The 70,847-nt window shown below is 46.0% G+C and overlaps 2 protein-coding genes across 5 annotated transcripts; one reads left to right on the top strand and one right to left on the bottom strand.

Annotated features, from left to right (window-relative positions):
- The first annotated feature begins 20,127 nt into the window (after window positions 1–20,127).
- On the top strand, window positions 20,128–22,844 carry EGR1 (early growth response 1). The gene is made up of 2 exons (XM_088521555.1): window positions 20,128–20,403; window positions 20,701–22,844. The coding sequence occupies exons 1-2, from the start codon at window positions 20,169–20,171 to the stop codon at window positions 21,996–21,998; spliced, it is 1,533 nt and encodes a 510-aa protein (XP_088377681.1). The 5' UTR covers window positions 20,128–20,168; the 3' UTR covers window positions 21,999–22,844.
- Window positions 22,845–44,839: 21,995 nt separating this feature from the next.
- On the bottom strand, window positions 44,840–70,021 carry SLC26A2 (solute carrier family 26 member 2). 4 transcript variants are annotated; one of them, XM_088521545.1, is made up of 7 exons: window positions 69,362–70,021; window positions 67,673–67,768; window positions 66,582–66,815; window positions 66,424–66,446; window positions 65,084–65,212; window positions 47,864–48,536; window positions 44,840–46,566 (listed from the first exon to the last, which is right to left on the bottom strand). In XM_088521545.1, exons 1-7 carry the CDS (start codon window positions 70,007–70,009, stop codon window positions 45,061–45,063), a joined length of 3,309 nt encoding a protein of 1,102 aa, XP_088377671.1. In that variant the 5' UTR covers window positions 70,010–70,021; the 3' UTR covers window positions 44,840–45,060. The 4 variants fall into 4 exon arrangements, with proteins under 4 accessions (XP_088377671.1, XP_088377656.1, XP_088377666.1 ...); XM_088521530.1 differs by lacking the exons at window positions 65,084–65,212; window positions 66,424–66,446; window positions 66,582–66,815; window positions 67,673–67,768; window positions 69,362–70,021 and adding exons at window positions 52,252–52,349; window positions 53,504–53,533 and having other exon boundaries at window positions 47,864–48,507; XM_088521540.1 differs by lacking the exons at window positions 65,084–65,212; window positions 66,424–66,446; window positions 66,582–66,815; window positions 67,673–67,768; window positions 69,362–70,021 and adding an exon at window positions 53,409–53,460 and having other exon boundaries at window positions 47,864–48,507.
- Between the last annotated feature and the right edge of the window lie 826 nt (window positions 70,022–70,847).

Below are 70,847 nucleotides of genomic sequence, written 5' to 3'. Positions count from 1 at the left end.
TTCATTTCAGATCTGTTTTCCTCGTGTGTGACAGTACAGGAGCAATGCGGTTCTTTTAGGAATGCAAACATGCTGTTGCCATGGAGCTTCTGCCATCATCATCTTGAAAGACACTGCAAATACTACCCATACTCAGCATTCAGAAAAAAATCAATTAGCCTTAATTGATATATACGGAATTTATTAAATATGTATTTAGCAGAAAGGTAGGGGAAAGCCTACCAAACTAGTTCCAAACTAGTTCAGATTCTTTTCAGAAGGTGAGCTAGCTTCTGAGCTAAGATTTACAATAAATGTTTGGCTACTCCTGCAACAAGAGGGCAAAAGCCAGAAGCAGAGAAAGAAAATATTACGAATCATTGTGTAGGTGCAACCAAGCAAGTGACTAACAGGAACAATTATCAGTTGAATGAGGTCACTGTACACACTGCACCATACTGCTATAGTAGAAGAAAATACCCATGCTGAAGGAGCAACTCAGCGGAAGATGTTAAGCACAAAGCATTAGAAAGGACAAAGTTTGGAAAATCCTGGTTTGTCTGGAATTAGTCAAAATAGTATGAACACACTTTTTAATTTAAATTGTTCATTTAGTCTTAATTTGATACCATCATTCCTGTAGAGCCTTCCTGTCCTATATTTTTTGATGGGCAGCTATGCACCTTGGATGGATTTGTGGATGTAGAGGACACTATTTTACTAAACTTTACACACCTAGTTCCTTAAATCTTTTTGCATAAAATACAGTCTGAGTTTGAATCTCCTCTGGCTTTCTGATTTTTTTTGTGCAGAAATGTACAGTACCGAACACAGACTCCTAAAAAGAATGACCGTTTCCTACGTGCAAGGTCCTGTGAAGGAAGATGACATAGAGCGATATTTTCTTGCTGCCATTATGCATGTCAAATATTGATCTATCAGATTCTTACTGCTGCATTTATCTTGTTTTCCAGTTTCTTTCTCCAGGTGAATAAAGACATTATTTCTTCTTGTAAGAATAGTCCTTTCATTTTTTTTTCCTTTTCTTAAAACTAAGTTCTTATCCTGTTTGCCTTTAACTTTCTAATGGTATGATCCTGTACCCTTGAAATCAAAAGGAATTTAGCTGTTAGACTAATGCAGTACATTTATTTTGCTTTCCCCTCTCTATTCAACAGCATTTACAATGAGTATTAACTTTCATTATTTGTGGATTTAATATATGATTCACTAATGACTCTCTGAAGCACATCAGGTTTTCAAGTATTATATTCAGGTTCCTTTCATTTATATTGACTTTGTAGGACTTTCTCAATATAAGTGTTATATCCAATTTTTTGTTTTTCTGGGGTATAATTAAATGTAATAGGTGCCTATTTTGTGACTGAAGTTTTGAAGTTGAGGCAGTGTCTTCCTTGGTGTCCAGAGGGTGCTGTTGGCCTCTCCTGCAGTGAGCTTCTATCACTTTCCATTCTCATTTTCTTTGGTTTGAATGCAGCAGCCTTTGGCTCCTCCACTCTAGTTACTTTCATTAATATGTTTTTAACTATTAAAAAAAAAAAGGTCATTTGGGGAAAAATTTTCTAAGGTCCTTGCCTGCAGCTAACTTGTAGAACCCATGATTTATCTTCACCATGTCTTTTTTTGCTGGGGTTTGAAAGATGGCTTGTAGCAGAATCACTTGCTCATGTACACGACACAGAGATTAGTACCTGCTCAGCTTGTGAGTGTATGGGGAAAGTTTCCGCCTTTGAGGGAGAAGATGAGGCATTTCGTTTTCTTTAAAGAGAGCTTTTCCATTGCACAGCATTTACTTTGTCTGTGGTGATTGTCTAAATCTGTTCTTCAAATCCTTTAGTGTCTGAAAAACAAATTACTGTATGCTGCTTTACTGAATGACGAGACTTGCAGTTCTCCTGTAGGATAGCTTTGCCAGTTACTGGCAGGTTCTAAATACAGCTCATGCTGTTTTGTAGGACTGTGACAAGCAAGAAACAAATTTAATCAAACTGACCTTACAGAGGTCTTAATCACATCCTACTTGAACTTAATTATTACTCTCTAAAATGTGTAAAGGTTGCAAATTAAACTTTGGCATATTTTTTTCTGACTATGAAAAAAAAAAAGAATTAAACATCGGAGATGCGCTTCGCACTGATTTTGAAAATGCAGAATTCACTCTTTCTAGTGATCTGCCTAACACATGGTGCTGTGAAATTTCCATCTTTCTCCTTGTTATTGCTCCCAAAGTAATTATTTTTAGTTTAGCTTGACAGGCTGGTAAAAGGGAACCATTTGAGAAGTGTGGAGGGCTGAAGTTCTGCAGAAATTCCAGGCAGCTCTGCACTGAATCATCAAGTCCCAAGAGCTCAGAGACATTCCATAGAAATGTCACACAGATCTTCTGGCATATTAATCAGGAAGCAGCAGCGAGCTCTCACTTTCAGTCAGGTTTCTTCTAGAACTCTTGCTCTGCTTGGAATAAAAGCTCTTGCAGTTCAACAAGGGAACAGTTTAAGCAAACTCGAGACTGAGATGAGGATACAGTATAGATTTGGGCTGTTTCCGTGTTGGGGTCTTGTGTGTATTGTGTTTTAGTTATATTACAAACTGCTCCGTTGGTTTGTAAAAGCTGGAATTAATAAAACCTCCAAGTCCACCATTCTTCTAACAACTCTTCGAGTTTTTCTCTGAGGAGGTGGTGATTTTTAACTTCTAGTAGACTTAAAGATTGTTTTCTCATCTACTATTCTTAAATCATTTTTGCCTCCAGATTTTCTTTTGAAGAACTGTATTTTGGAATTTTTGGTGCAGTAAGAACATCAATCTTAAGAAACTAATGAAAGGGAAATAATATACATTCAGGAACAATAAACTGCTGAGAAGCAAGGCAGGAGATCAACTAACTAAAATGTCTCTACCATTTACTTTTGAAAGTGCCTACGATGATGTTGAATATAATGGAAGAAAGTATCATGTTGATGTGCTATTAAAGCTGCAGAGCTAAAAATAATTGGCAGGAAATGCAAATATGAAGTTTACTAGAGTGAGCCTGATACAGCCACATTGTATTACATCCTGTAAACTGCTTAAAAGTACAAAGACTGTTGTTTGCTTTTGAGAAACAAGCTGGATATAGCTGAACAAGTATTTACATTGCCACGTACAAATACAAAGGTGGGTATATTTGAAAGACTTGCCAGAAAAACAACCAAGAAATAAATACTGCCTAAGTGTCACAATTAAATAAAGTATTGTGGAAGGCAATTATTATGAATGTTTTAAGAAGATAAGAAAATATTTATTTTCTATGCATTGTGGCATTGTTTCAGTTGATCATATTCTTGCACTGTATGGTTCTCTTTACATAGTCGGATGAATCTTTACCAAATTAAAACTAACAGTGTCATAGAAGGAACTGAAACAGCAGGTTCAAGGCCTGTTTCCCTGTAATAAGGACGGAAAACAGTGTTGCATTTCCACAGTTTGATTTGCTGAGTATTGATGCATTTTTATATCCTCTAAACCCTGTAGTTTAATTGTATTTTCAACATGAGAGCTGAAATGGAAGCAGCTGATTTTCAGCCAATTATTTTATGATGACAGTTCACCCTGTTTAAAGATGAATGACAGCAAACTTTTCAGTTTGAAGATAAAAGGAAAATACTAGCACATACATTCCTAGACAGTTCTTGGATCCTAGTCTTACTCTGTGGGAAAATCTAAACCTGAAATTTAACAAACTTCATTGGACTGTGTGGTATTACCCCAGACAAAACCATTAAAAAAAACAGAGCTCAGCTGCTCTGGATTTCCTTTTCCTTTCCTTGGGTTGTACCATTCCCTTCATTAGCAAAAACTTCTCTTCCCAAGAACTGACTTCCCATCTCGAAGTCCTCTCAAAGTCTCCTCCCTGCCATCCAGTGCATTAAACCTTAATTAAGATGCCCTTCAGGAAAGCCACATAAACAAAAATGGAGATGTTGTGCCTCATAGACTGGAAAATGTGATTTTTCTCACTTCAGTGACTTCTGCCAAAGTTCTGTTGTGGAGAAAACATGTTTACAAGCAGGAGAAAACCAGCATCACTCTTGTTGATTTTCTTTGGGGATTCTCCAGCAGTTTCTGTCCTTTCTCTGCTGTAGGTCCCAGTGTTTCTTATTAACCCTGTGAAAAATAATGAAAATGCTTGATGTTTGATTGTTCAGAAAAAAAGAAAAGAAGTTGAAAGTATAAGGCTATGTAATGCCCATCAGATTAGAATTTGATTTGCAAAAGTAAGGAAGAAAGGCAATTTAATAACATTGAGCCTTAGCTTTTGGTCACTAGATTAGTGGCCCGGGAATTATTGTTTCTCCTGTCTCTCTTCTGCTATTGCTCAATTTTGTATATGAAATTTTAACTTGCAGCATTCCAAATGCAGGGAGAGGGGAAAAAGCTTTCAGTATTGATATAGCCAAAAATTATTTAGCTTTTGTAGAGCTGTTGCATTATACCTTGCTGTACCAAAACATTTCCAAGCAAAAGCAAATTATTAATTGGTGCGTGTGTCTTGTAGTGGAAGATGTTACTGATCTGATTAGGAGTGGAAGCTGCTAAAAGGTTGCAGAGAATCAAAGAAAGTGAGAAGCAAGCCCACGGGGGAAAAAAAAGGAGGATGCAGTCTAAAGAATAAGGATTGTTTATAAAATGCTTGAAGGCTAGAAGGGACCTCACTGGTAATGCTGTCTGATCTATTAGATAAATACAGGTAAATATAGCACTTGAATTTGAACTAGTTTGCCACTTTTAGGAAAGTACTCAATTTTGCTTTCCTAAGGACAATAAAGAAAGGCAAAGGAAGGTCAAAGAAGAAAGGACTATGGCAATACGTGATCTATGTACCTATGTAAATGCTTATAGAGAGCAAGGCAGAATACTATGTGTAGTACATAACAGCAACAGGAATTTTGCATTAGCATTTCAGATCTGAAGATGCTAGTTTGAAATTTCTATGATAATTGAGCAGGATTGTTCATTTTTTGCTTCTTCCTGAGGTCTCTCAAAACCAATTCAGCTTGCACTTTGGTCTTTAAATACATAGAATTTCAATTTCTGATAGTTCACATGGAAAACTTTAAACATTCCCCACAAAGCCCAGGATGCAGGACTAATGAATCAGCTCATGTCTGTGGTCTTGCCAACCCCATTACATATCGCTGGTGGAATGCTTTGATTTGGGAGCAGATGATTGCGAGGGATATTGACCTGGGCCATGGTGCTTCTGTTCAAATCCAGGTAACTAGTGATTAATATATGAAGTGAGGAGATGGAGAGGCAAGAACCTTGCTTAAAATAAATCCAAGGTGAAAAGTGGTGTAATCAGGTGCAGTGCCCAGTGTTTCAGCTGAATGTATGTCCCTGCAGAGTTTACCAGAGTCCCACGGGTTTGGTATGGTGCAAAATTTTACTTTCTGTTAGTTTCTAAGTTTTTCCTGCTTACCAGTTTACAGTGTACCACTAGATGATTCCTGTGCCAGAAGTTGCACTTCAACGTTATATTTAATAGCCACCAGTGAATCTGTGTTAGTGTATGTAATCCTTTTTTTTTTTTTTAATCATTTCTATTTCTGGCTTATGCAGCATCACCTGAAAGTGAGTCCCGTTGCATAAATATTACTACAGAAAAGAACTTTCTCTTATTTGATTTAGTCTTGTTTCCCTATTGCTTCATCCTGTCATCCTTTCATTGAAATCTTAAATCAAATCATATTCTCTAGCCCCACCTTTTTACATGTCTTTTCTGAAGACTAAGTAGCCTGAACTGAGTGAATAAATACATGGGAGGTTGTCCGCTGGTTCTGTATATGGTCTGCTACAGCTCCTGACAGCACTTTCTTAGAGTAAAATGTCTGGGCTTTTTACTGAACATAAAGCAGGTGTTTTAACTGAGATGTTGCTTAAGCTAAGGGCTGGAGATTCACAGCATCGGTGCTCTTTAATGACATGCATGATGCTCTTTAATGACATGAGGATAAAGAGGAAACACGATGGGGCTGGTGTTTCTACAGTGGAAGAAGAGGAACATAGAACAGGTCAAACTTCACTAGAGGATGCTGGTGCTACCTGAAGTTTCACTTCTCCCATGGAGTGTGTGCTTGGCTGGCTCCCATCTCTGGCAGCATTTGAATTCCTGGGTGTCTAAAAAGCCTAGTGCTGGGGAATTGCAACCTGTGAGTCCCTGCGCTGCACAGCGATCAGGCACAGGTCGGGGTCCCAGTCTTGGAGGTGAGTAACATCGTAGCACAAGCATAATGTCTAACTTCAGCTAGAAGGGAAAAATTATTTTCCCTCAAAAACAGTGGTACTTGTGAGCTAGTAAGGCAACAATTGGAATCACTGTTTGTGGAACAAAGCTGCTGTCTAGAGATGAGCAAGGCTCTGTCCCCTTCCCCTTCTTTTATTCTTCTCCCCCTTTAGGGAAGCTCCTGTTACCCTTGTATATGCTCCACGATGCAGCATCGGCAGGAGTGCTCTTTGCAGTAAAGTCTGTTTTCTGAATCAGACAAAGTGTTGGCCGTGCGCTGGATAGCTGGTGCATGGGTTAGCTGGAGAGGCGTACTACGACTGACTGTGCCCACTGTGGATGTGTTTCTTGCTCTTCTGAAGGACTTGGCCAACATAGTTTGATTCTCGCCAACTCAGCTCAACAAGTTAATTACACTTTTCTCCTGTCTGCATTTACAGTCAGAGAAAACAGTGCTGTTTAGTTCCTGAAATGGCCGTTGCAAAATCATTTGGTAACAAATGCATGCAGCAAATACATGCAGCACATAGGATTATGGTTTGAGGTCAGTCAGTTTCTTCTCATGAGCTGCCAGGGGTTCAGGTGTTGTAACAGAGCAGGCCCTGGGTCTAACCTGTGGCGCGTGCCATCGCTTTGTGGTAGGTAGCAGTCTTGCATTAGTCTTGTGTTAATGCTCCTCAAACAACCCATGTCTGAGTGAGATCTCCTGTCTCAGTAGCCTGAACTGGAGGTGAAGGCAGTTTTCTGAAGGATTCCAGCTAAAGTGACAACTACCTTTTTCTTATGATTCTCCCATGAGCCAGGCGATTCCAAACAAAACTCCACCCTGGGTACAGAATACAAAACTTTAGTTCAAGTGGCATCGCTGGCATCTAATGAGATCCAGATCCTCAGGTAGCAGTGAGACCCTCTGCTGACATCATGGTACAGTTGTCATGGTTACAAAAGGCCCAGCTGCTAACAAAGTATCCAGAAGATGAAAATAGAAAATCAATGTCCAAGCAGAACAAAATGGAGCGAGGAAAAGATGATTTAGAGGCTGGGAAGAAATGAAATGAAGGAGATGGAGGAGAGAGCGGTTAGGGAATTAAGCAGGAAATAAAGGCAGGAAGAAAACAAATTCAAGGGTCGATGCCCAGGGATGGGTGACCCGGGAGCAGAGCCCTGGGGAAGGTGACATGCTAATGTTTGCGATTAGTGAAAAACCTTCACAGAGAAGTCTGGAAACGATGTTCTCTTGCAAAAGTCCTTCTCTGCTTCTTTCCTTTGAAGCTTTGCACGTCCTAGGGCAGGACGAGTGGGAGGAGGCCCTGGCGCTGCAAGGCGGCCAGTGCCTCCCCCACCAGCAGCATGGGGAAGAGCAGCTCTGCTCGTGCACATGGGGAGCTCCTTGATGGAAGCCTCTCCTGTTGCCAGCACTTGTGCCAAGCTTAGCACAAACAGCTGCTTGCCGGGATTTAGCCTCTCAGCTGCGCCCCGGTTTTGAGAAGGAGGGAGTTAAACTGCCCTTTTGGTATGTTTAAATTGGTGAAAACAAATCCAACCTTTTGTTCTGGTATGAAATAAGGAAGAGTATCTGAGGTGGTAAAGCCAGCCTGACGCACATTAATGTCACAGTGATTCCCTAAGCAAGTGGGTTGGGATCTTCAATTAATTCCTGCGGCAGGATAGAGAGAGGTTTCCATGGATACTGAGCCAGAAGCAGCTCTGACAGTCTTAGGAAATGTGAGTTAGCTTTTAGTTAGCTGCAGCTTCCTTCCGAAGCAGAGGTTTCTTTCTTGCTCCCTGTCTGAGTACTTGCAGCATTCTCTGTTGTGTTTTCTTAAAAAGCAAAGATACCTGAGAAACGAGTGGAGCATAAATAAATACAACCTCCTTTCCTAGATAATGTTGTCTGAGAAATGAGAGTGACAGGTACATTTTAAGCCACAATTAGGAATAAAAGAAGATTTATTATAACTAGTTTATTAAACACAGAGAATATGTAAAACCTAATTTTTCTACTGTTGTTGTCGTCTGTCTTTCCCTCAGAGAGGAGAGCAAAAAAACAGACAATATCATGTTGATCTCCATCCAGCCTTCTGAGCATCACCGGGAATGATGAGGTGAGGCTCTAGAAGGACAAATCTATGACCAAGGGCATAATAAAAGCAGTATCTAGTTTAGTGCAGTGCTGTAGATGGGTTCAGCATAACTGTTGTTGACACAGGTGACTGAAGCAATGCATGAATGATAGCAAACTAGTAACTCAAAACTCTATATACTCATTTAGCACAGCCAGCACATTCTGCTGGTAGGCTGTGAGGAGACAGTTTTCTGCGTAGATTCTCCAGATTAAGCAGAAAAATCTTCATGGTTGAGAGTTCCCAGGCATTCCCTTAATGAAATCCTAGTGACTAGCTGCTTGACTCCCTAACTTTTTGTCATCAGACTGATTTGTCTTGGGGTTCTAGTGTTGCCATGCAAATAAACGTAGCTTGTGGCAGTGTTCTACTTTGTCATTTAAAGCTGTACTCTGAAATGGTGGAATTTGTCATGTGGTGTCCTGAAGCCTAGGGAAGAACAAGGTTAGCCCTGCAATTCATTTTTGTCCCGTAAGCTTCCAGCTACATGTCTTTACTGCTCAGGTGCTGCTCCTTCCCAGAGCCATGTGACTCGGTGCAAAAGAAACAGTCCGCAGACAGTCCTTGGTTAAACCTGCCGCTGCTGAGGTGCACCCCGATGTGCGGTATGGACGGGACAAGCCAGCGTGCGCTCGGCGTGGCTGGCTGGGAGCCGCTGCCAGCTCCCGCAGGGCCCGGCCCGCCGCGGCCAGCTGCCCCCGGGCACCGTCCCACGTCCCCCCTGTGCACAGATCCCGTCAAGCTGCCCTCCTGCCGCTTGGGAGCTGCTGAGCTCCAAGCAGCACCGGGGTGCAGACAGAGCTGCTGCAGCACCGTCCAGGATGCAGGGATGCAGGCTGGAGCGTGCAGGCTTGCTGGGAAAGCCCATCTCGCACCACTGTGCTCCCGACTCCAAACACTGCAGCACTGGGAAGAAAGGCTACTATAGTAAGCAAGGCTTGAAACGACCGCTAAGCCCAAACAAGATGACGGATAAGGAAAAGTTTTTTTTTTTTTTTTTAACAATAATCTTTTGTGCTTTTGTGATGCTTTTCATCTTACGCTCTCTCTGTTGGGCTGATCATGTCAACTTTTACGTCCTTCTGACTTACGGAAAGTGTGACAGAAATGTTTCCTGTGCCGGCTGAGGCACCCTGATAAACCACAGTGCTTATTTTTGGCAGTGACGCAACAACATGGAAACAAACTTGTATGAGCTTTAAGGAGAAATTTGCAGTAACTACAGTGGAAGCATTTGCACAGGCAGACAAATGTTCTTTCTTTAGTATATATATTGTTTTGAATGCCTTGCTTTCCTGACGTATTGTCAGTCCTAGTGATTTCTGTATAGCAAGAAATGGATTCTTACAAGCTTCCCATTCAGATGTAATTTTAGGGGGATTATGTACCTACTCAGGGCTGCAGAGAGGCCAACAAGTACTGTGCTTGTTGCTGCGTGCACCACCTTCCCTGGACGAGTGGAAGTGTGTTTGGTATTAGCATCACTGAGCACCAGTTCTGGTTCAGTCATGTAACTACAGACCAGTAAGCCTCACCTCCATCCTTGGAAAAGTCATGGAGCAGCTCATCCTGGCTGTTGTCTCCAAACAAGAAGGTGCTCAGGAGTAGTCAGCATGGGTTCACCAAAGGGAAATCATGCTTGATTAACCTGGTAGCTTATCATCTATTTTGGCTTCACCAAGGCTTCTGACATCATCCCTCACAACATCCTCCTGGGCAAGCTCCGGAAGTGTGGGATAGATGAGTGGACAGTGAGGTGGATTAGGAACTGGCTGGATGGCAGAGCTCAGAGGGTGGTGATCAGCGGTGCAGAGTCTAGTTGGAGGCCTGTAGGTAGCAGTGTCCCCCAGGGGTCAGTCCTTGGTCCAGTCATGTTCAATTTATTCATCAATGACCTGGATGAAGGCACAGAGTGCTCCCTCAGCAAGTTTGCTGATGACACGAAACTGGGAGGAGTAGCTGATACCCCAGAGGGCTGCGCTGCCATCCAGAGGGACCTGGACAGACTGGACAACTGGGTGGTGAGAAACCTCATGAAATTCAACAAGGCCAAGTGCAAGGTTCTGCACCTGGGGCGGGGGAATAACCCCAAACACCAGTACAGGCTGGGGACCGACCTTCTGGAGGGCAGCTCTGCAGAGAGAGACCTGGGTGTCATGGTGGACGACAAGTTGACCATGAGGCAGCAGTGTGCCCTTGTGGCCAAGAAGGCCAATGGGATCCTGGGGTGCATTAAGAAGAGCATCTCCAGCAGGTCGAGGGAGGTGATCCTGCCCCTCTACTCAGCCCTGGTGAGGCCGCATCTGGAGTACTGTGTCCAGTTCTGGGCCCCACAGTACAAGAGGGATGTGGAGCTGCTGGACAGAGTCCAGTGCAGGGCCACAAGGATGATCAGGGGCCTGGAACATCTGGCCTATGAGGAGAGGCTGAGGGAGCTGGGCCTGTTCAGCCTGGAGAAGAGAAGGCTGAGAGGGGACCTGAGCAGTGTCTAGAAGTACCTCAAGGGAGGCAGTGAGGAGGATGGTGCCGGCCTCTTTTCACTGGTGGCCACCGACAGAACTAGAGGAAATGGCCAGAAACTGAAGCACCAAAAGTTCCACAGGAACTTTAGGAAAACTTTCTCAACAGTGAGGGTGACAGAGCACTGGAACAGGCTGCCCAGAGAGGTTGTGGAGTTTCCTTCTCCGGAGATCTTCAAACCCGCTTGGACGCAGTCCTGTGCTACGTGCTTTAGGTGACCCTGCGTGTGCAGGGGGGTTGGACTAGATGACCTCTAGAGGTCCCTTCCAACCTTAAACATTCTGTGATTCTATGCGAGTGTTGAATCCTGCACCCGTGTATTGGATTTAGCTGTGAGGATAGCTGGTATCTGCCCATACTCATATCACTCATATCAACTTTCAAGAGACAATCACTAGTCTTTTTTTAGAAAGGAAAAGCTTGAAAGAGAGACTGTGTGTCAGTGACAGTGTCTGACATTAACGTGAATGAGGGTATCCTGCTGCCAGTAACCCTCGGCTCTCACTTTCACCTCACAGGGCTGTGTGTGATGTGAAGCCCCTTGGAACAGAGTGCAGGGTGTGGGGCCGGGCAGGTATCTACTGTCTTCATTTCCTGAAGATAGCTTCTCGGTTGCAGGAACAGGGTCTCTGTGGAGATATGTGGCTGCTCCACTGCCCTGAATATGTATGTTTCTGTGAAACAGGTTTCTGGGCCTAACAGATAAAAATTTCTGCTGTGTGCAGTACAAAAAGGCCATTCTATGTAATTTCATCATTTTTGTTTTGTTTTGTTTTATGCCTATGTTTTGTGCTATGAACATGTAATGAAGTTGCTTTTTTGCTAGTCTGCATCAGTCTTTCTTTCACTAGAACCAGATCAGCTTTTTCTACCTAGACCCCAAGAACATCATCAGAGACCATAACTTCATCTGGATGCAATTTGCTAGTAACAAAATGCTGGTGTACACTGACACAGACAAGCCATCCATGTACCTGGGATCATCTGGAATAGCTCAGAGTCAAGTAAGACTTCTTTTCCTTTGGTCTCCCTGAAAATCCATTTCCTCTGTTATTGAAGCTCCTGATTTAAGTATCACATACCTTGGATTAGCTATTCTAGCCAATTTTCTTATGAAGATGACAGGTCTCAAGAAAAGGCACAAGTGCTCTTGCTTATTTTCTCATTCCCTTGCTTCCAATGAATACAACCAGTATTTTTGTTGATCTCTTAAATTTCATTCAATTAATCTTAATAGTGCAGCTCATATTCATGTATAAAGTTTAGATTCCTTATTTATGTATTGGATAAGGATTTCCGGCCACCATCTGAAGAGGGCCTAATTATAGAATCGTAGTAGTCTGTCAAATGCAGCTTTGAAGTTTTTTTTTTTTTTTTTGATTTACTGCTTTCTCTCAAGTCAAACTACAGCGCCAGGATTACTTGATAAACCAGCTGTAAAAAAGTTGTTTATATTTCTACCGTCTAATAGAACCTCTCATGGTCTTTTCTTCAGGTGAACAGCAGTTTGACACATGCATTCATTCAGGATGGTTTTTTGTGCAGATGTTGACAGTCTGGTTAGGCCTCAGACGCCTTTGACTCATAATTTGCATTTCATTTTATCTGCTTCCAGAAGCAGCTCCTTAGCTTTAGTACACAGAATCTGCTTGGCACTTTCCGCAACCTTTCGCCTCTGAAGACACGTGCACCAAACTAGGTGGCATCGATGCAAAGCTATTGCTGGAGCAGAAAAACGAGCTCTGGTGCTGCAGCAGTGGTGAGACTCCAGCACTGGCAGAGGTGTCTCGTTTCCTTGTCCATTGGTGACACCTGTTGAACCTTGCATTGCTCACAGTTGCTCTCTGCTTTGCCATTCTCCGCCTGTAACATTCCTAATGTTTCTCATATAATTATTCTGCAAGGACAAGAGAGGACAGACAGCCTTACTTGTGGGCTTACATGTCTTGCTCATCCTGACACTGCAGAAGAGATAATGCTGCTTTTCACAGGGCTATGAGGGAGCAGGAAGGTAGGTCTCTCAGCAATCCCAGCTAAATCACCCACGCTCAGACAAGAGCCTGTTGGAACAGAGGCACTCTTGGGCACGTTTAGATATTTTAGGGAAGCGTTTAGATATTTCAAGTAGTGTTTAGCCTTTTTTTTTTTTTTTTTTTTGATGACACAACCTTTACAATCGTTATCGTCATGCGTCCTAAATGAATTTTTTTTCAGGATTTGTATAAACTGCAGTATACAAGCTATGAGGAAAAGCTGTCATCCATTTTAGATTTTTAAGGCAGCTCTGCGAAATCACCCTCCTGCCGATATGTTATGTGTGAGAGCAGAAAAACAAACCCAGCTCGCTGCCTGCCGCTTACACAACTCTGCTCTACTTAATCCGCGCAGACTTCCTCCCCCTCCTCTCCCTCCTCCGGCAGCGACGCGGGGAGGGAGGGGAGAGATGGAGGTTCCTCCTGCATGGGAGGGAGAGGAGGGGTCTCTCCTGCACAGGGGGGTCCCTCCTGCGCGGGGACGAGGTCCCTCCTGTGGCCAGACGGCCCCACTGCAAAAGGCAGGGCCGGCGCCTCGCAGCCATCTGCAGAGCGGCCGAGGCCGCAGCCGGGTGGGTGAGGCCCGGGGGGCCGCACGGCCTCGTCCGCCTCGGTGATCGAGCAGGGCCAGACGTGCACAAATGCCGATAACGGCCCTTTCTCGCTGTTTATCAGACTGGAAAGGCTACTACCATTTAAGTATTTTTAAATTACGAGTGCTTTTGCACCTTTCCTACCAAGCCTCCATCTAAAAGTCACAAACCTATGCTGTAACGAGCGTAATGACGCAGACAGCAAAGCTTATGATAAATTTTAAAATCTGTAAAATATACTTTGAAATATTTGTAATACTGTAAATAATAGTTTATTATTTATAAATATATATATATCAATAATGAAATAATAAACATAAGAAAATGTCAATACTTTCAGTATATAAGAAAGCTTGGTATTGGTGGGCTGGGGCAGCAGACAACTCTACATAATTTCTTTTTAAAAATGGCATTTAACCACTTGTTTCTAACTCCAAGATTACAGAGTAACAGAGCAGATTTTTAAGGGATATCTGTGTAAACTTGTTTTGCAGTCTGGAATATTAAACTCAATAGAAGAGGGGATAGAATAAGGTAATCAGTAAATAAAATCAAAGGCATGTGTACTTGAATTACTAGTGGGTTGTTGCTGTTATTACATAAGCAGACAAAACCAATGTCTGTGAAAAAAATGACTAAAGTTTGCCAAAAATCAGCAGTAATTTCAAACCCATGAAAGTTATGATTGTGCCTAAAATTCAAAAATGCATCAAGTTAAAATACAATTCATATTAGGGGTTCTAAACCGATTACAAAGGCAAGCTTATTAACATCTTTCTGCAACAAAAGTATAACTCATTTATATCTAGCACAGGTTAGTAAGACTGAAGTTAAACTGGAGTCATGAAGAACAGCTGAAAGCCAGAGCTGATTACCAAGTAATCTGTGTCAGCCGTTACTAAGAAAGAAAACAAAAAGAATCCCAGGCTTCATCTTGACTAACTTTTAACCTCCGTGAAAGTTCACAAACATACCTGTGGACTCTTTCCATAATTTCCTGGGAGCTGTATCAGCAGAGGAATCCAGCCCATTTGGGGCAGAGATGTAAATCAGAGGGAATTGACTTTGGCAGGCACTACAGTGCTCCGCTGACAATAACAAGACCCTCAGATATGACCTTGATTGAGATACCAAACCTTCGCTCAGGTAAACTCAGGTGATTGGACCCTGTTCCCCTTGTAGCCACTTACTGGTGGGATTTTTTAAGAGCTTTTTTTTTTTTCCTTCTTTTTTTTTTTCCCCTCCTATTAGACACAAGATGAACCCATGTTAAAATCCCATAACAATTGAACCAACAGCAGTTATCAAATAGAGTGTAATTTTCTTCCTAATTTCAGCTCTGCATAGTGCTTTCAGTGGAAATGGCCTTCCTGTATTTTAAGGACTTAAAACACACAGATACCATTCACTCTGGAACAGTGATATAGGTAAGAGCTGGATCCAAAGTGCTCAAGCTGTCGAAGACATTGGATGACATTGGACATTTTACTTGAGGTGGTGTTTGCAGCTGAATGGGTCATAGCTCTGCTAAATCTGCATCTGTTTTTATTACTGGGACACAGCTCAGAAAGTGCTCTGGGTGTCTCATGCTGCCAGTGCCTAAAAATCTTAAATTTAAAAGGTGCAACTTTTTTTTTTTTTTTTTTTTTTTTAACATATAGGATAAAGTGTGCAATAAGTAAATGACCTCGTTGCTAGAAGGAAAATAAGTAATTTTCCTGATGGAGCTGGACGCCCATGGTTGTCCAGGTATCATGACCTGACTGCAGTTGGTAGAGATCAGATATCCTCAGCAGTGTGACTGGACCCTCAAAAAAAAGAATGGTTTCATAGGGAAACTGGAGAAAATGGTTTCTAAAATTTATGATAAGGTGAAATGTAAACAACAACAAGACCATTAAAATTTAAAATTTATTTAAAAAATGGTTACCAGATATCAACAATTAATCAGTGACATAAAAGAAACTACTACAGCAAAAATGGTCATCCTACTTTTATGCAAGAATCCTAATAAAACAGACTGCTAATATGTCTTTTCCACTGTTATATTTTACACATTCTATAATTCAAGGTAAATTCTAGTCAGGAAATATACCAATGTTGCCCACATTAGCAAAGAGCAAGCAAGATGATGCAGCTAACACATCAAAAATCCTCAGCAAGATAATAAACAACAGTTTCACTCAGTAAAAAATCAAATAATGGGGTTATAATGAATGCCACCAGCATGATTTAGTAGAAATTGGGTCCTGTCAAAACACATCTGATTTCCTTTTTTTTAAAGGGACTTTCAAGTATAAGTGATAATAAGAACTATAGTGAAGTTCTGTAGAAATAAATAGTAAGCATGACACTATATAGTGTCATTTAAAAAAAAAGTTACTCAAAAATAAGCTTAGTCACAGCTCATAGGGTTTGTGGATGATAGAATGCAAAGGCCTAAGCCTAAGAGCAGAGAATCAGCTACAGCATGAAGAGCTGCAGCCTGCATGGCAGCAACGCTCTGAGGCACGAGGCAAATAGAGTGGGAAAGAAATGACGCCCAGCAGGAGCAGAGGAGGTGCTGGAAGGCAGTTGTCCTTAACAGAGAGGTACTTGGCTGCTTACTAATAGTAGTAAAACTAGTACTGAAATAACTGTGTGTGTGTGTGTGTGTGTGTGTGTGCGTGTGTGTGTGTGTGTGTGCGGCTTCCACACTTTCAGAGATTGACAAATTGAAGAAGGTTTTCAAGTGAAGGCATAAAAACTGTTTATAAACTGGAGAAAAATCTGGAGAAAATTGCCTAGCAGCAAAAGACTTCATGATGCCGGACTGCTTACCTTATCAAGGACAGAGGAAAAAGAGATGAGAGAACTTGATTACCATGTAAAAGCATCTTTAGAGAAAATACTGAGTAATTCTGATGAACTCTTTTCCATCAGAAAAAGGACAAATTAAATTTTTTTTTAATCTAAAGATGAATTACGTAAATTAGAAATAATAAATCTCTTCTTTTGATGTTCTTGCCCCTTGTTGGAATTGTTAAATTACAATTACATTGATTAAAATGAAGGTGACTGACTTTTAAAATAAGCTACAAAAGAAAGCAATGAAATTGCTATCTCTTAATTGGTTTAGATTTGAGGGGGGAAAAAAAAAGAAAACAAGCTTTTCTGAAAGATGTACTTCAGTTAGAGTATGCAGCACAATCAGCTGGGTGAGTGATAGTAGTCTGTACCTGGGAACTAAATACAAGCTGAAATAAATTTCTTTATGGTCTTGAAAAGGAAGGGGAAAAAAAAAAAAGAGCATGTGGGGAAGAAGGTGAGACCATGCTGGAATATCAGTAAGATGCTTGGGAGACAACACAGAGGTGTTTGAAGGAAAGGTTCTACTACTCAATGCAGGAGAAATGGAGATAAGTCAGAAAAAAAGATATTTTGAGAAATATGTGGAAATAATAAGAAAAATATTAAAAGGCTCAAGTTAACTAGGGAATTTTAGTCCCTCAGCCTGGGTGCTGTTATTACCAGAGCCATATTCCTATGCCTGTTTTAAACAGACAATGATGTCTTGTCTAAATACGGAAAAGAAATTCTGCTGAAATAAATTACCTATGAATGAAAAAAGAAGAAGATTTGATAAAAGGAAAGCATGGAGAAATCTAATGGTGTAGGTTTTTGTACTGCTCTGTACCCCTCATGCTGACTGGCATATGCCAGTGAAGGGAGGTGGGTGGTAATTCATGGAGGGTTACACCACACTGCCTCTCCATGTCCTTGGAATAGCATTTCTCTCACTGAAATTTATTAAAAGACAACACATAGGTTTGATGACAGTGGATTTTTCAAGGAAACTCAAAGCATCAGAGGTGTTTATTGATAGAAAATCACAAGCAAAGTATTAATATTTCAAACACAATTGTGACTGATTCACTGATAAACTCATACACTTCTGTGTTTCTATTAGGAACAACAAATTTCTACTAGGAGCAACAAGTGTTAAAAATTTATTAAGATATTCCCACTTTGGAAACGTATTTTAAAATACTGATCTATAGGGGCAATCATTTGGTCATTTAAATTATGCTACCTAGGAAACAAAGCACAAACATTACCTTATTCTAATAGTTAATTGCTTCACTTACTACAAATGATTTCATTCACTACTACAAATGCTTTCATTCCAGTCAATCTCACCACAACTTAATTCAGTCTTAACTAAGCAGATTTTGTTTTTCAGTAGTGAAAATTCTCTCTTGCAGTGCAGTTCCCACAGATCTGCTATTGTATTTGGGAAAAAGAGAAAGGGGGGGACAGATGGACTACAGAACATGAATTCACAACACTACCAAGTGTCATTTGTTCCACTGTATGAAGGACAACAGGCAATTCAGTAGCTTAGTACCCAGCAGCCCAATAACTGCCCCAGAGCAGCTCGTACTTCACTAAGGCCTGGAGCTCTCAAGGAATGGTGAAGGATACGTCCAAAATAGTCATCATTACTGCAATTTATGTGGAACTCAAGCAAGTTGTACCACTCTGCAGCCCTTCAGCCAGTCTCTTCACATATAATGGACATGGACATCTGGACTAAGTTTAGCAAAGAGTAACAAATCTGATCACACACAAACTTGCAGGAAGGCATAAAGAAATGAAGCCAGGTTCTCCTCAGTGGTATCTAATGAAGGACAAGAGGCAGTAGGTATAGACGGAAATACAAGAAATTGAAAGGGAAGAGTCACCCTTTCTGCAAAAAGAGTGACTGAATGCTGGAGCAAGTTGTCTAGAGAGGCTGTGGTATGTACAGCCCTAGGGAAGTTCAAAATCCACCTGGACATGGCCTGCGGCAGCCTGCTCGCAGGGACTCCATATAGAGTAGGACTGGACCGGGGGCTCCAGTGGTCCCTGCTGCCCCCAACCATCCCGTGCTTCTGCAGCAGCCTGTGCATTAGTGTGAGCTCCTCCAACAGGGCTGCAAGAGGTTGGTTGGAATCGGAGAGCAGCTGTAATCATTGAATAGGACTCCTCAAAACCCGTTACTAGATACTTGAAAATGCTAACGAAAATGAAAAGTGCTGAATATCATTTTCATAGAAGTGTTTGGGCCCAGTACACTGACATCAGAAAATGGTACAGTCCCCCTCCAGCCAACAGGCCAATTGCATTAAGCAATGGAGGCTGCAGAGAAGCAGCATCTTTCCTGCAGGCACCGTGTGGCCGCAACCACATCTGGCTTTGGGGCACAACGCGTTAGCACGGGAGGCACCGCGCGATGGGGCCCAGATGACGTGGCCGCGGGGGCAGCGCGGCTCCAAGAGCAAGCAGGCGGCGCCGAGCTTCCCACAAACGCCTTCCTCCCGAGGAGGCGAGGGCGGCCGCCCTGGCTCCCGAGCGCCTGGACGGGAAGGGACAGAAACAGGCGGCGAGGCCCTACCCGAGCGCGGGGCCAAGGCAGCCGCGACAGAGCGGCCGGCGGGGCCTCCAGACCGGTCCCGGCAGCGGCCGCGGCGCCTCCCGCGGAGACCCGCGCACTGCGGGGAAGCCCCAGCGCGGCCGCGCAGGCGCACTGCGGCCGCACTGCGTCGCCGGTGCCGCCTGGCTCGGCGCCAGGGAAGCCCCGCGCGGCGGGGAGCGCCCGGCCCGGCCCGGCCCGGCCCGGCCCCGCTGACCGCGCGCTCTGCCGCGGAGCGCGGCCGCGCCCGCCTTCCCCGCCTGCGGGGGCAGCGGCCCCGCACAGGGCCGCGGCCTCGGGGCGCCAGGGGGGTTTCTGTGTGCGGAGCAAACTGCGCTCCGGAGCCAGGAACCGCCACCGTGGGGCCGCGGCGGCGCCCTCCCGCCCGGACAGCGGCGGTGCAGCCTGGCTGCGGGGCCGCGCGGCCCGTGGCTCCCCTGCCGGGCGCGCCTGGGAGCTTCCTCGGCTGCGGGCGCGGCGGGGGACGCCGGGCTCTCCCGGCGCGGGGCCTCCCCGGCGCTCCCCGCCCGCAGCCATCGCGCGCTCCCGCAGGCGGGGGCGGGCGCGGGGGCGGGCGCTGCCCGACGTCTCCCGGCTGCGGCGGGCGGGCTCCCCGCACCCCCTACCCGGGGCCGGAATCGCCATATAAGGCGCGGGAAGGCTCCGCCGGAACCGAGACTTATATGGCTCTTTCCATATATGGACAGTGCGGCGGAGGCTTCCGGTGCCGGTGGCCGGCGGGGCCGGGAACCCCGCGGCCCGTGTCAGGGCCGCCGCGGCAGCGCTGCCGTTCGCTGCCCGCGGTGGGGCCCGGCTGGAGGCGACGCGAGGCCCCCGATGCGGAGCGGCGGGGGCCCCATGGCCCGGCTTCCCCCAGTGCCAGGCGCTGACGCCAGGCAGGGTCCTCCAGCCCGCCTCCATATTAGGGCTTCCTGCTTCCCATATATGGCCATGTACGTCAGGGCCGGGGCGGACCCCTGCCAGTGAGACCCGATATATAGGGGCGGCGCAGGGCGGGCGGGGAGCCGAGCGCTTCCAGAGGGCAGCGGCGGGGGAGCCCGGGCGGGCGGGCGCTTCCAGCGGCAGCGGCGGGGCGACCGCGGGGCAGGCAGCAGGCGACGGCTGCCTCGCCGCAGCCCCCAGCCTAAGCCAGCCCGCCCGCGGCGGCTCGACCCGGCGGAGTCCCGGGCCGGTGCGCCCATGGCCGCGGCCAAGGCAGAGATGCAGCTACTGCCCCCGCTGCAGATCTCCGACCCCTTCGGCGCCTTCCCGCACTCGCCCCCCGCCATGGACAGTCACTACCCCAAGCTGGAGGAGATGATGTTGCTCAGCGGCGGCGGCCCGCAGTTCCTCGCGCCCCCCGGGGCGCCCGAGAGCGGGGGCTTCGGCGCCGCCGGGGAGCCCGGGGAGCAGCACTTCGAGCACCTTGCGGCAGGTAAGCGCGCCCCCCACGGCGGGCGGGCAGCGCCGCGGCGGCGGCTGCGGGGCTCCGCGCTGCAGCGGCGCCCGGTCCCGGCGGCTGCGCGGGGGGATCCTCCTGCCTGCGTCAGCGGCTCTGGGCTCGCTGCTGCTGGAGACCTGCCAGCAGCGCTGCAATATGTTATACTCAATTATTAATTAACCAGACGCGACGATCTGGGGCTGCGCTGCGCGGGGAAGGCTCACGAAGCACTGACAGTAGCTCTGGAGCTGCAGCGGCTCTTGGAAGTAATCACTGCTCTTCTCTTTTCAGATACTTTTCCCGACATCTCCTTGAATAACGAGAAAGCCCTGCCGGAGACTAGCTATCCCAACCAGACAACACGGCTGCCGCCCATAACTTACACTGGGCGCTTCTCTTTGGAGCCGGCACCCAACAGTGGCAACACGCTGTGGCCAGAGCCCCTCTTCAGCCTGGTCAGTGGGCTGGTGGGCATGGCGAACCCACCCTCCACCTCCACGTCGTCTTCATCATCGCCATCCTCCTCCTCGCAGAGTCCTCCTCTGAGCTGTTCTGCCCAAGCCAGCGAAAGCAGTCCAATTTATTCGGCTGCACCAACTTTTCCTAGCTCCAGCTCTGATATTTTCCCTGAACCACAGACCCAGTCCTTTTCTAACGCCTCTGGAGCCCCCATCCAGTATCCGCCTCCAGCTTATCCAGCTGCTAAAACTAACTTTCAGGTGCCAATGATCCCGGATTACCTGTTCCCTCAGCAACAGGGTGAGCTCAGCATTGTCACAGCTGATCAGAAGCCCTTCCCGACCCTTGAGACCAGAGCACAGCAGCCATCCCTCACACCACTATCCACCATCAAGGCATTTGCCACCCAGACAGGCTCCCAAGAGCTGAAGAGCCTCAACACTAACTATCAGTCTCAGCTTATCAAGCCTAGCAGGATGAGGAAATACCCCAACCGCCCCAGCAAGACCCCTCCTCATGAGCGGCCCTATGCCTGTCCGGTGGAGTCCTGCGACCGGCGGTTTTCACGGTCCGATGAGCTGACTCGGCACATCCGCATCCACACAGGACAGAAACCTTTCCAGTGCCGCATTTGCATGCGGAACTTCAGCAGGAGCGACCACTTGACCACACACATCCGCACACACACAGGGGAGAAGCCATTTGCCTGTGACATTTGTGGCAGAAAGTTTGCCAGGAGTGATGAGAGGAAGAGACACACTAAAATCCACCTCAGGCAAAAGGACAAGAAAGTGGAAAAAACACCAGCGGTCTCAACTGCTTCTCCAGTTCCTGCCTACTCATCCTCTGTGGCCACCTCCTACCATTCCTCCATTGCCACCACTTACCCCTCACCAGTGCGCACCGTGTATTCTTCCCCAGTCCATTCTTCCTACCCCTCCCCAGCACACACAACCTTCCCATCTCCCTCTATCGCAACAACCTACCCCTCAGGCACGGCCACTTTTCAGACCCAAGTGGCCACCTCCTTCCCATCACCAGGGGTCACCAACAATTTCAGCTCACAAGGGACCTCAGTGCTCTCAGAAATGACATCAACATTTTCTCCAAGGACAATTGAGATCTGCTGAGCCCTCATTCTGGAGCAGGAACGTTCACCTCTGCCATTGGTACTACCAGACATGGAGTCTCTGATTACTCCCCAACACCATACATAGCAAGGCTGCCTAACTTTCCTTTAAACCTTAGCTGCCTGAAACAGCTGTGGTTTAAGTTTTCCACCTCTGCCAAAAGACTTGCATGGATTGTGGATCTAAGTTCAGTATAATTTTCCCCGTAAACAATAATCTTTTATTAGGGATAAAGGACATTTGTTTAAGTACATAGCTGATGTAAATTGTACATGTGCCATGGTTTTGCTTTCCTTTAGGTACTATTGATGTGGAAAATCTTTGCATATCCATATTGTATTATTTGGAATTTGCAGGGCCATATTTTGTAACTGTTAATTCTCTTTTAGTGACAATGCTGTAATGAATTTCAAACTTCTTTGGGAACAGCACTTACTGTGTTTGAGCATGTTAGAGTGATGCCATGTAAATATCCCCCATGAGACACTCACATGTGGCAGACATTTTTGTTTTAAAAGTTACAAGTCTTGGTGCCTTTTTTGTGAAGCCTTGCTGATGTCATGCATTTATGTGAATGGATGCTTTGCATCTTGCCTTAAAGCGAAAGGGATGCTATTCAAAGAATGTATGGGAGAACATGGGACGGGTGGGGAGGGGAGCACGAGGAAGCCCTGGGGGACAGAATGTAAGGAAAAAAAAGAAAAAAAATCAAAGTCTATTTTTGTTACTAAAATGTAAATTTATATATATATATATATTCAGGAGTTGGAATGTTGTAGTTACCTACTGAGTAGGCAGCAATTTTATATGTTATGAACATGCAGTTCATTATTTGGTGGTTTATTTTTACTTTGTAATTGTGTTTGTTTAAATGAAAGTGACTGTTTGGCTTCTAAACACATTGAATGCGCTTTCCTGCCAATGGGTTATTTGGTGTACAATACCCTTCAGAAAAAATAAACAAAATATCAAATCATGCAGTTTTTCACATTTTTTTCTGTAAACTTCTGCATTGTGCTGCAACAATCCTCACAGCTTCAGTGGCTAGGAAGTAACAGACACTGCTTGAAGAAACTTAAAAAAAAAAAAAAAAGGTGAGAGGAGACTTCAAGCACTTGAATTCAGTTGCCATCAAAGGCATGGATGAGGGACGCCTGTTTGCATTAGGTGCATTAACAACTATTTGTGAGGTAGCGATGGGTCCTCCCTTCTGGCCTCTGACTTTTCCATAAGCATGTAGGAAAAACAGAGGCACCTGTTCCAGTACTGAAAATAAGATTTGACAACTAGAATCTCAGCTGAATGTTCACAAACAGTCAGAAATCTAACTGGGTGCTTGGAGAGAGGGGGCAAGATAACAGACCTTGGAAATACAACGCGTTCCGTCTGCATGCCCGGTGGACGGGAGCTGGCCCTTGTCAGCTGGAGGCTGTGATAGGGGCCTCTTTGACCCAGCAGGAGGCACAGAAGCCCAAGTGACAAGTTTTAGAAGAGCTGTTTTAGCCTTTATACGTTGATGAGACACTCACATGGGACATGATTTTTAATGTCACAAGTCTCCGTGCCTTTTTGTGAAGTCTTGCTGATGTAATTTGTATGGAGCAAACTTTGAAGAGACCACAGTCATGGGAACCAGCATTACAGCTACAGAGAGGGGTCCTAGTTCTTTCACGAAACCTGCTTGTTCTTTCAGGAGGGCTCTCTACAGACCACTGATGTTAAGAGTTGTGAGGGGCTGGGGTGAAACTGTAAGACTTGACAAAGGCATTTGGCACAGCGCTAACCAGCCAGCCTCTAGAGGAGGCAGTGAGTTACTGGCTAGAAATTACAACCTTTTGGAACATCTGCGCTATTTTTTTTAAAATTTTTTTTTGTAAATGCTGCCCAATCCTGACAAAGGGCAGCACTATCAAGATTATGTAAGAAAGGAATGGTTGATTCCCAGTCCATTTTCTGACAGGTAGGACTGCCCTGGGGGAGTCAGGATAAGATGTGGGGAAGGGATGATGCGGCTCCATCTGCGCTGGGTGGTGCCCGCTGTGCAGGGCATGGTTTGGGGGTGCTGTGTGCCGCTCCGCAGCTTGACGACTCTGTAGGATGTGGGAGCTGTGGGGCCTTTCCTGAGGAAAGACTAGTCTGTCTTGTACAAAGAGGATGCTGTCAAGCAAGACTGGGCAAGCTGACCACGTAACTCATGTCAGATGCCACAGAAACCCACTCCTGGGAGAGAAGACTATGAATAAATGCCTTCAAGTGTGATGCCTTGAAGAAGAGAGCAAATCATATTATGTTAATCTAACTGCAAAACTTTATCTTGAGTCCAGTTCTCAAAGGCAACAGCAAAGCAAACAGCTGGAACCAGCCCAAACTGCTCCTGATCCGAGGGCACAGCTTGGCTTAGATGTTACTGTGTTGTTTAATCTTGTCTAAGGTGACTCCTAGTCTAGCCTGCTGGGGCTGCAGTTGCACTGAGGCCAGCTGGGCTCCCATACAGCCCCATTGGCCTTGGCCTGGCTGAGGTTACCTGCAGCATGTTACAGACACACAAACAGCAATTGCAACTGTGACTTCCAAGGGCAGCTGCTCTTGAGTGTGCCCTGTACATAGAGGGCTGAGCCAGGCAGCACTGCAGGCTTAGGCAGGGTGGTGGCCAGAACAACACTCCCAGCAGCAGGCTGCGTTCCCTACATGTGGTTGGCCTTCCCTGCATACACAAGTAACGTGTGGGTGCCAAAGCCGCAGTGAGAGGTTGTGGGGGAGATCTGCAAGGCATCTCACTGGCTAAAAGCAAAGCAGGGCTCCTCTGCCCCATAGTTTCTACAGTTTGCAACAGTAGGTCCTTTGATGCTGAGGCGGTCTCCATAAACCTGCCCACCTCTCTCCCAGTCCACTACCTCCCTAGGTCTCTCCTAGAGGGTGCTTCTGGCACCCGTGTCTGGAAGAAGCCCAGTGTCCTGCGATTATGGGCACCTGCCTCATGCACCCCATGGAGCTGCACCCAACTCCTGCAGCTGCTCCGTAGGGCTTGCAAATGGCAAATGACATTTCCCTTCTGTTTGGGGTGACTGGTCCGAGCCGAGTCTCATTGCTCCTGCTCCAGGAGCTCCCTGACACCTCGGTGCTTCCATTTTGGGAAAGCAAGCAAACAAACATTTTGTAAAAAGTGTGGACTTATCCCAACAAGTCTTTTTTATTATTTTTAATTTTTATTTCCCCAGGAATGCCTTTCAGTGTAACTTCCTAGAAGGGGGGTCATACTTTAAAGTTTGGCATTTAACCAACACTGCTGCATCTTCTGCTTTGCATTGCTGTCCCTGATTTTACAGTAAAGCCTAGAAAACATGCAGTCATTCACTGCTGCTTTTTCCTTGGCCTTTGTGAAGAAGTTTTCAGGTCTGCGGCATGCACCGAACTGTACATTTTTCAGTTGACTCTGTTGTCTGTTGCTAGTCTGGACAGCACTGGATTTTTAATTCTTGAAACGTTTGCTCCGTGGCCTGAGGAGGAGGGACGTCCTTGCAGAGGCAAAGCCATAGAGAAACGTGGTGAGGCGGCGGCTCCCGGGGCAGCAGCAGGTGCCGCCGCGGGCTCAGGTTCAGCCGAGGTGCCAGTGGGAGCCTCTCGCCCTCCCTCGTTCGCGGCTCAGGATCCGTTCGGCGGAACGAGACGGCAGCTGCTTGCGATTCATAGCCAAGCCCCAGGCCTGGCCATTAGCGACAGGAGAAGCCGCGCGTCGCCGCTGGCGGAGACCCAGCTGCGCCCAGGGACAAGCGCTGGGGGAGCGACCCCGGGCAGAGCGGCGCAGCGCGGCCGAGCGGCGGGGGCGGAGCCGCGCGGCAGCCCCGCCCCCGCCCCCTGGACACGCCCCGCCCCCCTGGACACGCCCCGCCCCCTGCCCCCGCCCCCGGGGGAACCGCATCACGTAGCCGCGGAGCGGCCAAGGCCGAGCGGAAGTGCCTCTCCCGTGGCGGCCGGAAGACCGCTGCCCATATTTGGCGCTTCCTCTGCGCCTTTTAAGGCACTTCCGCTACCCAAACAAGGCGTTTCCTGTTCGCGTCCGCTCGCGGCGCCGCTGCTGGGGGGCGGGGAGGACGGGCCCGCGCGGGGCGGAGCGACCCCGCCCCTGGCCCCGCCCCCCGCCGCCGCCTGGCGCGCGCCCAGGGGCTGCCGCCGCGCTCGCTGCGCGCCTTGGGAGCGCGGGGGGCTGCTTCGGCTGGCGGGTGCCGCGTTCGGGAGCGCCCCGCCGGCCACCCCTCGGAGGGAAGTGCGGCCGAGCCTGCCGGGACCGTTCCGGTGTCCGCCGGCCGCGGAGCTCCCGGGAGGACGCGGGTGTCTGCACTTCGCTCAGGGCCGGCAACCAAGGGCTCGGGTTGCTGCGGGGCGCGGCGCGGCCCGCGCTACTGCTGAGGAGTGCTGGGGCCGTTGCTGCAGCATCGCGTCGGGCCGGCGGAGAACGAACGAGCCTATGGTGCCGCGAATGGCCTGGGCTGAGCCGGCCAGCCCTGCGCCTTTCCCGGAGCCAGCGACGCTGCACAGCTGGGAGGTGCGTGGCCGGGACGCTTTTCCGGGGGCTTGGGCTGGCGGGACGCCCGAGGATGGCGTCCAGCGCCCGAAAAACGGCTGCCGCCCGCGCCAGGACCCTCGCAGCGCGGAGGGGCCAAGGCGGCCGTGGAGTCTGCGGCAGAGCCCACGCGTCCCCCGCTGGGGTCCGGTAACGGGTCCGGGAAGCCGAGGAGCAGGGCTGGCAGCCGGGCTGGGCCTGCAGCCGTGTCCTGCTGTGTTCCCGCAGTCGGCCCGGGCCGTGGAGCCGGGGGGACGGGGCGCGCGCCGGGGTCGGAGCGGTGGCGGCGGGAGGGCCGGGCAGGGCCCCGCCGGGGCCGGGCTGCGGTGAGTCGGGCGCTCCTTGTCCTGGGCGGGATTTGGCCGTTGCTCTCGAGCGTCTTTTATTTGCTCTCTGGTTTCCAAAAAATGCGTTTAATTTGCACTAGATTCCCCTGGAGAGTCTTGTTGTGCTCTCGAGTCCTCTCGTTCCTGCAGAGCCCCGGGGAACGCCTTTGTTTTACTGTGGAATGTTCTTCAAGTGCTTCCTTTTGTGCTCCAGCTCTGTTTGGGTCCTTTAGTCTTGGTGGGAACCCTCTAATCTCTTCAGAACCCCTTCCTGATGCCTTAGTTCTACTGCAGAGCCCTGTGTTGTTGTCTGGCATTGTGAGTAGCTCTCTTGTCTCCTTGTGCATGTCCTCTGCCTGGAAATACAGAGCTAGGGCTTCCCTGGGGAGCTACCCATTCCATTCTGCCCACTAAGGGCCTTCTCCTCTCCCCCTCTGCCCCCTGCCCTTCCACCTAGCTCCAGGTGCTGTGCAGCTCTGTGTGTTCCCTCCTGGGAAGAGCTCGTGTTACAGAAGCAGCCCCGTTTCAGGAGTTGAGGTTGATATCCCGGTTTGCCCTGGAGGGAATGCCATCCCGCTAGAGCGGCTGTAGCATACATGGGCTCAAACCCGTTACGGCGCCTTGGGATAACGTTCCCTTCGTAGCAATGTCTCTAGACCCTGAACGTTGTTGACCCCAAATGCCAGGATGGCAGGAGGAACATAAACTGACCATTAAAGTGAGTAGCGAGCAGCCTTGAAATGGAAGTTATCTGTTACAAACCGGAGGTACAAAAGAAGGGACCGTCTGCTCTTCAGCACAACCTGGAAGAACTGCCCCGTAACCAGGTGTTCTTGGGAAGTGTCCGCCATCGGGATAAGGAATATTGCGGTCAAGGAGGCAGCACGACCACCGACTCCGTCACTGGTGACTCAGGAAACCCTCTGTCTTAAAAGAGAGAGCAGCAGCGCCCGTGCAGTTATTTAAGAGGTATGTGAGAAAAGCTAAGTGATGCTGTAGTAGTTGAATTGCAAAACACCCCAGAGAGGCGGAACATGGCCATGGCCTACGTCACGAGTCGACTGAGCTGTTTGGGGTGCTGGCTTTGTGGAATCGTCTTTAACTTAAACGCTACTTTTGCAAATTCTTCTGATGGGGGAGGATTGGTGAGCAGGAGGATTGCACACGTAGGATTCATTTTTCTATGGCTGCTCTGTGGCTGTAGTTAATGGAAGGTCCTTGACTACTAATAATCTAAAGTAGGATATTAACCATGAAATAGTTTTAAAGAGGAAGAGGTATCATTTGAAATCTTCTTTGGCCAATATTTATATAACAAAAACACAAATCCGCCTGGGTGACATTGAGTAATCAGGTATAGCAGGGATTGAGTAAATGGGAGTTCCTGAGCCAGGGGGGCACGAATTTCCAGCGTAGGAAATGTGGAGGTTACTATGCACTTTAAGTGTTAAAATAACAAATTATTCATAGACTGATATCTTTCAGGTTTTCATTGAACTGTTGGGTACTGTGGATTTCGGTGTGTCAGTGTACAGTTCCTATGAAACTAGGCAGGTTGTCTGCAGCTCTGTTCCCAGAGCTCCCGGATTTGGGGCATGAAGCCATGCACATGAATGAAGGGCCCTGCAAAGCCCTCGGTGTTTTGGGGGATGACAGGCTTCAGAGTGCTGGATGTTTGAGAGAGGCCTGATGTTTGGAGGGGAAGGTCAAAGGGCTGGCGGGGGGAATACACTGAGCACACATGCATTTGTGCTCGCCAAGACAGCGGGCTCTGTGGAGGCTTGTCCTGCTCACGGTGCGAGGGTGTGGGAAGTGACCGAAAAGGCGAATGGCATCAGTAGCTTCTGTGGTGTCCTCAAAACACATTGAAACGGACCGTACCACAGATGGGCCTGAAAGAGAAGAGCCAACCTTTGCAACTGCTACACCCCGCACGCCACATACAACTGAAGTCCTGGAGAGGAAGAGCACAAGTCCGGAAGGATATGTCAGCACAGAGGGGCATCAGCAAAACTTCAGATTGATACCAGGGAGCAGGGGGCATGCTCTGGCTCCAGCCTAAAAAACAGGTGCGTATGGAAGTTTCAGGTCTCTCTTGTGTCTTTAGCAATGTTGCTGCTGGGGAGAACGACTCTTAGTCCCTCCTTTGCTGATCTTATGGAGAGATGGTTTTGGTGCAGCTGTTGAAATACTTCCGCGCCGGATGGTTGCTATTGCTGTGCACTGGAGGCTTTTGCCCTGTTCTGCCCTTGCTTCTCCGGATCGCAATTGGAATAATAATGTCAGTGGCAGCAGGAAAAGGACAAGGTCTCTGTGTTTTTATGGGACCACAGCTCTCTTGACAGGCATGACTGCTCTTCCGCACCCTTCTTGATCTGTACAAGACCAAATACCTGCGCTCTACATGTACATGCTGTTTTGTACTTGATGCCTTCTCTTGGCATACAACCCCAGGTTGTTTGGGAGAAAAGGATAGGAACCGCTTAGCTTTTTACAAGATGACAGTTTAAGAGACGAACTTAATTACAGGCTAAATGAATGAAATCAAGCACCTCTCTAAATGTTTCTGAAGAGTTCCATTGTTGTGTAATGGCTGAACATATTAACTTATTAAATGACCAGGAAGTTGCAAACCTCATGTCTCGCGTCCTGCCTACCAGCGTGTAAGGAGAGAAGCTCTGGCTTATAAGAAGGCTGGAGCTGGAGCCACTATGTTGCTATGGTCAGCAAGTTATTCTCAGAAATACACAGGTGGGTCTACAGTGCATGAGCCCAAGGGCAAAATGGCTGCTGACATCTTTGTTTATTGTACTTGTTAATTTTATTTTATTTTGCTTATTTGATAATTTGGCACTTCAGACGGTGCCTGCTTCAATGCAGCTACAAGGGAGATGTGTGTGCATCTCCGTGAAAGGCCGGGCCAACCGTGAGTGCTGGTTTCGCTGGTTTCACACTGTCCTAGCGCCGAGGCCGGGAGGGGGATTCGAGACCCACAAGGCCGGACCTGCTGGAACACGGAGCGTCCTCCCGTCCCGCCGCACGAAGACGTCGCTGCGGGTGCCGCTGCGCGTGCGTCCCGCGAGGTTGGCAGGGAGCGTGCGCGGCAAGGGGGCACCAGCGCGCGTGCACGCAACAGCCTTCTCGGGCGCATGCGCCCTGCGCTCTGGCGCTCTCACGGCTCCCTCCGGCGCACGCGCCGTGGGGACGCCTCAATGCGCATGCGCCGCAGGGAGGGCGCGACACTCACGCGCTCCGCCCCGCCCCCAAAATTGTGCGCATGCGTACAACTCCCGGATCCGCGGGACCACCTGCGCATGCGCCAGAAGAGTAACCGAATACGCATGCGCATTACCACGAACTCGCCTGCCCTCACGTGCCCAAAAGAGCGCACTGCAGCACAGGGCGGCGGCGCATGCGCAGAGCGCTCCAGCGCGCTCTCTGCTGCCACCGCGTGTCTAACACCGCGCCCTGCAGCGGGGAAGCGGCGCCGGCCGCCGCAGCGCACGGCGCGAATTCACGCGTCTTGTATCAACCCGTCTTCGGTCGTCTTGTGGTTGGTCCAGACGGTAGCACCGAGTTAGCCTTACTGCCACTTGCTTTGCAGATCGTGCAGAACTCCAGTGCTTTGTCATAAAGTCAGGATGATTTGGCACTGCACAGCCCTCTGGGTTCCAACTTTCTGAGATGATCCCGGGAGGTAAAGATTAGTATCAAAGATCAGTTGTGAGTATAATAGGAAGGTAAACATAGTAATACTGCTTTACCTAATGGCTGCCTGGCCCTTTTAAAAATCCATGCTATCGGGACTCACTCTGACTTGGCAGGCTACGTTAATCTGGAATTAACTGATGTTCCTCTGCCCTGATGTAGAGTACCCATTGACATTATGAAGAAATTTTGTGTGGAGAAAGCAATGGAAATGGCAGTGACGTGGTTTTTCTAACCTTTCTCCAATCTTGTTTTTCAGATATGGAATATAACTCTGAGCAGGGCTGGGGCAGCATTTTGACAGGGCCCCATGAGCATTGCTTTTGCCAAGGTAAATATGGTTTTCTACATGGGTCTTGCATCAGTGTGTGCCTGAGAAACTTGCCTGTGGTGAAACTCCACTTCTACCTTGGCTTTCCTGTGCAGCAAAAGACTGAATGTGACTACTTGCTGACACCAAGACTGGAAAACATTGTTTTTAATGTGTGCTGTTTTCCTCCTGCTTACAGTATAGCTTCAAATATTTCGTTTGTGTCGGGAACTTTGCACAGGAAATCTATACCTCTCTTGGCTTACACACTATGAGCCAGGGCCTGAATGACAGGCCCGAGTCTGGGTTGGCTTACAGATGAATACAGCTCTGCCTTTGTAGAAGTACACAAAACTCACCTGTAGAACTGCCTATGCCAACCTGCATGTAGGCTCACAAAATTGTAACTTTTGAAGGCTCTCGTGCAAGTGTTTTTGACCTTGAAGGGAACCTTCCCATCTGAAGCTGAGGCCCTGGCCAGGTCCCAGTCCCAGATGAAAAGGAAAATAGGACATACCAGATGTTACCGCTCACAAAGGAAAACGCGAGTTTTGTCAGTTTGGTTCTATAAAAGGTGGGCCCTCTTGCTGCGACTTTGGAGACCTCACTTACAGGTGGACGCACTGCATAAGACCTCCCAATTGCTGGTTCTCCAAAATCCTCGCTGCAAGAGGGGCTCCCCAGCCACTGCGGATCTGGATGATGCTAACATGTTTAGGCAATTGGTGAGGTAGCTTTTTCTTAATCACTGATCTCTGTCATATCATAATTAAGTGCACTGCAGAATCATTATGGTTGGAAAAGACCTTTAAGATCATCAAGTTCAACTGCAAACCCATCCCCACCAAGCCTGCTAAACCATGTCCCTAAGTGCCTCACTTGGAGGGGCAGAGGCGCCTGTGAGTGCCCAGTGACAAATTCAGAGTGATTTTTTCTTTTTTTTTTTTTTTTTTTTTTCCTTTTTGTTGAGTCACTTGGGTGTGGTTGTTTCGCACTTCCAGCACCCCAAAGATGCAAGCATTAACACATTAATCCTTAATAGCAATACCTACTTACCCCTCCCTGGTAAATTGCTTTGCTTGTTCTGGTTATTTTTAAAACCCCAAGCATAGTAAGCTTATTGTTTTGTTAGATGTATCATTTTATTTCTGTATTATTTGATACAAACAGAAACACCACTGTTCTTTCCCTATGTGCCTGATTCTTTCCACCACCCCCTGTCGATTGGCCAAACGTGTACCAGTATGAAAGTACCTTACTACTTTGCCAGTCTCCTTTCTGCAGTGCTCAAATTGTGCCTAAGATGGCTTCATTTTCCCTGGTCTTGCTTCAGATATTTAAAAAAAAAAAAAAAAAAAAAGTGTCTGTGTCCTTGGGTAGTCCGCGGTTTGCGTCGCAGCTCGGCTCTTTTGTTCAGGTCTGGGTGCTGCTCTTGTGGGTTGCGCTTCCGGAGTGCCGCTAGGGCGGGAGGCACCGGTTGTGGCCGGACATTTCTTGTGCTGCCCTGGTGCCCCTTCATGGTTTCATTTGCTGTGTTGTTAAAACCTTGGGCCTTTCTGGCTGGCCGTTGTGTTTCTGCATGGCCGGACCCATCGTTGTCCTAGCATCAATGGGTCTCATTTTGGGTTGCACGTGGGGCTACGAAGGGGCAGCCGGTTCTCTTTGTGCTCTTCAGGTGATAGCTTGGTTCCTGAAGCCTTCAGAAGAAGCTGCCTGTTTCAAACCAGGTATGTTGGAGATGCAAACACATCTATATGAAAGACAGGCACAAACATTAGGATTTGTTTTTACTCTGTAATAGAGGTGATGGTGGTTGAGTAAAATAATAATAAAAGCAATTATAAAAAAATCTGGAAACTAGAGCAGCCTCTTTCCTGAAAAAGGCCGTCCTCTTGGTGCTGTTGCCAACGCGCATACGCCAAATGAAGACCGCTCTGCACCTGTGGTCAATGGGCTGACTCCACGCCTGCGCACAAGGAGCTCAATTGCTAGCCCTGTACTTTACGACCCTTGCATACAGGGAGGTTGTACAGCGTCAGCACAGAGTAGGCACAGTTCATCCTGGAGTTCATCATAATAAGTGTTCCATGCTCTCTGTAATAAAATCCTCCACATGGTCTCTGTTTTAAGCCAAACTCACTCGCCCTTTCTCTCTTTGTAATGATAATTCCTCCTCGTGTGCGCTGCAATAACTTTTTGCTTGTGCACCCTTTTTCTCCCCGTAAGAATTCATTTCCGTGCTTGGTAGAAATTTGTTTCTGCTCCCTCTGTCTCTTGCCGTGACCATTCGTCTTCTCTCTCTGCAGTAATTCTTTCCCGCATGCCATTATAAGTGATTCTCCATCTCTCTTTTTGTTTCCCTTCAGTCCAAAGAACTCTTCCGTGCTCCTACTTTCTCTTTCTGTAGTGATTCTTTCCTTCTCTCTGTAGTGATCCTTTTCTGCTCCTCCTTTCTCTCTTGGTAATGCTACTTTCCTGCATTCCATAATTATTCCTTCTTGTGCTCTCTGCAATAATTATTCTTCCACACTCCTCCTTTCTCTGTAATAAGTCTTTTCTGCATTCTGTAATAATTCTTCCTCCCTCTCTGCAGTAATTCCTCCTCGCACAGTACTTTCACACTCCCCCTTTCTCTCTCCGCCAGAATTCCTCCTCACGCGCTCCACAGTAATTTTTCCACGCTATCTCTATATCTCCCCATAACAATTCTTTGTCTCTCTGTGGTATTTTGTTTTCTCTCTCTCCATAGCTTTTCATTTTCTCTCTGTCCATAGTAATTCTTCCCTCATGCCGTTACAACTGATTGTCGCTCTCCGTAAAAGTCCTCTTTCATGCTCTGTAACAATTCTCTTTTTTCTCTCTACATAACATTTCTCTTCCTTTTGTGCTCCACAACAACTCTTTCCCTCTGCTCGTTTCTCGCAGAGAATGGGGGAGCTGCCGGATGTCACACCAGTCTTCAAAAAAGGCAAGAAGGAGGACGCAGGCAACTACAGGCCAGTGAGCCTCACCTCCGTCCCTGGAAAAGTGATGGAACGGCTCATACTGGCCGTTGTCTCCAGGCACGTGGAGGACAAGAAGGTGCTCAAGAGTAGTCAGCGTGGCTTCACCAAGGGGAAATCTTGCCTGACTAACCTGATAGCCTTCTGTGATGGAATGACCACCTGGATAGATGAGGGGAGAGCTGTGGATGTCGTCTATCTCGACTTCACCAAGGCTTTTGACACCGTCCCTCACAACATCCGCCTGGGCAAGCTCCGGAAGTGTGGGATAGATGAGTGCACAGTGGGGTGGATTAGGAACTGGCTGGATGGCAGAGCTCAGAGGGTGGTGATCAGTGGTGCAGAGTCTAGTTGGAGGCCTGTAGGCAGCGGGGTCCCCCAGGGGTCAGTCCTTGGTCCAGTCCTGTTCAATTTATTCATCAATGACCTGGATGAAGGCACAGAGTGCTCCCTCAGCAAGTTTGCTGATGACACCAAACTGGGAGGAGTAGCCGATACCCCAGAGGGCTGCGCTGCCATCCAGAGGGACCTGGACACACTGGACAACTGGGCGGCGAAAAACCTCATGAAATTCAACAAGGCCAAGTGCAAGGTTCTGCACCTGGGGAGGAATAACCCCAGACACCAGTACAGGCTGGGGACCGACCTTCTGGAGAGCAGCTCTGCAGAGAAAGACCTGGGTGTCATGGTGGACGACAAGTTGACCATGAGGCAGCAGTGTGCCCTCGTGGCCAAGAAGGCCAATGGGATCCTGGGGTGCATTAAGAAGAGCATCTCTAGCAGGTCGAGGGAGGTGATCCTGCCCCTCTACTCAGCCCTGGTGAGGCCGCATCTGGAGTATTGTGTCCAGTTCTGGGCTCCACAGTACAAGAGGGATGTGGAGCTGCTGGAGAGAGTCCAGCGCAGGGCTACAAGGATGATCAGGGGCCTGGAACATCTGCCCTATGAGGAGAGAGCTGGGCCTGTTCAGCCTGGAGAAGAGAAGGCTGAGAGGGGACTTGATCAGTGTCTACAAGTACCTCAAGGGAGGCAGTGAGGAGGATGGTGCTGGCCTCTTTTCAGTGATGGCCCCTGAGAGAATGAGAGGAAATGGCCAGAAACTGAAGCACCAAAAGTTCCACAGGAACTTAAGAAATTTTTCCTTAACAGTGAGGGTGCCAGAGCACTGGCACAGGCTGCCCAGAGAGGTTGTGGAGTCTCCTTGTCTGGAGATCTTCCAAACCGTTTGGACGCAGTCCTGTGCCACGTGCTCTAGGTGACCCTGCGTGTGCAAGGAGGGTTGGACTAGAGGACCTCTAGAGGTCCCTTCCAACCTTAAACATTCTATGATTCTAAGATTCACGCATCTCCACATGTTCCCACGGGTCCCAACGCGTCCCAACATATCCCCACAGGTCCCCACACATCCCCACACGTCCACAAGCATCCCCACATGTCCCCATGTATCCCCACGCATCCTTACGTGTCCCAACATGTCCCCACCCATTCCCACACGTCCCCACATGTCCTTGCACTTCCCCACGTGTCCGGACGTGTCCCCACACATTCACAGAGATCCCCATGTGTCCCACATATCCCCACGCATGCCCACACATCCTGACACGCCCCCCCCTCCCCCCCCCAATCCCCACACGTCCACATGCATCCCCCCATGTCCCCACCCACCTCCCCATGTCCCCACCCATCCCCACACGTCCCCAAATGTCCCCACACATCCCCACACATCCGCATACGTCCCCACAAGACTCCACACTTTCCCCAAAGATCCCCACACATCTGCATGCGTCCCCACAGATCCCCACGTGTCCACACCTGTCCCCACATATCACCACGCATCCCCACACGTCCCCATGTGTCCCCACACATCTCCACGTGTTCCGACACATCCCCATGTGTGCCCACACATGCCCATGTATTCCCCACGTGCCTCCACAGGTCCCCATGTCTCCCCACATGTGTCCCCACATATCCCCGCACATCCCCCGAAGTCCTCACATGTCTCCACGCATCCCCACAAGTCTTTGCATCCCCTCACATCCCAACACGTTCCCACGCATCCACACACGTCTCCACTTGTCCCCACGCATCCCCATGTGTCTGCACACATCCCCACGCATCCACCGTCACTGCCACACACCCCCAAGCATACCCACTTTTCCACACGTATCCCCACAGGTCCCTGTGCATCCCCATATGTCCCCACACATCCCCACATATTCCCAAAACTCCCCAGATGTCCCCAGGCATCCCCACATGTTCCCTATGCGTCTCCATATATTCCCCAGTGGGACATCCCTCTCACCAGAGGACACATGGGGATGCGTTGGGACGTGTGGAGATGCGTGGCAAGGTGTGGGGACTTGTGGGAATGCATGGGGACATGTGGGGGAGACGTGGGGATGTGAGGGGACCCATGGGGACATGTGGAAATGTGTGGGGACTTGTCGGGATGCTTGGGGACACGTGGGGATCTGTGGTGACATGTGGGGATGCACGGGGAGACGTGGGGACTTGTGGGGACCTATGGGGATGTGTGGCAACGCGTGGGGATGTGTGAGGACGCGTGGCAACGCATGGGTATGCGTGAGGATGTGTGTGGACATGTGGGGACGCATGGGGACATGTTGTGACCTCTAAGGTTGCATGGGGACATGTGGGGATGTGTGGGGACACATGGCAGTGCCCTCGTAGTTTTTGGTGGCTGATCAGGTCATCCCTTTGCAGTCAACCCGGCCTCCTCCCCGTCGCAGCCGCCTCTGGCCGGCTCCCAGGCTGGCTACGAAGCAGAGGGAGTTCAGCCATGAGCTCAGGCTCATGGCACACCAGGGCACAAGAGCATCGACTGTGCAGAGGGACGCCCAAAGAGGTCACGGCACCATGTCTCATGAAAGCAAAATGCTCCAGCAGAGAGTAAAGAAGGGAAGGAGAGAAACTGGAGTGACGACACTTGTCCAACTACTTGCCCTATGGCAAGATTGTACCTGTACCTGTACTGATATTAAGTTTCAATCAAAATCTTTCCCATGCTATATAAATTCTGTAAAACATCTTCCCACAGGAGGCGTGGGAATCAGAGGGCTGGAGTGAAGGGATTAAGTAGCTTTGCAAAGTGCTGGTAGAAGGTGGAGCCGTTTTTGTTTGCTGGCTCGGGAGGTTTCCAGTCTGCTGCTGCAAGGAGCGAGTCCCCTCCGTGCGCCTTGGCCACGCAGCCTCCGCCAGGCAGGTCCCGGCCGGGCTGGCGTGTCTGACCTTGCACAGGAGGGAACTGCAGCTGCCTGCAGACAGGGCAGGATCTTGAGTGGCACCAATGAACGGTGCTACTGGTTGAAACGCCATCATCTCGGCTGTCTATTAGTGGTAATCGGAGTTAACTGCTAAAGGGAATGGCTGTGCTGTGCATTTCATGAGAGCAGAAAAATCCAGCTGGCATCATCTGTAATTGAATGCTCCTGTCACTCTGCTGGCACCAACACAGGAATTACAGTGTGTGCTGTAAGGTCTCCTAAGGTAAAAGGCATCTGCACTTAAAAGCTGAGTATGCTGGATCAAGAAAATCTCCTGTGTATCCCAAGGGCATGTAAGCATGGATAACACTTACAGTAAGTGCCCAGAATTGCACCCAGAGCTGCTCTATTTTTTACTCTGCCTCTGGCTGATCAAGACCAATCAACTCATTTAACCTGCTTCCATATCTGCAGAATGAAAATAACACTGAAATACACTGCAGCTGTTCTGCAAGGCTGAATACACAGCAGCGTGTGCTGTCAGCACATATATTTGGAAGTGTAGGCAACGTGATGCTGTCCCCTGGCCCCAGCTTGCAGGAGGAAGGGGGCTGCCCACTGGGCACCCCGTTGCCACCACATCTTGATACCGACTGCCTCTTTTCATGGGACACATGGTAGCCTGGTTCCAGGCAGCACGAAAGTGGGAATGAGGCAGTCAGAAACTGCCCTGTTTCGCGTTTGCAGGAAATCTCTGCCTGCGCCTCCATGTGCATCAAACACTGCCTGAGAACACGATGGGCCATCTCAGCAAACCAGGATGCAGACGTCAAAAAACAAAACACAACAATCAAGCAAGCAAAGAAACACAGGAACTGAGGGTTTACTGTTCAAATATGCTTTTGTTGGTGTTGTTGTTGGTTTTTAATTTACACACTGGCAGTATCTTCTAAGGCCTCAAGCTTACGTCCAAAACCAGTAAAGAAAAACAGAAATATCATCTTTTTTGGTGGCAAAAGAAATCACAAAGATTTTACCACATTTAATAGAAAATTCTTGTGCTAACCAATCCTCTACAATGACAAAAAGGTACGTTAGCATTTAAAAGCAACAACTGGTAGAGATTTAACATATGGAGATGCTATAAAGGCAAGGTGACAATATGTGGAGAATATACTCCATAATTCTGTTTTTATGGTAAGAATTAAAGACTGACAAAACACATCTCTCACGTCAGAAACTTCTGATCTGTTCTCGCAGCACTCTGAGGAGCTGATGGTTGCGCAGTGCAGCTTTTCTCATTCCCTTCACAAGGCAAAGTTTGTTAACAAACACAGTTGCAGCATGGAGAGAACCCACCAAGTCAACAGCTTTGAATTCCCCCTTTGATTTGCAGGAAATATCACACCCATTGGATCCGTTCCATTTGTAATAGCCATGGTAAGAAACAAGGTGAGCTCTTGAACATACTGTACAAGATTTCCAAACTTCATTCAAATGAACTGCTTTGGAAGTGTGTTCAGTCAGCCTACCAAAGTGATCCATTCTACTTCTGAGGTTCTGTTCACTGATTTTCCAGCTTGAAAAGTCTACTCTCAGCAAAAATTGCCTTTTTTATTTTTTTCTGCAAAATAGTGTCACAAATATTACTTCCTAATTATTTGGAATTTAAAATAGTTCAAAAATCATATCCCAGATGTACCAAGATACTAGAGAAGACAATGAGTGACTCAAGAGGCTGATGAACGAAAATCATTTACTTCCCATGTGAAGTTTCAAGTGCAAGGGAAGCTTTCCCGAAGTGAAGCTTTACCTCTCTTTAACCAGGTTTCACCTGCAATTTAGATACACATTAAAATATTCTTTCAAAAGTCAAAGATTAAACAGAAAAAGCTTGGACCCCAGTTCAGTGAAATGTTTATTCTATCTTCCTGCGGGTTCCTGAAATGAATCTGGAACCCAGCTAAGAATTAAGTGCTTGCAGAGCTGGATAGATCTGGAGTACAAATACTTTCGGCAGTAGTTTTACTCTTAGAGATTTGACTCACCATCAAACGCTGCAACAGTTTGAATATTTGTGCATTAGGAAAACAGCAACATACCTTAGGTAACACCATCTTTAGGAAGTAAAACAGAAAGGCACTAATCATATCATGTACTAAATATATATATATATGCTATATTACCTAACCAGAGGCCTCAGTTCTAGCATTGTAAAAAATCTTAAAAAAATAAAGCAAGACTTAAAAATTTGTTCTACTTCTGATGAGATTTGATTAGAACAGAAAAGATCAGGCAGCTTTTTACCCAAGCAGTTGATCATACAAGGTATTACAAACTGGATAACCAAGTGCAAGTAATAATTGGGTCTTAGCAAGTTTATTCACAGTGCAAAGGCAGAGTGCCTGGCCTGCACTAAAGGCATTGTCCCTCTTAACTATGCCAGCATAGTAAAAACACAAAACCCTTCTGGCGTGGACAGTTATATCAACAGAAAAATTTTATAATGGTATCCTAGATTGAGATTCAGCAAAGCAAATAAGCTATACAAATAAAAAGCCCTTTACATTGCACTAGCAATAGATGGCTCCTATCTGCATCCCAGCTTAATTAGTATAATTATGTTAGTAAAAAAAAAATTGTTAATGTTGATCACCTCAGTCATTAAATCATTTTTCCCAAGTGTGTGGGGAGGCACACAGAAGGAAATATCTGCTATTTGCCTGAATAAATAGTATGTATTTTTACTCTCCACTACTAGGATTTCTTCTTGCCTCAGTTTCTATGGTCATCTTCTACCCGGCGCTTTCCTGCCGTGACAGCGCGGAGGGACTGAGGCCCAGCAGAGCGCCCAGGTGAGCCCTGCGCAAGGCCAGCCCGGGAGCTGCTGCACGGTCCGGGAACGAGCCTCCCCCTGGGAATGCAGGGGTGACTCAGCTCCAGCCTACCTGGAAACTCACAGCACCAACAGCACTGGTGCTCACTGCAGAGAGCTAAGTGTGGTTGGGATCAGGGAGTTAGTCAGCCCTTGGACCAAAGTCCAGGGACTAATCCTATGGAGATGTGCAGTTTGGCCACAGAAAGCCTGGCCCACACCACGGAAAGCTGCACAGCAGTGGAGATCAAGGATGCAACACAGACACGAGTTTGCAGCTGATCTCAGCACGCGCTGTGGGAGGCTGCGGGTACCAACTGACCTGAAACCCCCGTGCTGCGGCCAGGACGCTCTCATGGGTGCGCTTCTTCACACTGCACCTCAGACCCGGTACCGGTGGCTTTTGGCACAAGTCAGCAGAAGCTGGTGGAGATGCAGGAACTGCTGGTTACTTTCTCCAGAGAGAACAGAACCTGTGTGTTCACTGCTGTCGCCAGAAGGGGAATGAGTGCATAAGTAATGGAAGTTCTTCCATCCAGGATGAGCGCCAAGTGCAGAATCAGATTAAATCATACACAAATAAATAAGCATGAAAACAGAAATCCGTTCTATATGTGGCATTCAACACTGACTCATACAGCAGCACCAAACAGGAAGCAGGTCCCCGTGGAAGCTCCTTATGGAAAAGGCACAAAACTGTGTACATGTAGTGTCCTTGTAAGAAAGACATCTCTATATTGTCTTATTTTGCCTGGAAGGCACTGCTTGTCCCTCTTCCCAAATCCCTGCATATTCACGTACTTTGCTTAGGCTCCAGGACCTGCCTTTGACAGGAGGGCTTATACAGTACCCTCCTTGCCAGCTGCCACAAGCCTTCTCTCAGCCTCAGAACCCAAAGTTCTGGGTTCTGGTTATTCTTTGTTAAGAAGCTTTACCTTTTACCAGAAGATTTGGCATCAAAACTGAGTGGCAGGTCACAGACAATAGCACTAGGTACAAAGGCAACGATTCTTCTGTTTACGGTCAATTATATACAATGTTAGTTAGAGTAAACCACAGAAGCACGTATCAAAGTGGGTGAAGACTCACATCATGCAGCCTATTGGAGAATAATAGAAAGAGCTGCAATGATTTACAAGGAAATGAGGATTACTAAATAGCAGAAAAGTAAGGTTTACAATATCATTATAAACTCCCAAGTAAGTACTGTGTACATCACCCTAGTTCATTTCCCTCTTCTACAAAGCGGACTGAAAATTATTTCAGTGTGAAAACATTCACACAAGTCAATCATTTATTAATGCAATTGGAGCAATTGAAACTACTATATATAGCAGCAATAAAAGTAAAAAGTGTGACTGACATTTGGCAAGAGCATAACTGAGACTGAGTATTCATTTCCATAATGTTGTGTTATTATCATTAATGAATGTACTAATGAACTCTTAATTCCTCATTTAGACTGATAGTTGCTCAATTAGGACACTTGGGAATGGAGCCAATGGAGTTCAGCTAGTTTATACAATCTGCCACTCTGGTCTGCAGATTGCTCTGCCGTTCTGAAGGCTGCATTTGGGATCAGTGTCATCCTTTTTGTCACATGGATATTCCCACATGCTTCATCTTCCTACAGATCAAGCTTTGTGGTTGGGTGGAAGACAGCGGGTATAGCAGAATTCCCCTTTTGAAATCTGGCACTCAGGTGCCATTTGTTATTTGGAACCGTTAAAGCAGAAGAGTTCTTTCCAGGACAGAAACAGGCACATCACAAAGGTATAACTGAAAACAGGTAACTGCTGCACACATCATACATCAGCAAAAAATATAAATAAAAAAATGAAATGTACTTATAAAACAAATTCTTTAGGAAATCAATTTACAATATGTGATCCCTAATTCCTAGATGTGAAATTGGATTATTTCTAAAGGGTCCATAAAACATATTCCAAAAAGTATGCTTCCTACCAATAGGTTTAAACTTGCTTAGATTCATGCCTCTCATAAACAAATAGTGCAGGACCTATAAGGAAGAAGGCTGAAAAAAGACTATTTTAAGAGATTCCAAACATGATAAACTCTAATCTTTAGTTAATGCCAAAGGACTAGTCTACTGAATGATCCAGCAACTGCTATTTATTTCTGCTCCCTTCCACCTGCGGCTTAGTGCATTAATACAGAGCATAAGCTATGACTTCTGCATATTATATTAAGTAGAAACATAAAAAGTTAGTCTTTTAGTTGGCTGGCTGCTTTTGCTGTTGCATTTTAATCTGTCTTTGTACTTTGTTTGAAAAGGAATTCAGAAGATAAATTGCCATTAGCGACTGTGCAAACAGCACAGTGGCCAAGCAGGATATGATCTAGCTAAACATAAATCATTACCATGTATCTTTTTATCTGTAATCTAAATTATTTCTTTGATATGCAATTCACGACAGTTATATAGTGCTTTTATACAAATACCCAAGAGCTACAAGAAAGCATCCTGCCAGCTGTGGAAAGCTGGTGCCTCTTGGAATTAACATTGCTAACTCTACCTTCATACTCTGCATTTGAAAAAAATGGTGTTTGATAAATAATTACTGTTTCTGCTTAGAATTTGGCTGCACAAGCTCACAATGCAAAGAATCCCCCCCCTGGGCGATGTGGAAAGAGTGCTGGAAAAAGAAAGGGAAAAGAATCAGCCCAGGCAATTCTACCCGACTTCTTTCCACCCTGCTCATGTGCCTGGGGAGGCTCCTGGTCCTGCGGGTCAGCTCCTCACTCTCACACTCCCTCTCAGCTCTCCATGGCCGAGCTGTGATGGAGGGGCTGAGAACAGCTGGCAGGGGGTGAGAAACTGCATCCAGCACCACTCTGCTGTCTTGAAAAGTATCACTGCTAAAATTAGTGTATAGATGATGCACAGGCTCTTGCTTAAAATCTGAATTCTAGTGATGTCTTTTGGCACTGTGAACAAAACCGTGTTGAAAGGCGATTCCACCAGGCCCTGGCATCGCCTGCCACCGAACGCACACGTGCAGGTACCTGCCTTGCTCTCCTGCTGCCACCAGCAGGACACAGGTGACCAGGCAGCCACCTGAGGCTCCCCAAGGCAGCAGCCAGCGCTCCATGCTGCCAACGTCCCTCTCTTGACATTGGCGCAGGGACTCTGAATGGGAATCAAACACAAAACAAACTGGGCGAGGGCTTAAAATCCTACTATCTACTATTCACTCCCTGCGTAGGCATTCTTGAACACACCGACTGCTTTTGTATGGCTTAGGTTAATCCACTTCCGTAACGCTAAACCGGTAATTACAATTAGACAAACTGCACTAGCACAGAATAAAAAGTTGGCACGGGAAGTTACTGCAGAAAGGGGAAAAAAATATCAGCGGTAGCTGTTCTGGGTTCATTTCCTTGTTCAAACATGCCTTCAGGCTGAGAAAGAAAAATACTTAGGCTTCTGAATGCTGTGTGGAAGCTTCACTTTTCTCTAGTATTTGGAGATCTGTCATTTCCTCTTGCAAAGCAACAACATAATTGACTTAATTCAGGAAGTCTCAGTTATCTTCTTAGTATTTGCTACAGTCACCCTCCCTGCCACTCAGTATTCTTCTGTTTGCTTCTATTTTGCCCTAGAAAATACAGTAATTTCAAGCTAACATATAAAAATTGCCAAGCCCTGGTATTCATCTTTTTGCTATTTATTGCTCCTCTTGAGGTCCTAGGAAAAAGCTACTAGTTCTAGCAGGGGAGAAAAAAAAACTCCCCAAATACACTTCTATTTAGAAAACATGCCATAACACACCCTTTTTTCCCCATTTAAAAGCCATGAAGAATTAGTGAGTCAGACTGTAAATTTCTCTGGGAGAAATACCATCTTGGATGGCACATACTGTGAGCAACGTATAGCTAGTACTTAGTAAAAAATATTAGCCCTTCAATTCTGCCTTCATAATTGTATGCTATTGCCATTAGAAAACAGAACCTTTTCTTAATCAGTGCTTGTACTTTCACAGGAAAAACAGGCATTCTTCATTGTTCTGGATAATTTAAAAACAAGGTAGTAAAATTTATTTACACTAATACGGTGAAACAACTTTCAATGGAAGAATTTTCTTCACCTCTTTCTAATGCCTGTATTTCTTGGCCTGTCCATCCCCATTACATAAAGCCCATGCTCAGGCATGTGAAAGACTCTATATTCAATGACATTTGTATTCAACAACACATGAAGTCTGTGCAACACTGATAAATTCAGAGAAAGGCTTGAGAGTCTATTAGGCCCTTTTCATTTTGATGAGATCCTAAATATTAGGAAAATAAAATATTAACCATGAGCCAGACTTCTAAATCATCTCTGAATAAAAATCAGTCCAGATTGTCCGAGGGGATTCAAGCTAAAGAGGCAAACTTTCCTGGCATGTAAAAAACCATTTAGAAATTAGATAAGCACGCCTCCATGGGCCTTGCTGTTAGAAGACAAAGTATCTACAGGTGGTTGTAAGCTATTCTTATAAATAAAATCAGTAACTAATCACTCCAGAGCAAACAGTTGCTGACAGTCATTCCTTTGACAGTATGTGGGTGTGATCACATGGCAGCGTATCGACAGGAATAGGGACGGGAAAGGAACGGCCACATATCATGCAGCCAGGAAAGAGCAGTTTCAAAATCAAGTCCCTTGCAGAAAGTCAGGGTTGTGACAAAGATCTCAGTCTTGATGATCTCAAGGGGCCAGCTGGGACATGGAAAGTTCAAGAGAGAGGAGAAATGAGATGAGAAACGAGATGAGAAAAAGAGATGAGAATTGGGATCGACATATATATGTGTAAACTCTTAGGTTCGCAGATAGACCGCGATCAAGTTTTGAATTTCCTTCATTTAGTACCACTTACTGAATCATTGGTCAGGCAAATTAAAGCATCAGAGCACACTGGCAGTAACCAATGCATTAACAACAACCCTGCCTCTTTTTATCTATCTGAGTGCATGTAAAAGGCACATATAAATATCACAACCTGCACCCATTGTGTGGGGTGACCTGTCCACAATTGCTGCCATCTCCCAACTAGTTTTTAGAAGCACAGCTCCCGTTGTGCTCCCGTGCACTCAGTGCAAAGTCCACAGCCTGGTGCACACTGTGGAAGAGAAGGTGGTCCTCCCCTTCCTTAAAGAATTCTCCCCGCATCAGGGAACTCCTCACAGAAGGGTTGCACTGGGCCAGTAGCACCTGGACCTCTATGTCTCTGTAGTCCTTGCAGACCTCTTTGAGCGTGCGTATTCCTGCTGTGTCCAGGAACTGCATCGCACAGCAGTCGATCACTATTGTGTGAAACCCCAGGGGTTCAGAGACAAGTTCCACTGAGAGGCTGGTCCGTTTGCCACCAGAATCCACCTCTTTCTCTCTAAGCATTCTCTTTGCAGCCTTTTTCTTTGCTGCTTTTACCCATACTGGGTCTACTCCAGTCTGCTTGTACAAGGTGGATTTAAAGCACTCTTTGTTGATGTAGTAGAGGGGTGCTTCAAAACGGAACACCACGATGCCCGGCTTGGTTTGCAGGTTCTTGTAAGCAGAAAGGGATTCATATGTCTCAGACTCTGCGACCCAGCCAAGCAGCGGTGCCTCTGGTCTCTGAGTTCGAAAAATGACGCAGAGCATAGAGAAGCAAACGCCAACCAAAAGACCAATCTCAGTACTGATGAGCGCTGAGGATGCCATCGTAACCAGCCAGATCACTGTGTCCACTCTGCTCAAATGCCACATTTTGGGCAGGTCCTTGAACTTCCGCAGGGCTCCTCTGAGGTTTACAATGGTTATGACAGCAAGGACACATTTCTGAAGGGAATAAAACAAAGGTGCAATCACAAGAAGAACTAACAAGATGACCAAAGCAGTCAACAGGCCAGATACCTGTGTCCTACAACCTGTGGACTCTTTGACAAGAGTCTTGGCAAGAGCTGCACTTGTTGTAAAGCAGTGGAAGAAAGAGGGAATTATGTTGCAGAAGCCAATGGCATACATCTCTTGATTGGCCTTCACGGTGTAACCATGCTTCTTGGCAAACATCTCCGAGAGGGAGACAGTGATGGCAAAGCCAATAATAGCTATCGGGAGAGCATCCAAAGCCACACTAGGAATTAGGTTCCAGTCTGGAGGACGAGGAGGGAGAAACCCTGTTGGGATGTGTCCAGCAACACTTGAGCCATAAGTCTCTCTCAGCTTTCCAAAGTGAGATGCCAAAGTAGCTACAACAATCACAGCTAATTCAACTGGTACTGGAGCCTTGAGCCTGGACTTAAAGTGTTCGTTAAGCTCTTTGGTTGGGATGAGAACAAGAAAGCATAAGAGACTGGTGATGAGATCACAGAAGTTGGTTTTATGTATGTTTCTGAATATGCTTATCCACGTGGTTACAAAGGAGCCAATGCCATTGCTCCGGGGAATGTCTAGGCCCAGGAGATACTTGGCTTGGGAGGTCAGGATGGTAAAGGAAGCACCTGTGACAAATCCGCTGAGCAGTGAATCGGAGAGGTACACTGAGACAAAGCCCACTTGGAAGAAACCCATGGCCACCTGAAAGGAATCAACCACACACAATGGATTACAATACAAATCTTACAGATGTCATCACTGTGAGGTTCTAATGGAGGTAGGAAAAAAAAAAAAAGGCATTAGGTCTTTTGGTCTGAGCAGTCAAAAGCTCCCGCTTCCAGCTGTTACTGATTCATCTGACCTAAATGTGTTTCTAATATGGAGCAGATCTTTTAAAAGGTCTTCACACTCTGAACTAGTATTTATAGTTTGCTCATTGGTTCAACTGTAAATAACAGCTCCTAGTTCCTGTAACTGGCTATATATACATAACAAAATTTAACTGAATATAACTGAAATTACTCACTGCTAACTTGCAGTACAAGACAAAGTCCTAGGTGGATCGAAAAATAGTGTTTTAAGAGTATCACAGGTGTGCTTCCTTTTCCTCTCCTCTACAATCGGAAAAAATATCACTATATCACTAAATATCACTACCACTGTAGAAACAAATGAATGTGAACTGCTGAACTGAAATATCACAGCCCTGCCATACTGTTAAAATTAAATCCCTCCTGGTTAATGCAAGACACTCTAAAAACATAGATGCCTACTTTGATTTCAGCAAACAAGCTGAATTCTGAGTGAATTCTGGGAAGTAAACACAGAAAGAGTAAAATATTATTTAACAATACACTCAATATGGTAATAATGAACAGGTTTATTTCAACCGTATTTTATTACCTCAATAGTTTCCTATTCAAACAACGGCTTTGTTCTGGCTTTGAGTGGGCACACAGCCAAGCTTTACAAGTGCAATGCAAGAATGCCAGATAAAAAGAAATTGGAGGTAGAATTGCAGTTCAGATTATTTTTTTGGCAAGAGAAATGTCAGATCACTAAAGTCAGGAACTGAAAATTGACACGCCACAATTTACACTCATCCAATTCAGTCCTTATATAAACCAATTAAAAAAAAAAAAGTTTTGTGACAGAGTTAGGAAAATATATAATGGGAGCTGCAAGTGTTGTCTAGCAATGCTCCATGATGGTCCTTAGGGTCCCTAACATACTAACAAGCACTCAATGTTACTAAAAGCTGTGCAATGCTCCCATATGCATGTTCTGCAAATCTGAGTAAATTGCTACGACTAAAAACATATAAGGAGAGGAGAAAGAGGAGTTTCTTACACTCAAGTAACTGGAGTCCTCCCGTCCTCCATGTGTCCATTCTCTGGGGTGCAGATTAAGGATGTGTGCAACCCTAGCAGACTGCTCATATGGTCAATCACTTGAAGAAGAATTTCTGCAGAATACCTGTTTGCCCACCTCCTCTTACCTGATAAACTCCAGCTATAAAGGTCATGGTGGCTCCCACGGTAATTGCATAGCAGCTTTTATCACAGAATGGATGATGAGATGTCTGATTCACAAGAGAAACGGTGGTGTTTACTGCATCTGCATGGACTCTAAGAGCAGCTGGCTCTAAGTCATAGCCAGCTCTCTGTACCTCACGGTCCACGACCTGTCCCACCATCAGACAAAGCACCCCAAAAATGCCAACTGAGATGTGGCGGGAGGTTCCAAATATGAAATAAATAATGCTTGCAAAAAAGGATGTGTAAAGGCCATAAATAGGTTCCTGTCCAGCCAGGAGCGAATAGGCAATTGACTGTGGGACCAACAAAACTCCCACAATCAGACCAGACATTACGTCTCCCAGTAGGTACTCTTTCAGTTTGTATTTGGGAAGCCACTGCAAAACAGGAAGGAGACTGAAAACACAGTCTTTAACTTTAGCTGGAGTGCAGCTGCAAGTTTTCTTTGCTCGCTTAACCACCAGTGCCTTCACGCTCCTTTTCTTCTCTTGAGGTTCCAAGAACATTCTGGGATGAGAACTGTGCTTAGCATCATCTTCTTCTGGCATTTCCGACACTGAATGGATGTTGTTGAATTCTACTGTTGCTGCCATCTTGAAAACTCCTTCACAAAACAAAGAAAGAACATTTTCACTAAATCAGAGATAAATGTCCTTGTAAGACTTTTTTTTTTAATGAATTAAATTCAGTATATATGAAAAGTAAGGGCTAAATGAGTTAGAAGCTCAGAGAGAGCAACTTTCAGGCAAACTTGGCAATGACTGTTGGAGAGCCTTCCTTGATAAAATCACTATTTGCAAGCTGTTCTACCATACAAAAATAGGCACAGAGTTTACTGTAGTCTAACAGCAAATTCAGTTACTCGAAATGAATACAGCTTGGTCTAAATCTTGTTTATACATTCTTTCGAATGCAGTGGTTATACCTGCCACAACTATAAACATTTCTTTGTTGCCTACGAAGCTGATAATGATCTTTACACAAAAACTTTATTTCCACCAAGGAGATGACGCAGGTATGTTCCTTGCAATTTTTAGAAGCCACATTTCAAGTAAATAATGTCCTGCCTAAAAAGCATAAACCAGTAGAAGGCACATTAATTGGGATTATGTAAAGTAGTCAGCACATATCTGCTAGAATATGTGCTCTAGCTTAGGCTGTCTACATGCAGGAAAACAAAGTGATTATATCAAAGCACATTTAATAATAGGAATACATCGCTTGAATGTGAAAGAGTAAAGGCTTGATGAAACTAGTCCTAATGAGACTTGAAGATATCAAGAAGCAATTGGGAACATTCACACAGCACTTTCAGTTTCCAAAGAACATGCAGAATATTCCCAAAATTTTCCCTTCGGACATAATTCCTATTAATACTAGTAGGTTAAAGATGTTAAAATTCAGCCATAAAGGCATTTGACTGCTGCTACAGTGGAGTCACCATCAGAGATAGCAATCAAACTCTGAAGAGCCTAAGTCTAAGGCTTTTCTTTTGAACATTATCTTTGCATTCATTGAGCACTAATAACTGAGCAACACATTATCCAACGCATTTGTCTAATAATTCCACCTCCGCTGGTGCAGTGCAAACATCAATCACATTAATATTTTATGCAATGTTTACTACTGAATTAATCATCAAATCTGTATTTGAGCAAGCCATGCTGAGAATGCTGCTGAAGACTCCCTCTCAAAACTTGTTCACTTAACACTTCACAAGTAGCTGTGGAACATTCACCACTACTATTACTTCAGTACGAATCTCTGGGAGGGTAGAAGCGAAAGAAACAAGACAAACTGTTTTGCTTACACTAACTGTTGCTTTTGCAGTCCTGAGAAGACACTGGTCTGCAGAGCTACACAGAGGGGAAATGACTCCCATTAAACCTTGTACCAGTTGACCGGGATGTAATTCCTATTCCTCCTTTCTAGTTTTGAACACGGTCATATAAAGGTGGCCAAAGTACAGTGGTTATACACTTATACAATGGTTTACAGTCATGTCTCTATCAGCCTTTTAATTCACACTGAGGGATGAACTGCTCTCAGATCTTCAAGCCAGCATGAAAACACAACCAAAGGAGCTACTGTCTTAAAAGTTTAAACATGATACTAAACGTATCAGACAAATCCACACGGGAACAGACACAGCTGCAATATTTCATGTTTGGACTGGCTTTTCTTTCCAGATAAAAATATTTAAGATATTTCTGCAATATCCTTCCCTCTAAAAAGCAATATAATCTTACTAGGGCAATTCTTCTACCTTGTGATGTAGAGCCGCTCTTTTGTGATCATGCCACGGTTTGCTGGGAGTTAAGCCCTAGGTACTTGTTCAACTGCAACAATAGTCTGTTTGACTTGACAATCATATGGAGCTGGGTCAGTCAGTCATTTCTGCTTGCCATTCTGTAAGAGTTGGATCCAACCCATGGAAGTAGGAACAGAGCTGCTGGCTGCTCCCAGTGAGTAGAGGACACTCATTTGGGGCCTGCATTCCCAGCACTGGGCTACTATGCTACAGCTCGCAGGGGGCTGTCTGAAGTCAACATACAGTATGTTCGTGTATAGATAGTCAACAGAAATGCTACAGAGACGCCTTCTTATCTTAGCTCCTAGTCCACTCTGGGTCTCCAAAAAAAAAAAAGTGTTTTCACTCACTACTAACCCAGAGACAGCGAATCTTCTTTTTCTGGTGGGTAAACTCCTATATCCTTTCAAATAACTGAACCCAGCACACTCCTTACCAACTCTGCCACTGAGCTGCTACTGAAAGGGAGTTCTGTTTTAAACAGGGACCAGCCTGGCATAGGATGGTTGCTAAAACCACAGCATCAACCAGGATGGACTTGCTGCCCAAGGCCAGGGCTGAACATCCTTCCCGTGAGCGTGTCCTGTGCAATCCATGCAGGTGTGAGGTGCCACACGAAACTAGACCCCTATCACTATCCCAGTGAGGATAAAGTGCTTATGGTGTAGGAGAGTTGTGTCGACAGCATGCAGCATATGCACAATTTGTGTTTGCTTAGTTTTATTCATATTACAAGTACACAGCTACAAAATCAAGACTTTTTTCATTCAAATCTCATCAAAACAATACTGTAAAAGCTGCAGGAAAAAAAAAACAAACCACCTCCAAATTACTTTAGTTACTTAGATTGGCTCGTTTTCTGAGATTTTAGTATGGATATTCTTTGATTCCTCTCTCTCTCTCATCCACGAGTTCTGAACAGCTTGTGGAAACCTTAGAGGTATTTGTAATCTCTCCAGAAAGTCAAACATGAAACCCAGATAGTTCAGCTCAATTCTGTGCAGAGTCATAAAATGTCTGCTTACTAGATGACATTGGCCTTTTTTTTTTTTTTTTTTGGCTGTGTCTAGACAGTAGGAAAATGTTCTAACTGAATTTCTTTGACCAGTAAACTGTGGACATATACTGGATCTTTGTGTTCACCTGCAAAACAGCCTTCTCTATGCGGCATGAAAAGGACCTTTCATCACACAGTTCTTACATTCTGAGAGGAAAGAACACTAAGTAATGACATTTTTCTACACCCATTTTACCCCTTACTGCCTGAAAGTGTTACTATGTATTATTTTTGTAATCATTTAGCCCAAGATCACTGAGAGAAACTGGATTTCGTTCTTAAAGTAAAAAAAAGACAAAAGTCCTTTGGTTCAGCAAACTAAAGGGTATTTATCCCAGCATATTTAATTTTGGAAAAGAACCTCCTGCGTTTATTTGCTTTGAAAGCTGCAATTTTCATACAACTAATTTGTATACTGAGAACACTTTTACCAGCTCTTTTTACACTTTTACCAGCTCTTTTGGTCTGAGCAAGATCTTCAGGAAATGTCAGACTGCCACAAAAACTTTGTATGTGATATGAAGAAAAACATAAACCACAGAAATTAAGAAATGCCCAGTAGCTCCCTGTAACGTTTATCAACTGCTAAAAAACAGATATGGGCAAGTACTGCATTCTTGAGACCTGCAGTCTTTTACAAAACATTTCTGGATCCCACCCAGGCTTCTTTCTGATCTGGTTACATGTTAGAGGTTAACCAGAATCTTCCTGAAACCTGGTTTATTGGAAACACTAACTACAGGCAAGGCTGTTGCTGGCGTGGATTTCCATTGCACACTCTGCCCCAGGACAGAGTCACCTTGACAGTTTGAGGACAATGGACTGTGAAGCTCACTCAAGTGACAAAACGCCATATTATGAGCTTAAATTTAAGTCTTAAGTTTAAGTCACACACACTTAAAGAGTAGAAACAAAATAAAAGTGGAAAAGTGGAAAAAAAGAATTACACAGCATTTTGATAATGAAATCTTTGCACTTACTCTTGGCCGATTAATCTATTAATCTCCGTGGAGCAACAAGGAAATTCAATATTGCCACGATAACACTGAGATAGCCACTTGAATAGCACTGTATATAGCTGGGAATAAAATTGAGATTTTTGATAATTTTTTTAATATTCTCCAACAAAGCATTCAAGTTATAAGCACCAATTTCAACAAGAGACTTAAAATCACATAAGCACTTGTACTGAAACCCCACGGAGGGCCTGGGAAGACATATACTAAGTACTGCACAAAAGCAACGTACCTGAGAACTGAGGTATCTTCCTATCTGCACAATACTCATCAAACATTAACTCACGCAGAAAAACCCTGCGCTGACACCCAGTACGTCAAGACCAATATTCGATCCCTGCTTGCACATAGTGCTGGATCTGCGCCCACCTCCAACCGCGGTTGCCATGTGGCACTGGGATGCCTCCCCTTTGCCTCCATGATCCCTGACCCCCGCGGGCCTCTCCTATGGGAGTCCCCATGGAGGCCTGCAGGCCCATCCATAACCAGAGCTGCTAGGGAAGGTTGCTGGGCTCTGAGAAAGCAGCTGGGCCTCCAGCCCTGAGAGCAACGCGCTGCCCTGCGGCTCCGCTTCCCCGATCCTGGGCTGCCATCGCCCGCCCTGACGCTTCCTATGCAAAGGGCACATGCTGCGGCAAGGCTGCTGGCGCGCGGCTCCGGCAGCTCCCCTGCCCTGCAGGAGCTACACGGTGCCGCGCTGTGCCCGGGGCCCGGCGCCGGGGGCTGCACGGAGACCCCAGCCCTGCTGCCAGCTCCCGAGGGCAGCCGGGCGGCGCGGGCTTCGCGGAGCCTCGTGCCAGGGCTCCGCGTGCTGAACAGGAGCCTCGCGCCGACACCTCGCGCCTGCAGGGGCTGAGAACGGGCCGGTTTTTGCTTGTTAACTGGAAACGCGCAAGGAGGGCACAGAAGCGGCAGCAGCGTTTGCGCCTCCGGCTGCCGCCGGCGCGCGGGACGCCGAGGGCTGCTGCCCCGCAGCGCTCCGCGGGTCGCGCCCGCCCGCGCCCGCCGCATCCTCCTGCCGCCGTCGCTTTCGTTTTCCCTTCCTCTTAGCGCTCTCCGTGCGCGTGTCCCCGTCGCCCCCGTCTGTCCCCCCTCGCGTCGCCCCGCGCGGCCCCGTTCACCCCGGCCCCGGCGGCGGCCCCGGCGGGCGCCGACAACCTGTTGGCAGCGGCCGCTCCGCGCGCCCCTGCCGGGTCCCGCCGAGCGCTCCACTCACCGGCCGGGGCTGCGCGCAGGCCGGGGCCGGGGGAGGTCCGGACCGCCCCGTCTCGCCGCTGGCGGCGCTTCCCTTCCGCCGGCTTCCCTTCCCCCTGCGCCTGCCGCGGCTGAGGCCGCTCGGCGGGGCCGGGCCGGACCTCGTCCCGCCCGCGGCGGGGGCCGGGGCCAGGGGCAGGCGGCGCCTGGGTAGCAGGTTCCCGCCCCTGGCGGCCGCGGCCCTCGGGCCCCTCCGCCTGGAGCCGCGGGCACAGCCCGCTGCCCACCGCCGGCCTAGGCCTGTCCCAGAAGGAGACGCCAAGAGCAGAGCGTGGTGCTTAGATGGGCCGCGAAACCAGTGGGAAACCCCTGGTCCCACAGAACGTCACCCGCTTCATGCGCCTCGTGTGCCCCTTAGGCTTCAAAAGCAGCCGCGGAGCCACCCGCCCTACCCTCGCCATCAGTGCGAGGGGTTAAGTGTGGCTGTGCGTTCCCTTCGGGCTGTCTCTGCTCCCAAGGCTAGTGCTGCCCAGCTTTTACTTTCTAATTAGTTCCGCGGGTGTTCTGAATTACCAGAGGCCAGAAGGCAGTTCAGTGCAAAGAGTGACTCACTTATTCGAATCCTTACCACAAAAACACTACAAAGTCAGAGGAACTCAAAGGAGGAATCCACGTTTTAGTTAATTAAACCACACTAATTCTTTTAAGCTGAAAGATGAATAACATATTAGTAACTATTAGATGAAATATTCTAAACTTTCAGTGTCTCTCACAGTTAAGGCTGCCTTGTTTATTGAAGAAAATTGTCCTCATTTTGGATGAGGATTCCTCTGAGAGGCATAAAAATACCCATTCCTTTAAACTCCTATAGCACTCAATATCTGCATCTATTCAGAAACTCTTCTGAATGTGAAGAACACAGGATCTTCCACAAATGATGTATTCAGAAATACCAGCTTTTGAGGCAAAGGTACGGTGCTCTGTATTCCCTTGGAATGCAGGGGCCAGCTGCGACGAGCTGTACCCAGCGGCTGTTTGCACGGCCCAGCACACGTCCTCTGAAACTGCACGTTGCCTAATGTTTGCATTTCAGATGGAACCTTGAGCTGCCAAATGACATATCAATACTGGAGAAAGTGACACTAGTTCTAGGGCAGCGGACTTCATGTCCATAGCTATGGATGTTCGGAGAATGCAAAAAAATAACGTATTCAAGGGCTGTAATACTGTAAATCATGTATTCAAGGGCTGTTTGCTATTTGAAATAACAAACATTTGTTCCTTCCCCAGAGATACTAATGGTATCTTAAATTTGGGAGTTACAAAAGAAGGAAAAAGGTGTCCAGATAGCTGTGCACCAAGATTATTTGTTTCTATGATGCAAGTAGCTTAATATTTAGAAATTCTGCCATGATGAGTTATGAAAGGGAATATTCACTTAACAGTCCAGATTCAAATAGCTGCTTCCCTCTCTCCTTCATCCCCAGGGTCAAAGGCATAGCAGGTCTAAACTGCCACTATTTCAGAGTTTTCCTAGGAAATTTTAACTGAGTTTGGAGAATATTGTGACCCCAACACTAGCGTTAACTAGAGTTAATCCTTGTGAAGAGGGACATTATAAAAGCATTAAGTGACGGCCTTTTGTGTAGGGACTTTACAGAATCCTAGTAGGAAACCACAAAAGAGACTTTTCATTGTCTTTCTAGGCGTATTGGCAGTGGAACAAATTGACTCATCAAATACTCTGTGACTTCTTGAAAGAAACAAGGAAACAATATTTCCTTGAAATGCAAATAAAGAACATTATATTAAAGGAAAAAAATACAGCTTTTTTTTTTTTTCCCTGAATCATTACTGTTATATTTTTTTTTCTTTTCACTGTACACTGATTTTCTGAAAAGTAGCAGAGGCTGTGATAACCCAAGTAAATATTTAAGGCAGGTAAATCACTTAACTTCCAGTTTCGTCCATCTTCTTGAGCTCCATATCGTGTCAGGTTTTAGAGTTAATGTATTTCTGTGCTAAAATAACCTTTGGCCCTAGGGGAAGAAGAAAAATAAAAATAACACTTCTAGATTTCTCATCCTCCAAAATCTCATGCCAAGGAATTGTAATCTGAAATTTGCTGGTATTAAATCCTTAACACATGCCACCTGCCATCTCCATTAGGTTATGTGCTACACATACTGCCTCTGTTTCTTCAGCTTTCCCCATCATTATTGTGGTAACACATCCCCCCAAAAAGCCATTTGTCACTGTCTTTTAAAAAGCTTGTTGCAAAACACCCATTTGGTTCCATCACGACCCCTTGCTCAGCAGTTAACATTGTGACCACATTACTTCCCAGTTGTGAAGCACTTTCTCTGTTTCTTTTAACCATCGGCTTCACGTGGTCCTGTTTTTCCCTGCGTTTCTCAGCAAAGAGTTCTTCCTGATGCCTGTGAGAGTTTTAACTTCCATCTCAGGACCTGCAGGAGCCACACTGTGCTCTAGCTCTTGCTGGTCCTCTCCAGACTTACAGCTCTGGTTTATCAGTCAGCAGATAAAGACAACCACTCACCCATCCATTTCCCTAGCTCTTCGCCCTTTTAGGCCACCTGCTTATTCCTTGGCACAAAAGGCATCAGCTGGTGAACCATCCTCCTGACCTCCTTCTCTGACCACCTAGCTTGGATTCTTGAGTGAAGTCAGTAAACCCAATTATTTGCTGTTCCTGGCTTTCTCCACGCTGGGCTTTGAAGCTCAGAAATGTCAATAAGCAGATGTTTGCCAGGTCTTCCAGCTCCAGATCCTATGTAAGGAAATCCTGAAATGCCTGCTGTTTTTTGTCGGATCCTCCTCCTCAGCCCTGCTCACTGCTTCCGCTCCCGCAGCCTGTGCCTGTCCTAGTGGCCATACTGTTACAGGGCTGCTGGGCTGTACCGGTGGCAGCTAAAAACATGTACTTTTCTCTGTCCTTCTTATCCTCCCATCTTCGTACAACTAGCATCCTTTCAAATCTGGGTCCAGATTTGCAAAATGTTGCATGAAGTTTAGAGATGGAGAAGGTGGGAACTGCTTAAATTGTCTAGAGAGTCAGATCTCTGTCTGCTTGTCAGAGCTGATAAAAAACTGCCTCTCTGCTCGGGCAGCTTGTTCAGCCACTCACAAGAAGGGAAGGACTGGTATTTCTTGTGAGAGGTGAAGCAGGATTAAATGACACATCTTGTACCCACCTGTGCACCCTGTTCAATTCTCCTTGGTAAGACCTTGCTTTTCCTTCACCACTAGTTTGATGGGCCTGATTAACATAGTGGTGAATGGGAAATTCCAGTCATAGGGTTTAACCTCTCCTGTCTCTTTGCTCTCTGTTGCGCTCTCCATCTGGTGAAACTGCCCTGCCTCTAATGAGGGGATTCCAGCATGCAATGATGCCAAATTGCACTCTCCTAATTCTCAGGGAGTTTTTATAATGGGACAGCAGTTATTGAGGCAGTCAGCTATAAGGTACTAGCCCAGCTAAGGGGAGGACTAGCAGCATTGTCTGGTTACCTGGTTAAGCATCAAGAGCGGAAATGAAGAGACTATGTACAAAAATCCCGGTGTCTGGTCAGGGATCACTCGAGCTGCAGATATCTTCTTTAATTCAGCATTCCCCAACTGCAGCCATACTGATGGCATTTTACTGAGTGTTGATAGTTAATATAAAGGAAAATAAGGACAAAAGAGAAGAAACCTTAAGCTACACCGAGCTTCTTGGACCTCAGCCATATGGGAAAGCAGCCAGGGGACTTATAGTAGTCTTCCTCAAGACATTCCCTATTTTCCTATCTGCAAAATCAAAGTGGTACCCCTGGAGTGTGATGTTTAACCTGCTGGTCATAGAAGGCCCCAGTGCCAGACACATACAGATCTAGGTACAGCATATCTGCCTTACTTAGAAAATCCATCAGATTAAGTAGAGGTGCATGTCTTAGCTTTTGAAAAGTATTTTATTTATGTATTTGATTATAAATTCAGCCATATCAAGCAATACTTGTCAGAAGCAAAAGAGAACTATAAAATCAACTACTTCACTCTCACCTCTTCTAAAGATTTCTGTCAAAGATGAGACAAATGCCAAATAAAAATGAAGCAGGTAGAGGGAAAAGAGCATAATAAATGATCAAAGCTGCAATGAGTCAGAGTCCTTATGTAATCAAAATACTTTAGCCATAAAGATACCAAAAGGAAATAAGCTCTGACCGTGTCTTGCGACTACATATCTCACAATTGTTTTGCTATCAAGTAAGAGAGCCTCTATACAAATATCTGTATGCAATCGTTATACTCTCAGTGTATGCCATAGTACAATATTGTGTGCTAGAATCAAAAGCTAATTTGCAGTTGAAATTTTCAGCATATGCTTGCAGGATAGAAAGCTTAGCTGAATAATCACTGGACTCCAATATATTTTCTTACATTGCTTTCATCTAATCTTTTGCCTCTCTTTGCTACCCTCAGGTCAATATATGAGATATTAAAAATATGACTAGTCTCAACTTCAGAGGAGTATATCTTTGCTAATACTGTTGCTGGCCAAATGCATGGGGAAATACAGCTGCACTGTCAGCTTAGTATCTAACTCAGAAAATCTACCTTCCCAAATATTAATTTTCAACCAAAAGCTTTGTGAGCCTATGGCAATATTAAAAATATATATTTTCAAATCTTCTTGAAATGAAATCCTTTACTCTTTTCATATAGCAGAAATTACAAAGTCCTTATCTTCTGGATCACATTAATTTATCATTCAATAGAACTACCTCCTTTTGCTCCATTTTGGCAAATTTTTGCATCAGCCGCTTGTTCTAGTCCCATAAGCCTCGCAGTGAAGAGCAGAGATTCCATCCAAATTACATGCTGAGCAATTTCCATCCGGATAATTATCATCTTCATTTTTGTCAATAAATCACATTGGTCCTGGGTTTTATTATGTTAAGAATTTCAATCTTAGGCTGATATTGTATTATCTGTGCTGAGTGCTTCAAAGGCAGCATCAGAATTGCCTCGTGAGGGCTGCAGAGCTCTTCTGAAGGTGTGATCAGTCGGACCCCAGGCTGCTCCAGAAATAGCCTCTTCCTGTCTTCTTGTCCTCACCCTTTTGACAGCCTCTGGTAGATGTGGGGCTATTCATGAGAATTAGTCGTGTATGGCATGAGCCTGCTCTGGCATGAGCCTGCTCTAAACAGCTCATAGACATTTTTTCTAAGGTCTCAGAAATTTTGGGAGTCAAATGTTGGCATTAGAGGAAAAATGAAGTTACTTAGGTCCTCATCGTTAGTGGGGAAAACACAACTTCTGCCCCAACAGTGTGAGAAATGGTGGTAAAAGACTTGAGAGCTCCTTTCCAGCAAGGGGATAGCCATATATGTAGAAAGATGCTGGTGAAGCCCCTATCTAGGAGCACAGGAACTGCTCAGCATTCTATAGCTAGTTGCTCTTTCACTCTCCTAAAGACATGGAAAGGAAACGCTCCAGTTCTCTCATAATATCCTGTGGCTGGAGGCACAAGAATATATAACATAATCTTCAGTGGGGAAACGGTAAAGTGGTATTGCAGAGGTGTCAGCAGGTGCTGACATTTCCCAAGTATCAGCTTAGAATCTGCATGAGATTGGGTGAATGGAGTTACTTGAAATAATATGCTGAGTGAATCTCTCTGTCTGTACTGATTTGCAGCAGTTCAGTAACTTGGTATCTGCAGCAGCAGCAGCACTAAACTGCATTGGCTGGTCATGGTCCCTTTGCCTGGGGTGAAAGCAATAACTACCTGGCAGACAGAGAGAAGCCTAGGTAATAAAAGTGCCGAGGGACAGACTCATTTCTTTTGCCTCATCTGAGTGGTTGAGAGCAGCTGTCCTTCGTGTCCTGCTGGCTTGGAACAGTAGGGAATATTTGCAAAGTCACCTTGAGCTACTGCTGAGCTCCCCAGATCTGACCACACACTTTCTGCTATGCTGACAATTGATGTGTGCAGCAGACCAAAGGCTGCACATCCATTACAGTTTGGCATGTCTATTTTAGCTGGGGAGGGAAACATTGCACTAAATCTAAGATGGGTTTTGTTGAGGCTATTATTTTTAATTCCCATAGTCAGTTATATATTGATTACCACGAGTGACAGAATAAAGTTGTACCTATCCCTCCAATCCAGTATACTTGCAAAACAAAACAACGAAAATAATCTGCCTTGCGGAAATGGAACTAGAATCTGAAACCACCAGGAGTTACATGGGAGAATGGTAGTGCCTGTGCAGTAGTTGTAGCTCCTTTGCCCAGCAGTAGACAGCAGCTTTTCTCCTAGCACCAGAATTCTCCACCTTCCAGCCCTCAGAAGAGGCAAAAGAAACCAAATCTGTGGAAAGAATGAAAGAAAATCCTCTTGACTTGACACAGGCATTATACTGTCCTTGAAACAGCAGGTCTTTGAGAAAATGGGATGAGTTTGCTGGGTTTTTTTCCCCAAGGCCATTTGTGATGTTAAAGTTGTTTCATTCCTTAGGTGCCAAGTTTTATTTTCTTTATCCTAAGTGGTCTTATTTTAAGTGATTTGTCTTGTGTGAGCTCACCAGGCAAACTGTTTTCACTCTACTGGGAGTCTTCCTGACTTTTTGTATCTGATGTATATTTTTCTGTGCAGAAGATGGTATGTGAGGAACCTTTGGCAGGCAACTGAGACTAAATTCTTGATATAAGATTAGCAATAGCTGCATCTGAGGTCGACACTTGGAAAATATGCAGAATTAGAAGACATTTTTGAGTGCTTAAATTTGTCTTTCCATCTTAGTTCTGAGGGTTTTTTTTTTTTTCCATCTCTCCTTTAGTTCTGGGAATATGTGGACCATTTTCTTTGTTCACATCTGCTACTTCCAGCACACTCATCATTTTGGTTGGTTTTATACTGTAGATATACAAAAGATGGAAAAGATTGCACTTTATTGTAATATTAAAGCACAAGTTTATTACTATGTTAATTGCATATACGACAAGTTCATTACAATTCCAGCTATTCATTGGCTTAGAGAAGATATTTCTTCTCTCTCCCATTTTGAGCATCTGGTTTTGCATAGAATATAGATATTAATATATCTGCAGAAAACTGGGCTCACCACATAAATAAATAGCCATGTGCTTTGATTTAAAAAATAATTCTAGATTTGAGGCTACATGGATGTTGAAAGAAAAGCAACTATATTGCCTAGTGGCATTGTGCAGTTAAAACTCCTTTTAATAGCTTACCTGCATTTCTTGCCTCGTATCATTTCCACATATTTCTACAAAAAGAAGCACCAAAATAAAAGGTGAAGGGTATGTTCCCAAAGAATCTGTTAATACTAATATGTTTGCACTTAGAGCAGGAGCACACCATCCTGAATCCCCTTAAAAAGAGCTGCTGTGTTGGGGCCTTAGCACTTTTGCAAGAATACGAGGAGCTGAGGCGATGAGAACCGAGGAGCTGAAGCGATGAGAACCAAGGCCACCCGGAGAAGATAAAGCCTGTTAGCAACTTTTTAATGAATTAGGCCAGCCATAGCCAGATAAGCGTCCGGGAGGCACAGCAACGGAGCATCGGGAAGAACACCAGTCAGCTGCAAGCTAGCTATGCATGGACACTATAGCCTAACCAATGGGAATGCTGTTGCTTAGCGCGTGTCTGCATTTACAGGTGATAGAATTGTATAAAGCTACATAGTAGACAATAGTAAAGTGAATTGAACCTGCTTCACTTTGAAGTGTCGTTCATTCCGTCTCATGGAGTCGGCGTGGGCATCTGGCGACCCCGACGTGAGGGATCCTGCAGCCAGCGGCGAAGTAGCAGGACGCTCCAAGGAAAGATCGTGGCTGACCTGGTGAGTCAGGAAGCAGGATGGGAATTGCTGCATCAGCAACTAGTATGGAAATTGCTGCATCAGCAATGGAGCGTGCTACTGTAGAAAGTTTGTTAAAGCTCACTCAAAAGACTGAGACTGTGATCTCAAAAGACGATTTAATTGACTTAATGCTGTTCTGTAAGCAGAAAGGCTCATGGAGGAAGCCTCTCAGGTATATAAACTCGAGTCCTGGGAGCGAGTAGGAAAGGAACTGTGGGACGGTGTGCAAGTAGGTTCAAAGGAAGCTCGGCGACTTGCAAAAATATATCATCCCATGTGGCTAATGCTTGAACAATTGCACGGGGAGGCCCAAGTCGCTGCCGCTCTGCGGGAAGCAATCCGCAGAGGGAAAGGGGAGGAGACAGGACCACCAACAGGGGCTGAGGAAAGGGCCGGAGTGGCGAGAAAGTCGGCAGAAAGTTCGGGAAAGTTGGAGAATAGTGGCAGTGAGCGTAACGCAGCCATGGATGCTGCGAAGCAGGCGCTGTTTTTAGTCCCGTCAGAACGAAAGACCCCATCATTTACGATGGTGAAGCAGGGATTGCAGGAGTCCTATGGAAATTTGGTGAATAGGCTCGTGCAATCCCTGGAGCAAGCTACTGATGAACAGACCCTCTGCAAGCTTTCGATCTGGTGCAGAGAGAATGGGTTCAAAGCTGAGCCCCACCTAGTATTTAAATCCGATGTGAAAGCCAAAAGCAAAGTGGCCGTCGGAGCCACAGCAGCTTTTGCAAACACTTCAGGACCGGGACCGCCACGCCACTGAAAACCGCTGGTGTTTGGAGATCCATCACAACCCCCCCGCCCGTGCCTGCCTCTGTGCCTGCACCTGCGGCACCTACACCATCTGTGACCCCGCTTCCGGACTGCCCCCGTCGCGCCTGAAGAACGGCCTGGCTGGGTCCAGGACTTGTTAGATCGCCTTGAAAAAACGAGAAGAGGGGCTGGGGAAGAGAAGGCGAATGAGATCAAGGAGACTTATGTTGCTGAGGGCTTGACAACAGCCAAGGGGGAGGCGCAAAGGAATTTGATCTGTCTTTAAAAGTGGGGGTTGAAGAACTGTAATGCTTTAAGTGAGGATAGAAACAATAGCCCTAATAACGGTTTCTATTTGCTATGTTCATCTCTATTATGTGTTGTATCCTTTGTATATTGATGCTGACAGGAGGTATGGTTGAAAAGCTGGAAATTTGTATGATCTGTAGAGTCATAAAACTATTGTGCAAAATAGAATCCAAGACCCTGAGAAAGTAGATGTTTGCCTGCCCAGGCTGAGAGATAAGGAGCGTGGAGGCGGCTGCTCAGCCAGGCTCAGAGCCGACCTCCTCCAAAAGCAGTTGAAGGCGGCTGCTCGACCGGGCTTGTAGCCAACTTAACTGCAAACATCCTCTAAATTAATTTGAAGGTCAAACACCCAAGAGGGAGGGAGATGAGAAAAGCAGGACCCTCAGATTGACAGCTGGGACCACTTACTGGTATGCGCACCTGCGCAGCCAGGAGGGAAGGTTATGTGACTGAAGGTGGAGTTTGTCTGCCCCCTGGTCTGCCTGCTGGCACGTACGTGGCAGGATGCACCGGGCATAAACAGACAGTGCAGAAAGAGGAGGGGTGAGACTCCTAACACTGAGACCCATGTTGTCTCTGCGGGGACGCCCGCCGAGTTAGGAGACTGCCAGCAACCCTCTAATCTGCCAACTTGAGAGAATGTTCAGTCTCAGTGTCCTGCTGACAACCACTGGAACTCACTAGTGGAGCGCACAGCTACGTGAGGTCGTGCCACTGGATGGAAATTGTGTTTGTGCTGTTTGTATCTGAGGTCTTTAGATCTTTATTGTGTAATATATATCAGCAGAGAGGGCTGAATAAGCACAACAAGAAAGTGCAGAATTCGAAAGCGGGAAAGCCAGGAGTAACTCAGACTACGGCGTTCACCCCCCGCCTCCCCCACCCACCCACCCACCACCTCACCGGTGGAGGACTGAAAGCCGTACTCTGACTTGTGTCCTTGGACAGAGAGGAAACCAAATTGAAGCTATGCAAACATAAATAGAAATGGAAATAGAGAACCTTCCAAAATGATTGGGACATCTTAATAATTGATTTAAAAGATTGTATAAAGCTACATAGTAGACAATAGTAAAGTGAATTGAACCTGCTTCACATTGAAGTGTCGTTCATTCCGTCTCATGGAGTCAGCATCGGCACTGCTGTAAAGCTCACTCGGATTTTACTACCAATCTGCTATAAGAAATGCTTGGCAGAATGTTTCCCCCACACCTCACCCCCCCAAAAAGGTGGTGAAAAAAAAATTATTTTAAAATTTTCAGAACTTTTGAACTGAACTTTAGTTGCTAAAAGGCAGCAATTAAAATATTTTAATTGCATTTTTTTTTCCCTCAAAAAAGTGTATAGAAAAGAGATACCATTTTCTATCCATCAGCACTAGCTGGGCATTGAATTAGTAGTATCTGAAGAGAAATAATGTTTACAGATTTTATATATCCTGTAGCATTTGGATTTCTCTGGGAATTCTCTCAGGTGCTAGATTTGTGCAAGCTCCTTCTCAGTCAATGGAAACCCCTCTGTGGTCTTTCCTGGAACTTTTAACAAGTAATGGAGCAGAACCACTCTTTTTTTTCTGGCTTGAAATAAATAATTTCTCAAATGCATTCTCACAGACTTCTGCCCACTACAGCTTGAGAACTGTGCCCTGTGTCCAGAGGTTGCACTCCTGCTCACCTCATTTCTGTTAAGGAGAGCAAATACATGCTACAGATTGCTGTTGACATTTTTAGATGAGATATTTTCTCTGCAAGACTCACAGGCCCAAGCCAGAGTCCTAAATAAAAACTAGTATTTTTGAACACTTTGGAACAGGTTGCCAAGAGAGGTTGTGGAGTCTCCTTCTCTGGAGATCTTCAAAACCTGCTTGGACACAGCCCCGTGCCCCATGCTCTAGGTGACCCTATGTGTGCAGGGGGGTTGGACTAGATGACCTCTAGAGGCCCCTTCCAACCTTAAGCATTCTGTGATTCTATGAACACTTACTTTTTGAAAATGCATTATCAGTTGATATCTCACTATAAAGAAACAGCTTTGAATTTTAGTGCCTCTTAAAACAGAAGACAGAGAGAACACATGGAAAATAGAAATTTGCAGATAACATTTCATAGGAAAAGGATGTACCTGTTCTGCCGTAACTGGTTCTTGAGTTCACCTAAGGAAGGTTAAGAAGAATGTTTTACACAGCTGGTAATGTATTCGAAATTGGGTCTTGGTGTTGTGCACTTGGATCTCATTGTCAGGGATTTATCTAGGGTGGGGTGGAGGTGTGCAGATGAAGAGTATGTGTCTCAATAGCATGTCTGAACATCTAAAGACTGTGGAGGCGGGTGAGAGCTGAAAACCAGCATGAAAGGAAATAGGCCTGATTTGGGTGAGTAGTAGATCCCTTCTTTCTTATTCACAGAAATGGTCTTTTTGTCCCCACTGCTTTCATTTCTCCCCATGCAGTATTTTCAGCCCCTCAAAATCCTACTTGAGCTCTCACTTCAGACTGCCAGTTGATCCCCCCCAAGGCCACACACATTGTCCCTTGAAAAAGAATTAACATTTTCAGATCGTGAGCACAATTCACTGGATGGATCTTGTCCTTTGCTTGCCATTTTCTGCTCTGGGTCACTTGTGTGCTGGAGGTGTAGGCAGATTACTTACTGTACAGCTCCTGCATCAGAAGGTCCAGCTGGCTCATCAGGTTTCTCCATCTCTGGCTTTTGTTTACATCCATTTCTACTATTAATACATTCATCTGGTCAGGCTTGAAATTCTGATTCTTAATCCTGGAATGCATAGACAGTCAGTTCATCAATGAAAACCATCAAGCATTGGACAATTAACAAGCTCTAATGCTGGGCGAGCCCATTTAATTAGAAAAAACTCTACAAAAAGGAAGATTCTTTGACAATACAGAATATCATGTGAAGATTCTCTTTATGCAAGTTAAACAAATCACAATTTTTATGAATAACAATTTATTAGACAACACTTACACCTGGATGGGAACTTTTAAATGCTGAAAATGGGAAAGGGGGAGCCATTTTATAAATATTCTTGTGTGAATATTGTTTGACCTGTTATAGCCAGACTGTTACAGTAGGTAGAGTAACTACTGTTGTGATAGAAAGAAAATGCCAAATGTGCTAAGTAGTGTCCAGGCTTCTGGAAAATGGCTTTGATCCCACAGGCTAGATTTTGACTTGCAGCACAGCTGTGAGTAATGAACTGTGTTGCTGCCAGCAAGGGCTCCAGGGACACAGTGATTCAAAGTTATCCTCACAGTCCAAGTTCAAGCTCAGCCTTCATTTGTACAAGGTATAAAAATGACATCTTAAAATTCAGCTAGGTACTAGAGCTAGTCCTTCACGTGACTGGATAGTTTGTTTCTGCAGCAAAATCTGTAGAGGATCTTTAACTTACTGTAATTCAAAAGTGCAAAACCATGCCAACAACTGGCACCCAAATGTCTATTAGGAAGTGATAAATCATAAACTACATGTACCTCTTGTACTTACCAGAGAAGGCATAACAAAACCATCAAGCTATTAAGCCAGTTCAAAAGAGGAATCAAAAATCTACAAAAAAATGAGCCTGTTAATTCTGCAATGAAAAGCTGTCTACTGTAACTTAGGTACAGCAGTGTCTGAAACACTGGCACATCAGTTGAGCGTGTTGTTCTCATTAACTGAACCCTATGATGTTCTTCTCTGGTAAAAACATCTTTGTTGTAATGAAAGTCAGTGGTTTTCATCGGAACTGAGTAAACAAGTAGCTGTCAGGATGACTGAAACTAAAAGGAACTACTAGAATGATAGTCAAATATGTCTCCATTATCATTAATTGTGTGGACATGGTGCATTAACTCAATTGGAATAAAAAACAGGTTTGTGATGTACGGTGTGAGGATGGAGGGACACAAACAGTGTTTTCTAGAGCTCCAGTTATCAATGTCATATTTTATTAAAAAAGAAAAATGTTTTCATGTGGAACTTACCTATCTAGTATCAGCTTAAATTCCTACAAAGAAGATGTTCCAAAAAAAAAAAAAAAAAAAAAAAAAAAAAAAAAAAGAGAAAGAAATTGTTAGTGTGGTGGCCAGAAAGGGCAGCCATTGCATACATTGATAAGAAAAAGTAGAATGCTGCTGTATACCTTGAGGAAGAGTAAAGTATCTGGTTGCTCTCTCAACTTCTGTAAAGACCGAAGATGCTGTGCAGCCTCATCTCTCTTCTGTTCCATTTTCTTCTTCACTTCAGTAATGTCTGACAATTGTTTTTTCTCATTGGATTGGATGTTACTCAGCATATGCTCTTCTTTCATATTTATCTGTGCCCTGATTTCTTCAAACAGCTTAACCAGCTGAGATGTCACTGTTTTTGTATTGGTCTAAAGGAGCAGATAAGAAAAAGAACTCAACAATTCAGTGTAGTGTGTCTGTTTGTTAATTAGGGTTGTATCTGTCCTTTGCACTACATTTAGAAGGATGCAGACAATAAGCATTTGCTTAGAATATCTGATTAAACATGGGATTATGAAAATTATCCTGATATGGCAATAAAATCAGACAAAATTCAGCTAGTAATGCAAGAATCTCATTGACTCACACTGAAAGCCCCACTTATATACTCAAGATGGTTTTCTTTTATAAATAAGAAAACTTGAAAAATGTTCAATGATATGTACAAAGTGTGGCCTCTGACTGGAATTCTGCAGCCTGGTTTATGCAACCACATTAAATCATAGAGTTTACCAGCTTTTCCTTCTGTATAGATATGCTGGGATGCCAAGGGGGAGCCTGAATTCTGCCAGTTTCTTACAACAGTGTTTTCCTCACATTGAACTGTATCTCCTTCTGCTCATCTGTTTCTCTAATTATTGGTTGCATATGTAGTTGAAAAAGTTTTCTATTTTCTTCCTTATCTGCCATGTTCTTGCTCAGAAATTTTTCTGTTCCTCACTTTACCTATTCATATTGTAGATCTAATAACAATAATTAGTGCTTTTTATAAGCAACACTGCAAGAATGATTTAAGTATTTTAAGTAAGCCAAAATGGATCCTGAGACTTGAACAAACCCTTATTAAAATAAAGTAAAACTGCAGAGAATTGATTTGACTGCTCCCCAGTCGTTTGAGGCAGGATAAGGAAGGCAGCACAGGGCACTGTGTTTTAGTTGCCATAATTTATTTTTTTTTAAATTATGAAGGAAGATGCCCTGAATTTGCTGTGACTTGGACACAAACCTTGAGCTGATCCTCACTTTCCTGTAGTTTCTCTAAGGCATTAGTTAGAGCACTTTCATTTTCCTGCATCCATTTCACAATGTGAGAAAGAACACCCTAGTAGAAAGAAAGATAGCATTAACATTTATAATGGGCAAACAACACAGGTAATTTTAAAATACACTGGCAGTTTAGGGAGTAGCACATGCAGCTTTTATCTTACTGCTCTCATAGGCACTCATTTCTCTGCAGTGAGGCCTACATAAACTGTGTTTACTTGCCTCATAAAGACAGAGCATAACTGAAAATCTGATGTGATTCTTGGAATCTTTGAAGTCAATGTTTTATTTTTTTATATATGTGATTTAGGATGAAGTAGGTTAATATAGGAATAATAGTAGGAATACTAAGAATAGTAGGAATAATTAAATTCACTTTAAATAAATTATGCTTAATTATAATAATCAGAGCAAAGACATTTCAGTTCATCTCTTACAGCTCTCTTTCTGCCAAAATCTCCACCTGTGTCCACCCACATCCTTAGTTTTCATATCTGTCTCCATTTGCGGAAACTGAGGGTAAGATGAGCAACCATCTTTTCATAAGATCTGCTTGACTCTGATAATTGACTCACACAGCTGCTTGTTTTACTGGGTTTCACAATTATTGAATGTTATTATAGCACGTTTCAGGAGGGATCTTAAACTTCGGAGATTAATCTCTTAATATTATTTATTGGGCTGTAACATGCTTGGGACTGGTTACTCCTCCCCTGCCTTCGGCAGGGTTTTAACACCAGGAATATCTTTAGTGGCTGCTGACAAGCACAGCTGCCATGTTCCAGCTTCTCCTCTCCCATTAATAAAAAATGATGCAAGAAAGCTTAGGCTTTCTGTGAGCTATCTGTCACAGCTTGAAAATGTTAACTTTTGTAAAAAGCAAAAGACAGCTAATCAAATCCAACTGATTCCTTGCACCAAAACCCTTCTCCATTTCCTCCTGAAGGGCTGCATTCCTGATTTTCTTGGCTACTAGAAGAATTTTTTCAAAAGACAAATACTGCCACCGAGATCTCAGCAGACTCATGGAGGTAGCATCCCATAAAATGGGCAGTGTTGCTCTCTCACCAGTGCTGGGGACACAGGAAATTATTTTCCAACACATAAGTTAGTTTATGAAAGAGAGAAGCCCCGAGGATGTTTCTCACTGACTCCCTCGGCGGCTGTGCGCTGTCTCTGCCCGGAGGAGCCCAGCTTTTCCCGCTGCTCGCGGCTCCGCTAGGCAGCGAGGCGCACACAACTGCGCAGGCCAGCGGCTTCCTTGTGCCACGGGCAGCAGGGCAAGCAGCAGGCAGTGGCTTTGGTGACGTTAACAACCCATCTTCACTCGCTTCACACACATTCGCTGAACACTGGGCAGCCCTGCCTACCGCAGGTGTTACAGGCTTTCTCCCCACTAGTCCCTGGCAGCCCCAAGGCCTTCCTCTGCTCTTCATCCTCACAGGTGAGGCCACATTAGCAACCCACGATTAGTAGTGATAGGCAAAGTCTACCACAGTGGACCGGTCACCACAGAGGCGAAGGCTGAAACCCCCCGAGGTGCTCCCACCCCTCTACTTTCTCTGCAAAGCCTTCCTGCCCCCTCCTTGCCCACTCACCCCCAGGGCTTTGCTGGGCAAGCTGTGCTCAGGCTGGGCAGAGCATCCCTTACCAGCAATTCGCTGTGGACCTCCTTGAAGGTGATGACATGGTGGCTCCTGTGGGAGCTCTCAATGGAGCACAGCATGCAGATGAAGGCGCCATCGTCCTTACAGAAGCACTCGAGCACCCTGCTGTGCTCCTGGCACATCCGCTCCTCAGCAGAGCGCCCTGCACCAGCCTCTACCAGGACATGGTGCTTCTGCGAAGCCTTGGCCTCATGTTTGTTCAGGTGGGCCTGGCACAAAGACGAGTCACAGGTGAGGCAGGTTTTCACAGCTGGAGGGGGTTGATCCAGGCAAAAATCACAGGGAACCACCTCTTTCTCCTCTTCTGGAGACCTCTTACCCTCCTTTTTTTTGAAAGTGGTGGCCAGAAATGTCTCCACAATGCTGCAAAGCTGAAAATTCCTCTGTAGCTCCAGGATGGGCCCCAGCTGCACCCTACATATTGGGCAGGAGTAAGGGGCCTTGGACAGCTGCTGGGTGCTGAGGGTCCTCTGGATGCACTCCTTGCAGAAGTTGTGACCACAGCTCAGGGACACTGGATTTCTGTACAAGTTGAGGCAGATGGGACAGCTGAGTACATCTTCTAGGCTAGAATCTTCCCCAAATTCTTCCTTAGCTTTTGCCATGGCTGCAGAAGTGACGGTTTGGCCCATCTGCGAGAAACGAAACTGAAAAGAAACCTGTGGTTTTGTGCCAGACTCGCAGATCCGGCCCCGCAGCTGCAGGACCTCCCTTCCTTCCCTCCCTCGTGACAGGAAGGCAATGAGTGACCTGCTGTCTCCTCCTGCCTTATCTCTCCCGGTCCTAAACAAAAACCTTCTTCCTCTTCCTGACCACCTCCAGGTTGTGACGGACACTTTCTGTTTTTATGGTCACTTGTGGAGGGATTCCTGCAGCTTAAGGGCACTGCTCCAGCAGTACCACTCTGCTTGTGAGCCCCCCAACACAGAGGTGGAAGCAGGATGGTGCTAGGGAGGCATTTACAGACATGGAAACACCTACTAACATTCCCCATTGCAGGCCTAGGCGAGCAAAGTGAAGATAAAACCAGCTGAGAGCGTTATGAGGCCTGGCTGAGACTAGCTAGCAGTTTTCTCACTGCTGTTCGGGGCTTTTCTTGCCATTTCCCACTGCAGCTACAAATGCTCCCCCACAGGTGAAATGGAAGCCGCTGTAAACGCTTGGCAGACTTGCTGAGGCTGGTCTCCCACTGCACCCAGCTGACGAGGAAATGGGGCTGCGGAAAGGCCTCACCAAAAGGCCCCAATTCCTCCCTTTGCCCTGAGGTTTTGCCTAGGTCTCCAGTGAGGTCAGTCCAGCTAAGAATAGACACAACCTTACTGAGGGCACAGGGAATTTTGAAAGTACCCACCCTGGGACTCTTGTAATGCTTGAGTTATCCATGTTTCACAGAGAGGTCTTATGCAAACAGTGTGATTCCCGCAAGCAAAGTGAGCCCACCTAGTCACAATTAACACAGAAAGGGCTGGG

Source organism: Tinamus guttatus, unplaced genomic scaffold (genome assembly GCF_059628265.1).
Source record: "Tinamus guttatus ecotype Peru unplaced genomic scaffold, ASM5962826v1 Tinamus_guttatus_pri_ptg000007l, whole genome shotgun sequence".
Classification (NCBI taxonomy): domain Eukaryota; kingdom Metazoa; phylum Chordata; class Aves; order Tinamiformes; family Tinamidae; genus Tinamus; species Tinamus guttatus.
The sequence above is the reverse complement of the archived record's forward strand: the minus strand, read 5'-3'. Positions and strand labels throughout refer to the sequence as shown.

What these genes read in the sequence shown, in the direction of transcription:
- EGR1 (XM_088521555.1), top strand. Translation starts at nt 20,169, where the DNA reads ATGGCCGCGGCCAAGGCAGAGATGCAGCTACTGCCCCCGCTGCAGATC. An exon ending in CTTCGAGCACCTTGCGGCAG is followed by an intron (nt 20,404 to 20,700) that starts GTAAGCGCGCCC and finishes TTCTCTTTTCAG; the next exon opens with ATACTTTTCCCGACATCTCC.
- SLC26A2 (XM_088521545.1), bottom strand. Translation starts at nt 70,009, where the DNA reads ATGGGCCAAACCGTCACTTCTGCAGCCATGGCAAAAGCTAAGGAAGAA. An exon ending in ATACTTTACTCTTCCTCAAG is followed by an intron (nt 66,447 to 66,581) that starts GTATACAGCAGC and finishes TCTTCTTTGTAG; the next exon opens with GAATTTAAGCTGATACTAGA. An exon ending in ATGCAGGAGCTGTACAGTAA is followed by an intron (nt 48,537 to 65,083) that starts GTAATCTGCCTA and finishes TCTCTGATTTAG; the next exon opens with TGAAAATGTTCTTTCTTTGT.